The sequence below is a fragment of the Hermetia illucens genome, chromosome 5, assembly GCF_905115235.1.
Source record: "Hermetia illucens chromosome 5, iHerIll2.2.curated.20191125, whole genome shotgun sequence".
NCBI lineage: Eukaryota > Metazoa > Arthropoda > Insecta > Diptera > Stratiomyidae > Hermetia > Hermetia illucens.
The window spans coordinates 116,399,379-116,471,467 of NC_051853.1; the positions used below are offsets into that span (position 1 = coordinate 116,399,379).

Here is a 72,089-nt window from a genome sequence, read left to right on the forward strand (position 1 = left end):
GGAGAGTAATTTCCGCTGCAAAAGAATGGCTAATTGTAGATGATATCCTTTTGGAAGGTGTCGTAAGATAGTTTAATTTTATATGTATTTTACAGATTTCGCTTTTTGGGTTAATAGGTAGGTAGATCTAGATTTGGGTATTTAAAGGACAAGCTGCTCCATAAGCAGTTCAGATAAAAACTCACTGTGGAAAAGACAACTGGGCCTCGAAATACCGATATATGTATAGAAGAAATTTATTCGGCATTTAAAGAAAAACTTAAGTCCTTTCTTTTTGTTTTTCTTACTAATTAAGCTTGCATTGGATTTAACTAAGAGCCGTAAGATATTGATAAATATTAATTGTGTGCATATTATAACGTTTATAATTTCGATCTTATTTATATACCAGATGTACTCCTAATTAATTTCCGTTTTTTTTTGTGAATAAAACACATAATTCCAAGGGAACCGTAATAGTTATTTTATTCGAAATGTTTTCCATCCCTTTCTACACACTTTTCCTATCTTTCTGGTAATTTGTGAATACCACGCTAGTAGAATTGACAAATTTTCGTAGGTGTCGAAGCGCTTCTCAGAAAGTGCGTGGTCCAACGAGGCAGAGGTGGTAATCCGATGGGGCCAGGTCTGGTGGGTAAGCCGGATGGTTTCAGCAGTTCAAAGTAGATCACACCGGTCTGGTCCCACCACACACACACAGTATGACCTTCCGACCATAACGATTTGGTCTTGCCGTCGATGTCAGTTCATGCGGCAGCCACTTCCCACACTTCTGAATTTTTCCCATGACTCGCAGACGTTTCGAAATTGCTTGCTGTTAAACCCCCAATTTATCTGCAAGCTTATATTCGAAATTCGTTAGGAACGCCATTTTTGCCGCGCAATAAAAACTTGCTGGAGGAACTTTTTGGAGAAACGTCAACGCAGTTTAGACACTCGACAACAACTAAACAAAATGACAGGGATGTGTGACCAACAGCGACACAAAACATAGAAGGCCATCTATGGAAAAAACCGGAAATTAATTAGGAGTACAGGTTTTGTCTTTTACTTATGTGAGGAACTTCCAATGTGTTGGCATTTAGTTGTGCATAGAAAAAAAATCGAAGTATTACTCCCTTGTACTTTCAAACTTCAAGATATAGTTATCATTCTTATCCTGACCAAACCAAATTCCTCTTTCCCGCTTACTGGTGCATACATATATGGGAAGCTGGGTGCTCACAAAATTGTAGAATTTATCACATTTTCCAGAGTTTGATATTTACTTGAGTGCTATAAGACTAAACAAATTTCATACAAAACCGAATCATTGGTTGCCGTTATAACCAACGAGAAAATTTGGTCGCATATGGTGTAACTAGTAATCAATCTTGAGCGGTATCCTGATAATAAAAATAAGGAATCAGATTTCCAAAATGAGAATTGGCGCAAAAATAATTGAACATTTTTCGTTTACATAAAGTTTTTACATGAAAATTTCTCTCTGCACTTCATAACATTCATCCTCATCTAATAAATATGGTATAATGAAATTTCTGGTAGAAACAATTGTCTTCTTTCTCAACCTCGTTTAATTCTCTAAGACGGAATCATTCCTCGACTCCGCTTCCACGATGCCCCAGATTTTCGATTGTGATTAGCGCGGGAAGATTTATTTGCTTCTTTTTTTCGCCTGTTCGCTAACACACTTTTATCTTGCCCTTGACCTTTAGTGCTTCCAGCCACATTTTTTGTTTCCGATGCTGCCGGCCTTTTTTGAAGAAACATATTTCGTCTAGCTTCGTATCTGGCACGAATGTCAGCGGGGTTTTCACAAAAATCTCTGCTTTTATCGCGTTGTGTTTGCTTATCAGTTTCAGTTTTACTCTCTACTAATTCTCCTTCACTTTCGTCATCGTCCACTTCATCCGCTATCACATTATTCGCTGATGCCATCTTTTTGCTTTTTGTCTCACTATCCGCTAATGCCTCGTAACTATCGTCGTATTCATCTTCATACTCTTTGTCCTCTTCCACAAGGCTATATTCTTGATACCGACTTTTCATTTCCCGTACGTAACTTTTATCGTCTAATAATTGTTTGGCGGTTTTTGGCTGTCCCGGAAACCCTTTACCAGTTTTAATGATACATTCGGGATTGTCTTGCGTCATGATATCGTATTTGTCGCCGTCGTAGATGTTAAGTCTTTGATTTCCAGTTTCCAAGTAAATCTGATCGCGAATGTCAGGCGGAATATAAACTTCCGTTTGATCAGCATCTGCAAGGTCGGGCGGAAGATTGCCTTCTAATATTGCCGTTACTGCTGATTCTGGACTATTATATCTGTCTAGGACACGATGAATAAAGCCATCACCCAAGTGGGGAAGCAAATCTAAAACTTGGTTAACTTCCTCGGTTATGTTGCGTTTACGAGGGAAATCTTCATTGTTCACAACTTGAATAATTTCAGATGGTTCTCCACTATAATCTGCAAAATAAAAAATAGAGATGTTTGCAATTTGGGAATTCACATAATACCTTCTATTGATTCATCCACGAGTGAATATTTTTCCGGTGATTCCACAAAATAAGATTGTGATTCAGATGTGTAAGCTCGGAGGACAAAATCAACCTTGAATAAATCTCTATGCAACTAATTTAAGGAAATTACTGTCTCAAATTATTTAAAATGAACGAATGATAGTTAAGGTTTAATATAAAAACGAAAGAGAAAACAAGCTTTCTGATCCCTAACCAAGAAGCATATTTCACTTATAAGTTTAGAAAGATTACAACTCCTTGCAAGCCTGCTGCAGTATTTCGATATCACTTCCAATGGGAAAATACTTTTGGTAATCAACAACAAATGTCCTTTCTGACAAACATTCCGTAAGTATTGCAATAAAATGCTCAGCTGGTATTAGACTCTCGGATCTAAAAATCATTTAATGAAACTGGGAAACAGAAAAAAATACACTTAAAATACTTACGGCTTCATAATAATATTGTCGATATCCATGTAAACAATATGGCGAAATGCTTTTAATAGTTCCATCCTAGTGGAATTCAATATGCCTATACTTTTTGATGTGTTGTCAATTAATGAAATATTCTTATACAGAAGTGGAATTCCAGTATCATAAAAATGAGCTATACACAGGTCCATGTTCAAATCGCTACAAAATCGTCGGGCCTCAGGATATGTTTCCAACAACAAACATACTGTGATGGCACAATCGAGGGAGTAAAGCGCTAAATCGTCAAATAAGGTAGGGAGATCAGTCCCTTCTTCCCGTCCTTCATTTTCAATTTTGCCTTGGATAGTTTTGAAGGCGTTTTTCAAAAATTTTAAGCCGAGCTTTAGATCTTCATTATATTTTGGTTCGATTTTGAAAATTGTCTGAATGATTTTCGTTAGGACGTTTATATTTGATCGCCCATATGCCACAATTATGTCGAACATCATGGGAACTGATATTATAAATTTAGAATATAGCATTTTTCCGAGGTCCTGTTTTCTAATCCATTCTGTTTCTGACTCTTTGTTAGTGATCATGCGACAGAGAATTTTTAAAACTTTATCAAGAATTTTCGTATAAAGTGATACTACATTATCATCGCAGCATATCGAATTCACTGGAATATAATGTGGTATTGCTTCTTGTAAAAATGATATAATTAACTCAACACTTTTTGGGTCATAAACGAGTGTAGACCAAAACCTGGAAAACGGACGAAATATATTCTTTTTTACGCTTTGCAAAGACACTCGAACTGGACATTACCGGAAATGCTCAAGACCCAAAAGTTGCTCCAGGTCCTTACAAAACCACTCCGCCTCATGTAACCATTCATCGATAAGCACTTGATTAGAGAGTTTTCCATTTTCCAAAGGAATTCCATGAAATTTGGTATAACATCTAGGCTTTACCCAACGATTATTCTGAAAGTTTATTTTAAATTCTTATTAGAACCAAACTAGAGGACTGTCCCGCAAGAAATGTACATACATAAATGTTAGGAGTTAGTAGTACATACATAAATGTTAGGAATTAAAAGGCTTTAAATTTAAACTAAATCTAAACAAATAAAATAGGCCAAAACGACATTGGTTTATTAAATCTAAAATAATAATGGTTGGCGCAACAATCTAATCGGATCTAGACCCTTAAGCGTGTCAGAGCACTTCATTCGAGACGGTGGTGATACACTAGGATGCAATGTGATCAACATTACGCTTGCCCGTGATTATTACCATGAGAGATGCATCTAATGGGGGGGTGTACATTATTAGTTTTGACATAGGCTGCAAAGGCGAGTAATGGAACGCGGGGTTCCGAAATGGATCAATTATTTGAAGGATCCGTTCTCAAAAAATAGCCAACCCAAAAATTCTCAAAAAACACCTTGCTGGCCCGTGAATATGGTATCTTGGCCTCAACATACTCCCTGTTATTATATCTCCTCAAATAAGGTTAATGATAGTATATTAAAATATTTTGAAAATTTGCTGTGAACCCCCAAGCTATTAACATGCATGCTGGTCCCAAGCCCAAGTAAAGGAGGGTTTTGAGGCAACGTACTTTGTACTATCCTCAGTAAAACAAAAATAAAATGCTGAGATCAGGGAAAGAGGTAAATAAAGTATAGTTGGAGTTATTCCACTTTGCTAAATCCTACCTAATCTCTTTTGGTGACAGGTCCCGCGACAGGCCGACCAAGAAAATGCATCCAATGTCTGTAGAAATAAAACGATCAGATCGAGTAACAGGCCTCGGAAAAATGCTAAGGTGTCCACCTCAGTTGATGCAGTAGGACGGGCCCGATCCTGTCGAGAAATGGGCAAAGGTTCTTCACGCGTGGACGGCGTCAGGACGGAAGTAAGTTAGTTCGAACAAGACAAATACGTGTCTGCACGCTAAATGTTGGCACCCTAAGTGGAAAGACCGACGCAGCCGCAAGAGCCCTTCGGAAAAGGCGAATTGATATCTGCGCTCTGCAAGAAACCCGATAGTCATGTGCCAAAAGCTACAACATTGATCGCGAACGCGGTAAAAATGGCTATAAATTTCTCTATTATGGTAGCCCACATATTCAACACAGTGTTGGCATTGCCATTTCAGAGAGTTTCCGTGATGCCTTTAAAGAATGGAGGGAGAGGAGAAGAACTTGCCAAAAGCCGAAACGAACGCACACAATATATTTAACATTATTAAGTTGCGTCAATGACAAGAACGGTACTTTGCTTACCAACTCATCCTGCACTTCCACCATCATTGCCGATATTTGAACCAGTTCCACCTGTCAGCGCAAATGAAATCGAGGAGGCAATAAAATGAATGAAATCGGGGAAACCCACAAAACCTGATGACATCGCATCTGATCTTTGGAAACACTATAGTATTCAGTCGATTCTTTAATCGGGTTATTCAAGAAGTTAGAATACCGTCTGACTGGCAAAAAAGTACCACAGTTCCAATATGGAACAAGAAAGGTAGTCCAGCAGAATGTTTAAATTACCGTCCGATCCGGTTACTTTCCCATACCATGAAGATTTCTGAACGCATTCTTGATAACCGTATTCGCGAAATCGTTAAAATAACCGTGAATCAAGCCGGATTTACCAAGGACTGCGGAACTGCTGACGCAATACACGCTGCACGGTTACTCATGCAGAAACACCGTGAGAAATATCACCCTCTTTACATTGCATTTCTGGATCTAGAGAAAGCGTTTGACCGTGTGCCACACGAACTCATCTAGTATGCTTTACGACAACACTTAGTGCCAGAGGAACTAGTGCGCTGGGTTCGATTGCTCTACCACGATCCGAAAAGTAAAGTTCGAAGTATGGTGGGTGTATCTAAACCGCTTCGTATCTCTGTTGGTGTTCATCAAGGAAGCGCCTTCTCTTGTTATGGATTCCGTCCCACGAGACCATCTCATAGAGTTTCCGTGATGCCATTAAACAAGTGGAACGATTTGATGATCAGCTGATGAAGCTCACTATTATATCAGCTGATCGCAATGTCCACTTCTTCACCGTGTACGCACCACGGACCAGGTCGACCTGATGCCGAGAAAGATGCCTTCTGGCAACTTCTCGATGAAAAAACTTGTCACGTGCCTGTTGACGACTATATCATCATTGCCGGCGACCTTAATGGTTATGTGGGTGAAAAGGCAGCCGGTAACAGGTGCCACGGGGGAAAAGGGGTTCGGAGCGCGTAATGAGGGTGGTGAGTGCATAATCGGTTTAGCGGACACCCATGACCTTGTAGTTATGAATGCATGGTTCATCAAACGACTCTCTCATCTTCCTACATTTTATAGTGAGAACAGTAAAACGTAAATCGACTATATTCTGATAAGACGCCAACATTTTACCACTGTTACTGATTGCAAACCCGTTCCCTATGAAACCATTGCACCTCACCATCGGCATTTGCTTTATGCAAATGATGTCTTCCTAGCATGTAATAGCAAAAATGATCTCGAATAACTTGTCGACTTGTGTTCTTTGTGATTGAAGTATCAACGAACGTCTCAAATCTAAAATTTATCGGAATGTAGTCTGTCCTGTCGCTCTCTATGGTTCTGAGTCTTGCGGAAATGGAGACGAAGATGTTGCGTTGGACTGGTGGCGTGACACGTCTTGATCCCATCCGAAATGGGGTTGCACCCATCGTGGAAAAACTACGAGAGAGGCGTCTTCGATGGTATGGTCACGCGCTAATGAGAATTCACTTACCAAGATTGGTCTAAACATCGACGGTAAACGACCAAAAGGCCGGCCGGAACAAAGGTAGCTTGATATGCTGGATGGGAATTTAAAAGCCTCGAGATTGAATCCAAATCAGGCATTTTATAAAATAAAATGGCGAAATCGATCACAGCGAGTCGACCCCGCTTGTGAGCGAGACAAAGACTGAAGAAAAGGAAGACTGCAAACCCCCCATAAGTTCATCCTAAATCGGAAAATTTTACAATAAGATTGCTTTAATTGAAAGCAGGGTATTGGGACGCTTGGTAGAAATCCCACAAATTAACAAAGTTATAATAGGACCAGGTTGCCCATTTCGCGTCAAATTACTATTCCTCACGAGTTAAAATGTCAATACCACATCGAATTGAATATGGGGTATATTCAACGTATTGTGACGAAAACCACCTTGGAAAATTATGTGTGACGTTAATGCTAATCATAGTAATGACAATTAGCCAAGACACCAAAATTGTATAACAGTAGGGCAAATATTTAGTTACGATAATTATTAACAAATGACTCTAATGTCGGCGAGAAGATCTTGTCAAAGGCGCAAAGTAGTTTTCTAGTAAAGTGTTTACATGCCTTTCTGAAAGGTTCCGCGGGGTATAAAAGGGCCGGAAATTCGCCCACAGAGTCGGTCAAGAAGTAGATCTAAACGCGTCGGTTATAAATACGCCCCGAATTCTACTAGTTAAAGGAAGTGTTCTGTAATTAATTGTGCAGTACGTTTGTATAATTTAGTGTTTAATAAAAGCTTGTATTAAAGTTATAGAACGGGTTTTTGTATAGTGCTACGCAATCCAGTGATACGAGCCTGCGTAAAACAAGTAACGCAACTAGTGACAAATACGAGTAGCCAAGAATGTAAAAATTGGTGACAGCAGCAGAAGTACGAAAAAGCAAATTCGTAACAGTATATACACACAAGCTATATATAGGTGGAACCCTTGTGCAACCAAATATTCTTACATCCATTATCAACAAAACCTTTTATACCTGAAGCGTCCAGCTTTCGGTTTCCCCACTTGTTTTCAATATCATCCTTATTTTGGATTTTATAAGTAATTCAAATTTCATGTTCCATCTTCTTTCCTAAATTGTTACAAATTGCCGTGACACGGTGTCCGACATCGTTTGAGAAATGTAAGCATTCATATCTCTCACGCAGCCAGCAACATTAACTTGATATTGTTGAATGTCTACTTCAGTTGCGCAACAAGAACTAAAATTCAGAAATAAGCATTTTTCATGGGAAATTGAAGGGGCGCGTAACTATAAATGTATAAATGTATAAATTCATTTTTGAATCATGGGCACTCAAAGTTAAAATGTCGATTCTAAAGTACGAAACTCGTTCATTTTCAGGCTTTAGCTAGCTTAGCCTTATTAAAATCGATTCAATGCCTGTCTGTGCGTTGCACCTGATTTACTTGGAAACGACGGAACCTACTATTACCAAATTTTGTGAGAACGTGTGGTCTCTAAATCCCTTCACATAGCAAGTGGTGCCATTCTCCACTGAGTTTAAGGGGAGCCCAATAGAAGTGTACAATTTGGCACCACTATAAGGGATAACATATATATTCCATATTCCTGTTTGAAGGCGATGCAACTATTCCAGTTTATTGCACTCAAAGAGGGAACGGGAAACAATTGTCCTTTTTTAAGGATTTGTTTGAAATAGAACCTTATTATAATCGAGTCGATGTGTCTGTCTGTCTGTCACACTCGAATGACAGTGGTGTATCTGGCTTAAAATACATCCCGTTCCGATATCTGTACAAATAAAAATAACGTGTGTGTGTGTGTATGGTGGGGGAGAAGCTACAGAAAAAAAAATAACGTTGGGAAGTTTGAAGGACAACCAACTATTATTAACAATGTTAGAGAAGGTGAAACTTTTACATTTTGTGTGAATTTCGAGCATTCATTGATTGTGTATGACGTGATCATAACATATCAATTCGTCAATACCACATCAAAATGAGCTTAGGTGAATGGGGGGTCGCAGGGAATCATTTCGTTTTAGTTTTTTAATCATTTATATATCAATATCACTTACTCCAGCAAGCAAGGTATGTATTTATGTGTATATGTAAATGAAGTTTTAGGGTAGTGCCTAATTAAGATAGGTATATTTGTAGATTGAACAAGCTGTGTTCAATATACGTTATATATAAATATGTATACTTATATGCACGAAGTAAATCGAAGATAAGTGTACGATCAATTTATATACATGCATATAGAATACAATATTCGGTAAGGCAATGTTTGTTGCGTGCGCTCCCTGTACAGAGATGAAGCTGATAAGGAGCTAGCCGATACCCTGTCCCAATATAGGGCTGATGTAACAGCGTTGCAAGAGATGCGATGGACAGGGACCGGTTTCCTGGAGAAGAGCCACTACACCATATATTATAGCGGCCATCCAGTAAACCATGTGCTCGGAGTAGGTTTCTTAGTCAGCCAAAAAATGAAACCTGCTGTTATCGGCTTTGAAAGTATAAGCGAACGGCTATGCACTCTGCGCTTGCGAGGCAAGTTTAGAAATATAAGCCTCATAAACGTTCACGCCCCTACAGAGGAGACTGCAGAGTCGGAGAAGGATACCTTCTACGAGGCAGTAGAAAGAACCCTCGAAGCCTGTCCCAGATATGATATCAAAATCATACTTGGGGATTTTAACAGCCAAGTAGGGAAGGAGCCCGTATTCAGGCGATACGTTGGCTCCCATAGCTTACACGAAAAAACAAATGATAACGGACTGCGGACTATTCAATTAGCAGGGTCACACGAAATGGTTGTTGGAAGTACCTGGTTTGCGCGGAAAGCGGTCCACAAACATACGTGGGCCTCTCCAGACGGGACCACTTTCAACCAAATTGACCACGTGTTGATCGAACGCCGCCACCTCTCAGCCTTGATGAATGTCAGAACATATAGGGGGGCCAATATAGACTCGGATCACTATCTCGTTGGCATGGTGCTCCGAGCTCGAATAACAATACCACCTAGAATCCCCTCTGACAATCAGGTGAGAGTGAACACTGAAGCCATCCACAACACAACCCTCCGCGACACCTATAAGAGGGAAATGGATGCCGCAATAACCGCAGTCAATAGAGGACCTGGAGATGAAGCATCAACTAATGATCTTCACAACCACCTGAAGAACGTTATCATGGATACGGCCACAAATATACTTGGCCCCAGCCGCAAAAGGAGTCGGAACGGCTGGTTTGACGATGAATGTAAGCTAGCAACGGAACGGAAGAATGCCGCATACCGAGTAATGTTGCATTCTCAAAGAACGCGGGCACGCGCAGAGACTTATCACGAACTCCGTCGAGCGGAGAAGCGACTTCACAGACGGAAAAAGGAAGGGGAGAATCAACAAGTCTGCGAACTAGAAAAGTACAGGGAGCAACCGCACCAGGCGCGGAAGTTTTACCAACAAGTCAGCAGGATGAAGCCTTATACACCTCGATGCTCATCCTGCCGAGACAAAGAGGGAAATCTGATTTCCGACAGAATGGGCACATTAGAGCGATGGGTTGAGTACTTTGATGAGCTACTGAACAACCAGAACATCGGCGAGTTGGAGGTCCCGCCAACTGAAGACGATGGACAAATACTGCCACCACCAAGTTTAGGAGAAACAGTCCGTGCAATTCATCGGCTAAAAAATCATAAGTCGCCAGGAGCCGATGGAATTACAGCCGAATTGGTTAAATATGGAGGCGACCAGTTACACCAAGTGGTTCATCAACTTGTGCTCAAGGTATGGGACAGCGAATCAATGCCTGACGATTGGCAGCGAGGCATAATCTGTCTCATACATAAAAAGGGAGATATCACACAGTGCAGCAATTATAGAGGTATCACGTTGCTGAGTACCATCTATAAGATATTCTCCACTATCTTGCTAGGCCGGATAGCCCCATACGCCCAGAACATCATTGGCCCATACCAAAGAGGCTTCACTCCAGGCAAATCAGCAACAGATCAGATTTTCTCTCTGCGGCAGGCGATGGAAAAACTGTTGGAATATGGACAACAGTTGCACCATCTGTTCATCGACTTTAAAGCCGCCTATGATAGCATAGCCAGGGTAAAACTGTACACGGCCATGAGGGAATTCGGTATCCCGACGAAATTAATAAGACTGACTAGGCTGACCCTGACCAATGTGCGAGGCCAGATAAAAGCAGCAGGATCACTCTCAAGACCATTTGACATCAACAACGGTCTACGACAAGGGGATGCGCTATCATGCGTCCTCTTTAACCTGGCCCTCGAGAAGGTGATCCGTGATGCTGAGGTGAATGCAAGAGGTACGATCCTCTTCAAGTCCACCCAACTACTGGCCTATGCTGACGATATCGACATCATGGGAAGAACCACCCGAGACGTTCAAACTGCCTTCATCCAGATCGAGCAGGCGGCGCGAGATCTTGGGCTGCACATCAATGAAGGCAAGACAAAATACATGGTGGCAACGTCAGCACCGAAGACGAATCAACCAACAACATCAAACCGCACTGGTCAAACACAAGCACGAACAAGAATAAGGATAGGGGAATACAACTTTGAGACCGTTGACAATTTCTCCTATCTAGGGTCGAAAATCACAACCGATAACAACTACGATGATGAAATCCGCGCACGGTTGTTGTCAGCCAACAGAGCCTACTTCAGCTTACAAAGACTGTTCCGCTCGAAACGTCTCACCATAGGGTCAAAGCTCTTACTGTACAAGACTATGATCTTGCCAGTCCTCATGTATTCCTCGGAAACTTGGGTTCTTAGCAAGAAAAATTGCGAACTCTTGGCCGCGTTCGAGAGAAGAATCCTCCGAAGAATTTTTGGCCCCCTACATGAGGATGGACGATTCCGTAGCCTACACAATGACGAAATCTATGAGCGATACCATGACCGTCCGGTTGTGGATAAAATCCGGCTCAATAGGTTACGGTGGGCGGGTCACTTAATCCGTATGGATGAAGATGATCCCACCCGGAAAGTCTATAAGGGCAATATCTATGGTAGGAAAAGAAGACGAGGCAGACCCTGCCTAAGATGGAGCGATGGCGTGGGCCAGGACGCCAGACAGCTTTTAGGGATATCGAATTGGTGGACCTCGGCGCAAAACCGGGATGTCTGGAGTTCCTTATTAAGGCAGGCCTAGACCGGATACCGGTTGTTGCGCCGTTGATGATGATGATGAATGTTTGTTTAGCGTGAGCATAATATCTACGTCTCTAATATGTACGTATTTCTTGTAGTTTGAAAAAAATATGGAGGAATATTTTGAGTTTTTAGCCATATACGAATGGAAAAATGGGCGTAGAAAGTTTCTCACATTAGATGAACAGAAACCTTTATACCCGAAGCGCCAGCTTCCGGTATTCCGACTTGTTTAGTTCTTTGTATGTATATCAGTATCAATTACTCGAAGCAGTCATATGTATATATTATAATAATAAAGTGTGTGGGTAGTGTCCAATTTATTTGGATATATACGTACATTAGCACCAGCGTTATTCAATTTACGAATGTGTGTGTGTATTTATGCTTTGGCGATAAGATAAGTGGATTCAATTTAGATATGCATGTATACCTACCGGAACTTTAAAAGGCACTAATTGGTTGGATCATCTCCGACAAGGTCGTAGCCACCGAAGACGCGGACTCTGATCAAGAGCCGGCATGTGACATCCATACAGAGGAGTAACCATTGAACGCTCAAATGTTGAAGTTTTGGAAGCTCGAAAATGTCGACAACCAGTAGCGCCCTTTAAATGTAGGGTAGTATGAAATGTTGACTGCTTCTGGAAGAACGGAATGAATTGGAAACTTGGAAATTTGGGAGACATTGACTTTGCAGTACGCCGTACTATAATCACGCTTTGCTGTGCGAAAAAAGGAACAGGAGATTGCAGATTGCTTAACTCTTTATTTTACATATATTTATACAATTTAAATTCAAATGAGATAACTTTACATGATAGTGACGTCATACTCGTCTTAGAGTGCGGTAAATTGACGTGAAATGCACAATTTTAACTTTCTATAACTTCGTTAATAATAGTTACATTTTTTTTAAACTTTCCAAAATTGTGTATTACATTACCTATAACGGTTTCAAATTTCGAACTTCTAGGATGAACTTGAGGGGGGTTTTCATAGTAAAGTAAAAATATGTTAATATACTATTATTATTTTTCTTTGTGCAGATATGTGCAGTGTGTCCGGATAGCTGAGTGGTTAGAGCACAAAGCTATCGTATGGAAGATCCCGGTTCAAATCTCACTGGTAGCAGTGAGATTTATATCGTGATCTGACGTCGGATACCAGTCAACTTAACTGTGAATGAGTACCTGCGTCAAATCAGGGCCAGGACGAGCGCAATGCTGACCACATTGCCTCTTACAGTACACTGTAGTGTATCGTTTCGGTCTTGAATAAAGTGCTCTAACACACTTCAAGGCCCTGATCCAATATGGATTGTTGCGCCAACGATTGTTATTATTATTTGTGCAGATATAGGAATGACATGTATTTTGAGGTAGGTTCTGAGAACGAGACTTGTTACACTTTTTAAGGCACCCAGTTTGAGCCCTCACTCCCCTATGTTTGACCCATTATCAAAAATATCAATTTCGAAAAGTACTAATCGAACCCTTTAATTTGATACCCCACTCGACTATATTCTGTGAAAAAAAATTAACACACCCCTTGCTTTTGTTTCACACAAAACCTTAAAATACCATTCGATTTGCAAACGTGAGATTTTAATAGATTACAGGAGAATTGTATGCGTTTCGCAAATGTAACATTTTAGTAGACTAAAGGTAAATGGCATGCGTTTAACAACTGTAAGATATAATTATAAAAAAGAAAAAAATAATTGGATATTCTTCTTTTTCTTCAGCCTTTGTCCCGTTCACAAGTGGATATTAAGAAATGTTAATGATAATTAACATACAGAATGGGATAAAACAGGACGTTTAAACGATCAAATCGTCCCAAATCAAGGCCCAATATGCCGCATCCATGCACGAATATGCCTTGCTAGGATACACGAGGAAGACGAACAATTGTCGATCATGGGTCCTGTAGTTGTTATGTTGTTAATATGGACTGCGAGGACTCCCTGCCTCAGCATCTTTACCACCAATAGCTTTCGTTTAGAAAGCTATTCATAATACATAACGAATGCACGGACATCGCAGCCAAGACAAGCTCATCCATCTTCACACCTTTTCCCATGCATCTGAAAGGCCTTTGGGATTTACTTGCGATCAATAGATCAGGAAGCTTTATCAAGACAATACATTTTATTACCAATTATTAAAGAGAGCGACAAACTTTTATTTTTATTTTGAAATGAACAGTTAATTTTTATTACAGTTTCTCGAACTCGCTTATCTCTCTTGACTTTCTGATTTGTGGCAGTTGTCCGATGGCGTTTGAAGCCATGGAAATTGTCCAAGAAAAAGGAGGACTCAAACTGCATTCTCTGGTTGGTGATTATAACTGCCAGCACATCAAGGCGTAAAATCCACTCTTGGCAGAGAGCCTCAGCACAAGGTTGTGTGGATATGTCTTTCAGAGATATCGCATTACGACACAGCGTGAATTTATCGGTCGCACATCAGGGGTGACCAAGTGGGGTTGGAATTTCACCTATGATTGTAAAAATTTGCATTTCTCAACGTTGAGCACTCGACCGAACATTGCAAAAGACTCGAGCTGTTCTAAATGTTCGAACTCAGCGGAAGACACGACCAGAACATTATCCAAATATACAGAACAATAACGGAGATAAATGAATTTTTAAAAGGTCTGCGCCGAAAGTCCTAGAACCTGACCTAGTGATGGCTGCGGGAGCTACAAGCATTTGGTGATATGCCTTGAGTAAGTCTAACGGTCAGAGGATACGGCAGTTTGCGAGAGAGTGCACAAAATCAAAGACGAGTGGAATGAGGTATCAATCTGGAATCGTCTGAGACGTGTGTAATCGTCACAACGTTAGGTTTAGGAGCCGTGTAAAGTGATGAAAACAAACAACTTTCCGAAGATCTGCAAATAAACTGCTTAAGAAGTTCTCCGAACTTTCCATGCGCAACTACAAGCTTCTGGAATGCGCATATGTCTATGGATATTTAAAACAAATTGCATGTCAGCGCGGAGAAATTGTAAATTTTTCTATCGTTTGAGGTATGCCAAAACAGTGACCAGAAAGAAGAGGCGAGAAAAACACATACGTGATAGTATTCAATTGTCCAAAGCTAATCAAATCCTCTCCACAATCCTCGAATTGCAATATTATTGAGAACCAACGGGATTATGTCGATGGTAGGCTTCGCGAAAGTCCCATTTCAAACAAAAGATACTTGATAGAGGGTCTTATCGGGGAATGAAGAAAGATGCCAGCCAAATAAATCCAACTTCTGGTCCAATCCATGCCACTGCCCAGTGAAGAACGCATTCTAGATGCTAGAGCCTGCGCTATGCAAGAAACCCGATGGATTGATGCCAAGAGTTGCGACATTGAACGCGAACGCGGTAAAGATGGCTACAAACTTCTCTATTTTCGTAACCCACACATTCAATATGGTGTTGACATTGCCATTTCAGAGGGTTTCCGTGATGCCATTAAAGAAGTCGAACGATTTGATGATCGGCTGATGAAGCTCGCCATTATACCAGCTGATCGCACTATTCACTTCTTCACCGCATACGCACCACAGACAGGTCGACCTGATGCCGAGAAAGATGCCTTCTGGCAACTTCTCGATGAAAAGACTTGTCACATGCCTGCTGACGACTATATCTTCATTGCCGGCGACCTTAATGATCATCTGGGTGAAAAGGCAGACGGTAACAGATGCCAAAGGGGTTCAGAGCGCGCAATGAGGTTGGCGAGCATATAATCGATTTTGCGGACACACATGACCATGTACGTATGAATACATGGTTCATTAAACGATTCTCTCATCTTCCAGTAAAACATCGCACCTCAACATCGGCCATTGATTGCCGTCTTGCGAATTAAGACACCGCTAAAACAGCGTGAGGAATGCACTGGCCCGCCGCGCATTAAATGGTGAGAAGAAAGAAGAAACGATCTCAGTCATACGATTGCCGGCCATTACGAATGTGGAAGAATCATGGAACCAAATGAAAGCACGATCCACAAAGCGGTCTCTGCAACCCTCGGGGTCACCAAGTCGGGTAAGCGGTACATCAACCGAGAAACTTGGCTTTGGGATGATGATGTTGAAATGAAGGTCCGTGAAAAGAAACGCCTCTACCACAACGCCTACTAATTGGCAAATTTATAAGAATGCCAACTGGGAAGCAAAGAAAGCGATCGCCCGAGGGAACGATTACAAAAATCTTCACGATAAACTGGATGGCAAGAAAGATCTGCATCGACTTGCTAAAAACCGTAACGAACATACACAGGATATCGAACACTTCTGTTGCATTAATGACAAGAACGGTACTTTGCTTATCAACCGTCGAGCCGCAATGGATAGATGGCGAGAATACTTCGAGCAGATTTCAACTGAAGAATTTGCTCAGCCTCCACTTCCACAATCATTGCCGACATTTGGACCAGTTCTACCTGTCAGCGCAACTCCCCACCTACTCGAGGAGGGCGATCAACCCCGAGTCTGCAAGGGACTCATCTGAAGTGGCTCTGCCACGAAGCCTCACCGGAGGTTATCTGGTACCATAGGAACTGGGATGGCCCTCTGAGAGGATATGCTACAAGAGAATTCCTGGCGGATATGTTCTCGGCCCGGTTATTTGCGGTTGGCCCCCTAGTGGGGGTTTCATGGGGGTTGCTGGTTATGCTCAAGCGAGAAGAGACCTTCGGGCCTCGGTGTGGTATTGCATTTCAACACGAGTGCCGTACTCCTTAGTTGCGGCAGAGGTGTTAGATAGGCCTCGCATACACTGGTATGAATGCTGAGTCTGCACTCACTATAAACCAGGACCGCTGAGCTTGCATGGCGGAGCTCTGATTGTGGTCACAAAATCAATCCGTGTCCGAAGAGGACCGTGGGATTATGCCTACACGGCAGGTACTCACGTTAAACCCCCCCAGGACTTTCACGGCAGCGCAACTGAAGTTGAAGAGGTAATAAAACGAATGAAATCGGGGAAAGCCACAAGACCTGACAACATCGCATCTGAGCTCTGGAAAGCGAAAAGCTGGGACCCAACACTGTGCCTCAGTGAATTCTTTAATCGAGTTATTTAGGAAGGAAGAACGCCATCTGACTGGCAAGAAAGCACCACTGTTCCAATATGGAAAAGGGAAGGTAGTCCAGCAGAATGTTCAAATTATCGTCCGATCTGGTTACTTTCCCATACCATGAAGATTTTTGAACGCATTCTTGACAACCGTATTCTCGAAATCGTTGAAATAACCGTGAATCAAACCGGATTTGTCAAAAACTACGGAACTACTGACGCAATACACGCTGCGCGGTTGCTCATGGAGAAACACAATGAGAAGCATCGCTCTCATCTAGTATACTTTACGACAACACTTAGTGCCAGAACAACTCATTCGCTGGGTTCAATTGATCTAACAGGATCCGAAAACTAAAGTTCGAAATATGGCGGGTGTATCAAAACCGCTTCGTGTCTTGTTGGTGTGGGTGTGCATCAAGGAACTGCCCTCTCACCACCCCTCTTTGTGCTTGTTAAGGACACCATCTCACGGGATATCCAGCGCCCAGCGCCCTACAAACTGATTTATGCAGATGATGTTTTCCTAGCATCTAATAGCAAAAATCATCTTGAGCAACTTGTCCAAAAATGGAATGATCGCCGCAATACGGTCTCAGATTGAATCTAAACAAAACTGAATATTTGACGACCGATCCCCATGAAACAGGTGCAATCACTGTAAGCGGTAGTGATCTGCCCAGAACTAAGCGATTTAAATAGCTCTGGTCAACACTATCAGCCAATGAAAAACTGCGTTATGAAATTGCTTCACGCATTAACGCAACCTGGATGAAGTGGCGGTCCACAACTGGTGTCCTTTGTGATCGACGTATCAACGATCGTCTCAAATCTAAAATTTACCGCAATGTCGTCCGTCCAGTCGCTCTCTATGGTTCTGAGTGTTGGCCGACCAAAAAAAAACAATGAAAGACGTCTTGCGGTAATGGAGACGAAGATGCTACGTTGGACTAGTGGCGTCACACGTTTAGATCACATCCGAAATGAGGATATCCGCGATCGTTATGGGGTTGAACCGATCGTGGAAAAGTTGCGAGAGAGGCGTCTTCGATGGTATGGTCACGCAATTCGTGCAAACGAGAATTCACTTGCCAAGATTGGTCTGAGCATCGAAGTCGATGGTGAACGACCAAAAGGCAGGCCTAAACAACGATGGCTTGATATGCTGGATGAAGATTTAAAAGCCTCGAGATTGCACCCAGATCAGGCATACGATAGAGCCAAATGGCGAAACCGATCACGACGAGCCGACCCCGCTTGTGACCGGGACAAAGGCTGAAGAAAAAACGATTACTCTGATTTTTTAGCACTGTCAGGATTTTAATTTTCCGTACGAAAATGGAGTTTCTTATGTTACTCGCCTTCAGCAAGAGTTTTATTTGATCCTTTTTCGTTGCAACAACTCCTTTATCCACTTTCTGAACACTTATGGATTTCAGTTTGACTTACTGTATATGAAAGGAGCTGAGTCATTTAAATTTAATTTTTTTAAAATTTTTATTGCTGCATATCCCCTTAAAAAGATTTTAATTAATGAAATTTTGCATCTAGTGCTCATTTTTGCAAGAAACTAATGGAAAAACTTCACTGCTAAAAATTGGCGCTAAGCCGAGTAGCGCCTACACGTTAAAAACTAATCTTATCGTGCACAAGCACTAGCTTCCAGCGCGTGGTACGAGAGACGAGCCCATCCCCATACCGAACTGAACATCTTTACGTGGCACAGATGACGGAATGCGGCATTAAAATAACTGAAAGCGATAGCAAAAATAAAAATATCTTCGGAAGTAATTCCTTTATACGGAGTATGAAAACATTCATCTTGGATAGGTTGAGGTAACCATTTTAATGAAATGAACTAAACTGCATTTTACACGAAAATCACTGAATCTAATCCAATTTTCGTTAATATAAATGATAAATTAATAATATAATTTTCTAAATAAAAATTGAATTTTATATTTTGTTTCTAATAAAAAAGTGATTCACTTCAAATCCAGATGTTAGGGGAGAAACCATATAATTACGCAATCACAATATTGCAGGTTAAATGAACAACTCTGTTAAATGCAAAAGAATTTTAAACAATAATTAATTGCATTTATTCGAGGTATCACGTTGCTGAGTACTATCTATAAGATATTCTCCGCTATCTTGTTAGGCCGGATAGCCCCATACGCCCACAACATCATTGGTCCATACCAAAGAGGCTTCACTCCAGGCAAATCAGCAACAGATAAGATTTTCTCTCTGCGGCAAGCGATGGAAAAACTGTTGGAATATGGACAACAGTTGCACCATCTATTCCTCGGCTTTAAAGCCGCCTATGACAGCATAGCCAGGGTAAAATTGTACACGGCCATGAGAGAATTCGGTATCCCGACGAAATTAATAAGACTGATTAGGCTGACCCTGACCAATGTGCGACGCCAGATAAAAGCAGCAGGATCACTCTCAAGAGCATTCGACATTAACAACGGTCTACCTCAAGGCGATGCCCTATCACGCGTCCTCTTTAACCTGGCCCTCGAGAAAGTGATCCGTGATGCTGAGGTAAATGTAAGAGATACGATCCGGTTTAAGTCCACCCAACTACTGTCCTATGCTGACGATATCGACATCATGGGAAGAACCACCCGAGACGTACAAACTGCCTTCATCCAGATCGAGCATTGGGGCGAGATCTTGGGCTGCACATGAATGAAGGCAAGACAAAATATATGGTGGCAACGTCAGCACCGAAGACGAATCAACCAATAACATCAAACCGCACTGGTCAAACACGAAGAAGAATAAGGATAGGAGAATACAACTTTGAGACCGTTGACAATTTCTCCTATCTAGGGTCGAAAATCACAACCGATAAAGCTACGATGATGAAATCCGCGCACAGTTGTTGTCAGCCAACAGAGCCTATTTCAGCTTACAAAGACTGTTCCGCTCGAAACGTCTCACCATAGGGTCAAAGCTCTTACTGTACAAGACTATGATCTTGCCAGTCCTCATATATTCCTCGGAAACTTGGGTTCTTAGCAAGAAAAATTGTGAACTCTTGGCCGCGTTCGAGAGAAGAATCCTCCGAAGAATTTTTGACCCCCTACATGAGGATGGACGGTTCCGTAGCCTACACAATGACGAAATCTATGAGCGATACCATGACCGTCCGGTTGTGGATAAAATCCGGCTCAATAGCTTATGGTGGGCGGGTCACTTAATCCGTATGGATGAGGATGACCCAGCCCGGAAAGTCTACAAGGGCTATGTTTGTGGTAGAAAAAGAAAACGAGGCAGACCCTGCCTAAGATGGAGCGATGGCGTAGGCCAGGACGCCAGACAGCTTTTGGGGATATCGAATTGGTGGACCTCGGCACAAAACCTTGATGTCTGGAGTTCCTTATTAAGGCAGGCCTAGACCGGATACCGGTTGTTGCGCCGTTGGTGATGATTCGGGTTCTAGTCTAATCGGAATACATAAGCTACGTGCTGTTTGGCGCCCGCGAGCCACGCAATGCCCACGACGACGACCGCAGTGTATATTGTTCACTTTGCCCGTGAACGTTTAACTGTTAAAACAAAATTTTGAATAGGTAACTTGGGAAAAACTTTATGTACTTGTATATTATGGAGAATTCTTTTTCCCCAGCTGATCTGAGATTTGGTCTATTGCTTGGAAGTAACAACGCAAAATGCGATCGAACTGGCATAACGCATAACAATCGCGGTTAAGCGAAAACCTAAAACGGAAAACTGCGGAGCTCGTGAGCCTCCTTAACGTCAGTGGGTAACACTTACCAAAGCTGGCACTTTTAGTTGTACTCCGTTCTCTTTTATAAGAAAGTGTAATTCATGAAGAGGTAACCCCTCTGGGTTCTGCAATAAATAATTGATTAATTACTAGAATTGAAGCTGAAAGCACTTCATTTACCTGGAAATCTACTTTGCACACCATATCCGTTCCCTGATATTTACAACCACCTTGCGCTGCGAAACTTGCGAAACTGAGTACAGCCGCCTGCCAACTCAACTGTCAGACGTTCTATAGCTAAAATATAATAGAGGCACGCGTGCATGCGTACGAGGTAAGCTCCGACTCGTACGCAGCTTCAATATACAATGAAGATTTCACGTCGCGAAGTTCGCTTCTCTGCGGCAAGGTTGATTCTGATGGCAGATTACGTCTTTCGCAATTTGACAGCGGTTTTCGTTTTTCGGCAGTTACTTTTAAATGTAATTAATTTGAAAGAATCCATTTTGGAGACTGCGGAAGGGATTATTTAGTCGAACTGAGACGCGGCGTGGCGCAAGAACACAGGAGCTGAAATCGTCTGTGAATAGCTGGAGCGAAAGCTGAGGCTGAGTGCCATCCCCACTATGTCAAATAATATATGGGATGCTTGCTTATATATTTATGATTGTTTTTTAACTTCGAAATCTGGTTTTTATATTGAATTGTGGTAAAAATGCAACAATATATCTTAGAAGCTTTTGTGCAAAAAAATATACATATAGCTGACTTGACATTTCGTCTCAACGTTTTGGAGTAACAAGGTGAATTCCGAGCGGAAATTGGCATAACGAATAAAAATCGTGCAAGCCTCGTGAAGCCCAAGTGGCACGGAGGTTTTGTTTTACAAAAGGCCACGGTATGTCACGTTACATCACCTCACTTCAAATTTAAGCAATTAATGCATGCATCTTTCTATATTTTGTGTTACGTTATGAAAACAATACAAGTGCTAAGAGCAGCTTAAATTCCATTTCTATAAGTGAGAGAATTCACGAAATTAATGCAAGTGATATCAGTAATTATCTTACTTCCAACTCAAATAGTGTTTTCGCAATTGTCAAAACGAATTCATTCAAAAGTAATTGCCGGAAAATATAAATGGCGTCAAATTGGAAATGATCTGAAGTATGAGCAGTCATTCGTCTTGCATCGTAAAAGTTTAATTTTCAAACTTTTTTTGCGTGGCGCATTGCGAGTCGGACCCATCAGCTCCGTCCATACAACACTCGTGAGCCTCGCGAAACCCACGATGACGAGCACGGTCAATGTCATTCCTTCTCGCTTCTGAGCGTTTAACAGTCAAAACGGAATTTTCAGGAGTAAAGGACTTATTAGAAAAAAACAACTATTTTCGATTTTAACAAATGAAAGACACGATCCACAAAGTGGCCTCTGCAACCCTCGGGATCACGAAGCCAAGTAAGCGGTACGTGAACCGAGATATTTGGCTTTGGAATGATGATGCTGAAACGAAGGTCAGTGAAAAGAAACACCTCTACCACAAATTTCTCGACGATCAAACGCTTGCCAATTGGCAAATTTATAAGAATGCCAACTGGGAAGCAAAGAAAGCAGTCGTTTGCACCCGTTGGTCCGCTCCATTACAAAAATCTATACTGTAAATTGGACACTCGGGATGGCGAGAGAGATCTGTGTCGATTTGCTAAAAGCCGTAACGAACGTACACAGGATATCGAACATTTCTGTTGCGTTAATGACAAGAGCGATACTTTGCTTACCAACCGTCGCGCCGCAACGGATAGATGCGAGAAATATTTTGAGCACATTTCAACTGAAGAATTTCCTCATCCTCCTCTTCCACAATCATTGCCTTCATCTGGAGCAGTTCCACTTGTCAGCGCAACTGTATGCAGAGCGGTGGTTAACTGGTGGGAAGCTTTCATTACGGTTCTCCGCTTGGAGCTAATTCCAGTTAACTCATTGGGGAGTGCCGTCCCCACGTACCCGAGGAGGGTGATTAGACCCGATTCTGCAAGGGACTCATCTGAAGTAGCTCTTGCCACGAAGGCCCACCGGACGTTATCTGGTACCATGTGAACCGGGATGGCCCTCGGAGAGCATATGCTCCAGCAAAATTCCTGGAGGATGTGTTCTCCGCCCGGTTATTTGCGGTAGGCCCCCGAGTGGGAGTTTCATGGGGGTTGTTGGTTATGCTCAAGCGAGAAGAGACCTTCGGGCCTCGGTGTGGTATTGCGTTTCAACACGAGTGCCGTACTCCTTAGTTGCGGCAGAGGTGTTAGATAGGCCTCGCATACACTGGTATGAATGCTGAGTCTGCACTCACTATAAACCAGGACCGCTGAGCTTGCATGGCGGAGCTCTGATTGTGGTCACAAAATCAATCCGTGTCCGAAGAGGACCGTGGGATTATGCCTACACGGCAGGTACTCACGTTAAACCCCCCCAGGGCTTTCATGGCAGCGCAACTGAAGTTGAGGAAGCAATAAAACGAATGAAATCGGGGAAAGCCGCAAGACCTGACGACATCGCATCTGAGCTCTGGAAAGCGAAAAGCTGGGACCCAACACTGTGCCTCAGTGAATTCTTTAATCGAGTTATTTAGGAAGGAAGAACACCATCTGACTGGCAAGAAAGCACCACTGTCCCAATATGGAAAAGGGAAGGTAGTCCAGCAGAATGTTCAAATTATCGTCCGATCTGGTTACTTTCCCATACCATGAAGATTTTTGAATGCATTCTTGACAACCGTATTCTCGAAATTGTTGAAATAACCGTGAATCAAACCGGATTTGTCAAAAACTACGGAACTACTGACGCAATACACGCTGCGCGGTTGCTCATGGAGAAACACCATGAGAAGCATCGCCCTCTTTACATTGCATTTCTGGATCTAGAGAAAGCGTTTGACCGTGTGCCACACGAACTCATCTAGTATACTTTACGACAACACTTAGTGCCAGAAGGACTCGCGCGCTGGGTTCAATTGCTCTATCACGATCCGAAAACTAAAGTTCGAAGTATGGCGGGTGTATCAAAACTGCCTCGTGTCTTTGTTGGTGTTTATTAAGGAACTGCCCTCTCACCACTCCTCTTTGTTCATGTTAAGGACACCGTCACACGGGACATCCAACGTTCAGCGCCCTACACACTTCTTAATGAAGATGATATTCTCCTAGCATCTAATAGCAAAAATCATCTTGAGCAACTTGTCCAAAAATGGAATGATCGCCTCATGCAACACGATCTCAAATTGAATCTAAACAAAACTGAATTTTTGATAACCGGTCCCCATGAAACAGGCACAATCACTGTCAGTGGCAATGATCTGCCACCCCCTTGTCAGGAAAAAGGGTAACGAACTTCCCAACCAGCCGGGAATGCAAGTCATCGCAGTGGGGAGAGTGGAATTCATTCGAAAGACAAGAGCAGAAGAAGGAAGACTATTCAAGAGGTGCGAGATGGTCCTACGGAAAATGAAGGCTGCTACCATCGGCCAGCGAAACATCTCCATGGATGTCTTTTTCTTTTTCTTCAGCCTTTGTCTCGTTCATAAGCGGAGTCGGCTCGTTGTAATCAGTTTCGCCATTTGCCTCTATCAAATGCCCATCCAGCCTAAGAGGCCACCGTTGATTCGGCCGGCCTTTTGGTTATTTACCATCGACTTGGGATGTGATCGAAACGTGTCACGTTACGAGTCCAACGAAACATCTTCATCTCCATTTCCGCAAGACGCCGTTCATTGTCTGTTATAGTTGGCCAACACTCAGAGCAATAGAGAGCGACAGTACGCACGACATTGCGGTAAATTTTAGATTTGAGAAGTTCGTTGATACAAAGAACACCAGTTGTGGAACGCCACTTCCTCCAGGTTGCAATAATGCGTGAAGCAATTTCATAACACAGTTTTCCATTGACTGATGGCATTGACCCGAGATATTTAAATCGCTCAGTTCTGGACAGATCACTACCGCTAACAGTGATTGCTTCTGCTTCATGAGGATCGGTCGTAAGAAACTTAGTTTTATTCAGATTAAATCAGAGACCGTGTTGTATGAGTCGATCATTCTATTTTTGGACAAGTTGCTCAAGATCATTTTTGCTATTAGATGCTAGGAAAATATCATCTGAATAAAGCAGTGTATAGGCAGCTGGACGTTGGATGTCCCGTGTGACGGTGTCCATCATCATCAACGGCGCAACAACTGGTATCCGGTCTAGGGCTGCTTTAATAAGGAACTGCAGACATCCCGGTTTTGCGCCGAGGGCACCAATTCAATATCCCTAAAAGCTGTCTGGCGTCCTGACCTAAGCCATCGCTCCATCTTAGGCAGGGTCTGCCTCGTCTTCTTTTTCTACCATAGATATTGCCCTTATAGATTTTTCGGGTTGGACCATCCCGATCAATACGGATTAAGTGACCCGTCCAATGCAACCTGTTGAGCCGGATTTTATCCACAACCGGTGGTGATATCGCCCATAGACTTCGTCGTTATGTAGGCGACGGGATCGTCCATCCTCATGTAGGGCCCAAAAAATCTTCTCTCAAACGTGGCCAAGATTTCGTAATTTTTTTGCTAAAAACCCAAATCTCCGAGGAATACATAAGGACTGGCAAGATGCAGTAAGAGTTTAGACCTTATGGTGAGACGTTTCCAGCAAAACAGTTTTTGTAAGCTGAAATAGGCTCTGTTGGCAGCCAACAACCATGCGCGGATTTCATCATCATAACCGTCACCGATTATGATTTTCGACTTTAGATAGGAGAAATTTTCAACGGTCTCAAAGTTGTAGTCTCCTGTTTTCATTGTTTTCGTTTGACCAGTGCGATTAGACGTTGTTCGTTCTTTGGTTTTTGGCGCTGACGTTGCTACCATGTGCTTCGTATTGTCTTCTTTAATATACAGCCCGAGATCTTGCGCCGCCTGCTCGATCTGGATGAAGGTAGATTGTACATCTCAGGTTGCTCCTCCCATGACGGAAATATCGTCGGCGTGGGCCAGTAGTTGGGTGAACTTGAAGAGCATGGTGCCTCTCGCATTTACGTCTGCATCGCGAATCCCTTTCTGCAGAGCCAGGCTAAAGACGACGCATGATAGGGCATCCTTTGTCTTAGGCCTTTGTTGATGTCGAATAGTCTCGAGAGTTACACTGCTGCTTTTATCTGGCCTTGCACATTGATCATGGTCAGCCTAGTCAGTCTTATTAATTTCGTCGGGGTACCGAATTCGCTCATGGCCGTGTACAGTTTCAACCCGGCTATGCTATCATAGGCGGCTTTAAAGTCGATGAAAACTGATGTCCATATTTCAACATCATGATCTATTGCTGATTTGCCTGGATGCATTGATGTTGTGGGCGTATGGGGCCATCCGACCTAGAAAGATAGCGGAGAATATCTTATAGATGGTACTCAGCTACGTGATCTGATTATAATTGTTGCACTGCGTAATATTCCCCTTTTTATGTATGGGACATATTTAGCCGGCTCGACTAGTGCCAGTAATTGTGCAGATACGCGCGTTGAAATCAAAACACACTCAAGCAAGGCATAGACATTTACCTTCAGCTTATATTTTATAATATATATTTGAAATAAAAATTTTACTTCAATAATTAAAATTATTTCTGAATTAACTTAAGGTGATAAGGTTGGTTATAAGTCAACTGTAAAATGAAACGTAAAATGAAGGCGACCGACTCGGTCAGCGGTTGGCAACTTAATAATCATATTCAATTATTTTTTTACAATCTAAATTGGTTGGCCAGGCCTACTACGCCCCGGAGAACACCGGTGGTGGCATCTGTCAGTCGAATTAACAAATAAATTTCGAATGTTGCTAACCCTGTTGAGCCACACATACTTGCCAGTTGTCAGGCATTGATTCGTTGTCTCACACCTTGAGCATTAATTGATGAACCACTTGGTGTAATTCATTATCATCAACGGCGCAACAACCGGTATCCGGTCTAGGCCTGCCTTAATAAGGAACTCGAGACATCCCGGTTTTGCGCCGAGGTCCACCAATTCGATATCCCTAAAACCTGTCTGTCGTCCTGGCCTACACCATCGCTCCATCTTAGGCAGGATCTGCCTCGTCTTCTTTTTCTACCATATATTGCCCTTATAGACTTTCCGGGTGGGATCATCCTCATCTATACGGATTAAGTGACCCGCCCACCGTAACCCATTGAGCCGGATTTTATCCACAACCGGACGGTCATGGTATCGCTCATAGGTTTCGTCATTGTGTAGGCTACGGAATCGTCCATCCTCATGTAGGGGGCCAAAAATTCTTCGGAGGATTCTTCTCTCGAACGCGGCCAAGAGTTCGCAGTTTTTCTTGCTAAGAACCCAAGTTTCCGGGGAAATTGGTCGCCTCAATATTTAATCTATTCGGCTGTAATTCCATCGGCTCCTGGCGACTTATGGTTTTTAAGCCGGACTCTTTCTTCTATGCTTGGTGGTGGCAATATTTGCCCGTTGTCTTCAGTTGGGAGGATCGCCAACTCGCCGACATTTTGAGTGTTGAGAAGTTCATCAAAATACTCAACCCATCGCTTCAATATGCCCATTCTATCTGAAATCAGATTTCCCTCTTTGTCTCGGCAGGATGAGCATCGAAGCGTATAAGGCTTCATCCTGCTGACTTACTGGTAAAACTTCCGTGCCTGGTGCGGCTTTTCCTTGTACTTTTCGAGTTCACAGATTTGTTGGTTCTCTTAGTCTTCCTTTTTCCGTCTGCGAAGTCACTTATCCGCTCGGCGAAGGTCGTGATATGTCTCTGCGCGTGCTCGCGTTCTTTGAGAATGCAACATTTGTAAAATACTTACCCACATTATCATTGCATACTACGTACTTATTGTCATTTCCAATTGCACAATATTTTCTCGCATACACTATACATTTATACGTACCTAAAAGTACAAGCCTACTAAGCATATCTAAATTTTGTATAAATTAGGAAACATGAATTTAGAAAAACACAATTCGAGAGTTAGTAAAACTGAGCGGACGCGTTTTAATCTTGTGGAGTTTATTACTGCTCTCGAAATTGGTTGGCCTGGAGTTCGGCACCTTATCTGCTCCGACTTTCCGTAGACCCGTATAGAGAGAAGGCAAGAAAAAGAGGCGAGGATCGGAGGGGGCACAAATACGACCCTTGGGAACTATCATTGGCCTGGTAACATTACACATTATTTGGTTCCGAATTTTCTTGCCGCTTAGACCAAGTATGTTTGTGGCCGTATCAATGATAATGTTCTTCATGTGGTTGTGAAGATCATTTGTTGATGCTTTAGGATGAGGAATATATAGGAAGTTTTGTTGAGGGACACGGGTGTTTTTTTATTAATGCTGACAGCCATTAATATAAGTTAGTACTATTTCTACCGATCAGTCACTGTCCATCCCTTTTTTTTGGGTTTCAGAATTAAAATGACGTTAAAATTAGTTGGCTCAAAAATTTACAAGCTGTAATTTATATTCAAGGACTTACAAAAAATGTTAGCTTCTCCGCTTCCTGAATGGAAGAACTTACTGATTACCGCCACTTTGTGCGGACGCCTACGCCTACGCCTACGAAGGTAGATTAAAATCTGCTCCTCCCTCTCTTCTTCCGACTCACCCATATTGTCACCTCTACCAGTGTTATGCCTAACAATCCAACCGCTTGGGTACAAAAATGGTGCATCTAAATCTCGAGAATGCTTCTTTCTTCAGTCCCCTCTTAATCTTCTTTAGCTTCCGCTTACGTTCTGCTATAGCCTGTGCTTCAGAATCTGGTATAACGCTCGGCGGGCAATTAGCGGTGATGCTCTGAGGAATTTCCATAACCTTAAACGAAACCGCATCCAGAGTGCAATACTCCAGCTCAATGAACCTGATGGAAAACCTTATTTTCAAATTTGCATCATTACACGTGATCGGAATCATGTTTGTCTTTCCATTGAATACTACCCCGACTTTTGGTTTCGCATGTCTTATATACGTACCATTGTGCAAAGGTTTGAACGCACACCAATCGTGCATGTTTTTCGTGTACAAATTCTTTGATGCGCGTTGTACCTGATCGAATTAACTTTGCTTCATATAAGCCTGGAAAAATCCGCCACCAAGAAGAACTTGTCATTCTCAGGTCCCACAAATACAACCAGAAAGGGTACCGCTAATCCCAGATCCCAAGTAAAATTCTTGGTATCAGGGGCTGCGATAACTGCCATATGCCTGAATCTATCCTTAAATGCAAGAGGAATCAGGTAGTCTACTGTGACTCGCTCACTTTGTAGCCAGCTACCACTGTACCTTAAATATTCGCTCGAACTCTTCCAATCCTGGTCCTGAGGCCTTCATCACCAAGAAGAATTCCAAAATCTCATGCCTAAACGGGAACTTCTCTTGTCCCTCCATCATCTTGATGGTATTCCAAATCCACTGCTCGTGCTGGTGCGTCATACCCTCCATTTTCTGACGTATAACTACATCTCAATATCCGAGATAGGCTATGGTTCCTGCTCTCGCTAGACTAGGTAATTACTTGACACCTAAATCATGAATACACTAGTCACAAGAAAGACGAAGCTAGGAGGCCTTCTTGAGCCGTTGACTTTGTACACCACGTTTAGTTCCCGACTAGCATTATCGATTGAGTTCATCACAGTGATCTCGAATTTCCCCCTCCGCTGTCATTCATAAATTCTTTTGAACTTTCCACCTGTTGTAACATGAGTTACAGACCCCAGGTAAGTTTCAAGACTGCGATGGTATATTTTAGGTCAAAACCTTATACCTGTACTGAACCCAAATTAATTATACTAGTCTCCAGTGTTGGATCCATTGTCCAAAGAAATACAACAATTGCTACCTGCGCCAGCGACCAACGCTTCCGTCGCGTTTACCTCCGCATTCAAGACGAAGTGGAATTTGCAACCATCCTTTGGTCGCCAGGAGTTTCCCGCGCAGTCCATCATCCCATGGAGGTGACAGTAAGTTTCTTTGGTCAATAAAATGGACTGGAGTCAACTCTATTATCAGATAACGGATATAATGGTCCACTATTCAATATTGCGGCGGTCAAAGGGTAGTATAAAGCCCAGAGCGAAACATGGATTGGTGCCCACGATGGAGCATAAAACCTGGGCGATACGTCGGCTTCCATAGCTTACATAAGGACACCAATGATAACGGATTATTCAGTTAGTAGCATCGCACGAAATGATTGTCGGAAGTACCTGGTTTGCGCGGAAAGCGATCCACAAACATACGTGGGCCTCTCCAGAAGGGATCACTTTCAGCCACGCCTTGATTGAACGCCGCCACCTCTCAGCCAATATAGACTCGAACCACTATCTCGTTGGCATAGTGCTCCGGGCTCGAATTTCAACACCGCCTACAATCCCCTCTGATAATCAGGTGAGAATGAATACTGAAGCCATTCACAACAAAGCCCTCCATAGCACCTATAAGGGAAATAGATGCCGCAATAACCGCAGCTAACAGATCTCCTGGAGATGAAGCATCAACAAACGGTCTTTACAACCATCTAAAGAGCGTTATCATTGAAACGACCACAAACATACTTGGTCCCAGCCGCAAGAAAAGTTGGAATGGCTGGTCCGACGATGAATGTAAGCTAGCAACCAAACGGAAGAATGCTGCATAATGGATAATGTTGAGAATGAACTCGAAAAGTACAGGGAGCATCCGAATCAGGCGCGCAAGTTTTACCAACAAGTCAGCACGATGAAGCCTTATATACTTTGATGCTCATCCTGCCGAGGGAAGAGGGAAATCTGATTTATTTTGATTAACTGCTCAACAACCAAAATATCGACGAGTTGGAAGTAAAGCTAACAGAAGATGACGGACAAATGCTGCCACGACCAAGCATGGAAGAAACAGTCCATGCAATTCATCCAGGAGCATGTGGAATTACAGCCGAACTGGTTAAATACTCAACTTATGCTCAAGGTGTGGGACAACGAATCAATGCCTGACAACTGCCAACGAGGCATTATCTGTCCGCTACAAAAAAGGGAAATATCACGCAGTGCAGCAATTATAGAGGTATCACGTTGCTGAGTACCATCTATAAGATATTCTCCGCTATCTTGCTAGGTCGGGTAGCTCCATACCCCCAGAACATCATGGGCCCATACTAAAGGAGCTTCACTCCAAGCAAATGAGCAACAGATCAGATTTTCTCTCCGCGGCAAGCAATGGAAAAACTATTGGAATATGGACAAAAGTTGCATCATCTATTCATCGACTTTCAAGCCGCCTATGATAATAGCCAGGGTAAAACTGAACACCGCCATGGGAGAATTAGATATCCCAATGAAATTGATAAAACTGACAAGGTTGACCCTGACGAATGTGCTCGAGACCATTCAACATCAATAACGCTCTAAAACAAGGGTATGCCCTACCGTGCGTCCACTTTAACTTGGCCCTGGGGAAAATGATTCGCGATGCAGATGTCAATGCAAGAGGCAGCATACTCTTCAAGTCTACCCAACTACTGGCCTACGCTGACGATATTGACATTATGGGAAGAACAACCTTAGATGTACAATCTACTTTCATACAGATCGAGCAGGTGGCGCGAGATCTCAGGCTACACAATCATAAAGGCAAGACGAAATATATGGTGACAACGTCAGCACCAAAAACCAACCAACCAATTTTTGGCCTCCTACATAAGGATAGACGATTCCATAGCCTACATAACGACGAAATCTATGAGCGATACCACAAGCGGTTGGTTGAGGATGATCCAGCCCGGAAAGTTTATAAGGGCAATATTTATGGTAGAAAAAGAAGATGAGGTAGACCCTACCTGGGATGAAACGATGGCATAGGTCAGGACACCAAACAGCTTTTAGGGATATCGAATTGATGGACCTCGGCGCAAAACCGGGGTGTCTGGAGTTGCTTATTAAAGCAGGCCTAGACTGGATATCCGTTGTTGCGTCGCTGATGATGATGAAGATTGGATATGGAGGGCATTCGCTTCACGAATAGTTTTAAACCTCCGACCGCCGTGTAGTCCTTGGATTATTGTGATATCACACAATCCAGTTTTGGATCATATCCCCCTGCAATTTTGATATCAATTTGTGCCAAGCTTCTCTCAAGACCTTTGGATTGTTTTTGGCTGACCCCTTCGATTTATGAACTTCTGAACCGCGGTCAAAAATGCACTCGTAGTAAGGTTCACACATATTTCTGAATTCAATCCCTTAGAAGCCATACAAACAAATACCACCATGCACACTTTCATAGTTTTGCGGATCGTAAATTAGAGGCTCTTATCTGAAGCAGCTCGCCTAGATTCGTTCCTACGTTTTCAAAAACCGCAGATGATCTACTTCGTCCCACAGGAAGATCAGTCATCTTCTCCCTCCCCAAATTTTGAGACATTCGACACATCTCCTGAAACACTTTTTAACCGTCTGCTACAAGGCGGAAATAAAATATTTTTCCCAAACAATAGTAATTGTGAGTCCGGTTTATTCCACTACGTATGATTATATCACATATCGGTTTTCCAAAAATTGGTCAATACCATTGATCATTGCCAGTTACTTCGAATTTTGCAAAGATAAATCGAAATCTATGCACGTGGGCACATCCATTTTCCTTGTTAGGACAAACGAAATGGACTGAACACCTTCATCTACCTTGAACCCGGCTTTACGTAGATTTTGTATCACGGATCGCATAGTATCCAAGATATTTCCTAAAGTTCCGGCCTCCCGTTGAGATATTTGCGGAAGGTCCATTAATCCCTCGATCTCCCTCTCTAATAAAGCCCGGCGATTACTATACCTCCGATCCAGATTCCATGCTTACAGATAATTTTCTCCGCACATCCCCAGATGACCAATTATCCGTTTCACGTCGCCTCTTAGCTTGTTTTAAAGTATCATTAGACGTCCCCCTAAGGTGATATCAGAACCATCATACACTAATGTCGCCAAAGAACATATTACTATCCGGTATCCTTCTTAACGGAAACACTACTTTTAACTTTAATTCGGATGTGTTTGCAAACTTACAACTTACAACGTACAAAAAACTTCAATATTCAGTATTACTCTACTCAAGCAAATCACATACAACCGGAAATCCAATTGGAAAGTTTAGCACTCATTCATTGTTCATTTCGATCGAAATCAAATTGGAAATCGAAGCATTCGTTGTTTATTCGATCGGATCAATACACCACACGATTCATTAGCAACCAATACTGCTCTTCCAGAAGCAAATCTGAAAATACCTCCACAAGAATGTAGTTCATCCGATTGGCTTCATATAATTAATGAATCCACGATGAACGCTTGACAAAGAAAGGAATTGTTCAATGGACCACCATACAGCCAGATTTTAAAATGCCTCTCAAGGAAAGCGTATCGCGAGAAGACATTTTCGGTTGCTGGTCTGTTTTTCCTCTGCTAAACTACTGTTAAGAAGCAACATTTGGAGGTGTACTATAATTTTTACAGCAGCTACATTTGTTATATTTATGCCATTGTACTTTCTTTAATTTTGTAAGGGAAGCAATGCTTCCCTTGCTCGCAATGACGCCACGCCACTGAAAACAATATATTGATTTATGGAAAAACATTTTCGTAATATGGATGAAAACAAAATGGCAGAGTTTTAGCACATAATTGTTGCTGAAATTTTAAATCCGCGTACACTTTGCCGCTTCGTACCCTATGATCTGGACCAAGTAAACTATTACATTTTATTTTAATGGCATGTGGCTTCTATATATCTTCTGAGTCATATGACTTGGCCAAAAATTTAGAAAATGTAAGGACAAAAAAAAAAATGCGCGCAATTTAACTAAACGGTCATTTTGTTTTTTAATTTTTTTTTTTTTTGTTTGTCAAAAACAATTGCCGCCATATTCCGGACTGCGGTAAAACAATTTAACTCAGCACACGAGTTCTTTTGGTACTAGGGATCAAGGGATCAAGGGATGTCGCACTGCGTCCTAAAAGAACTATTGTGCCTCTTTACTGGTTATAGCGTATCTGTAAATTATAGTATGTCGTTTAAACCGACAAAAACTTCATTATGTTTCCAACTTTCAAGTATTATTATTATTCTTCCAGTTGTCTGAACCGACTTTGCACTTTCCCAGGACATGTGTGGAGGTTTCACCACTTTTCTTACAGATTATCCGACGTCTTCGTATCCCCCTATGAGCGCCACCATTTCTGGTAAGCTTGCCCAGTGGAGTTCTCCCAACCATTCCTTTTCATTTTTCAATGTTGTAGCGATGAACCCATTTCCTTTCCTAGCCAGCTTGTGGGCTTCATTATTGCCTTCCAACCCAATGCGGCCTGGAACCCAGAGTATCCAGACTTTATTGACCGAGCCGAGTGTGTTCACTCTGTTAAGACATTCCCATACCTGTTTGGAATTTACCCGGTATAGCTTAAGTGCCTTAATAGCCGCTTGGCTGTCGGCTATAGTTTCTTTTAAAGGAGGTTGAAGGAGGCACATCTGTCTATGGCGTATATTTCCGCCTGAACTATGCTGATGTGCTTACCCATTGGTTCAAAGTGTATCACTGTTAACGGCAGTGACCTGCCCAGAATCAATGGAGAACGGTGTTTTCAAATTCTTTTACGTATTTCTGCAACCTGGAAGAAGATCTAAAATTTACCACAATGTCATCCGCACTATTACCCTCTATTCTATTGTTGGGCGACTATAAAAGACAATAAAAGACGTCTTGTGGTAATGGGGACGAAGATGTTGCCGTTGGACTAGTGGCGTGACACACTTGATAACATCCGAAATTAAGGTATCTACCTTCGATATGGGGTTACACCAATTATGGAAAAATTACGGTAATGAGAGTTCATTCGCTAAGATTGGTCTGAAAATCAAAGTCGATGGTAAAATACCAAAAACCGGTCAGAAAACGTTGCCTTGATACGCTGGATAGGAATTGGAAAGCCTTGCGACTGCATCTAGATCAGGCCTTGGATAGAACCAAATGGCGCAACTGGTCACGACGAGCCAACCTTGCTTCTGAACGGTACAAACGCTAAAGAAAAGGAAGAAAAAGTTATCATTCGCCTTACTATTGCTGTGTATATCCAGTGCAGCATTTTCGGGGTGCATCCGAATGTTTTTCCTTACTATGGACCTGAAAATCATCAGTGCAATTGTGGTTTTGCGGCATGTGTTTTCAACGTGTGCCTTCCAGAGTAGCTTTTGATCTAGTGTGATTCCCAAATATTTGACCGCGGTTACTTGTGTCGTGACCTCCACTTTCACTATCCACTTCTTTTTAACACTCAAACTCTTTAGTTCCGTTTCTAATGCAATTTTACTATTTATTACACTTAAATTTATTATTCATTACACTTAGTTTACACTTACACTTACTAAAAATGTCAAGCGACGACGGCTTAACGGTTTCTTACCAGGGCAGAGGGAAATCGTCAGACGCTGCCTCACCTCCGCCCTGGGAGCAGCGTGACCGTAGCGGCTCGCAGATGTTGAATGCTCTTTTATATAATTCGTAGAACACGACATGCCTACGAATTATATTGAACGCAAATCCGCCTTATTGACCAGAGCTTGGCCAGAGCTGAAATATTCGTTTTGGGAATGATGGGGTCCTAAGTCCGTATCAACTTAATGCTGGACCAGACCAAATGGGGAGCAACTTACTCCCTCTTTCCTGGTCCACGGACCCCTCGCTTAGGGCTTGCAATAAGGCGGATTTGCGCTCAATATAATTCGTAGGCATTTCGTGTTCTACGAATTATATAAAGGAGCATTCAACATCTGCGAGCCGCTATGGTCACGCTGCTCCCAGGGCAGAGGTGAGGCAGCGTCTGACGATTTCCCTCTGCCCTAGTAAGAAACCGTAAAGCCGTCGTCGTCCGACTTTTTTTAAAAGTTTGGGTGCAAGCCCTAAGCGAGGGGTCCGTGGACCAGGAAAGAGGGATTAAGTTGCTCCCCATTTGGTCCGGTCCAGCATTAAGTTGATGCGGACTTAGGACCCCATCATTCTCAAAACGAATACTTACACTTACGTTTACGTTACTTTACATTACTTAAACTTTCCCTACCTTGCGGGTTCGCTTTTAAAAATCGACTAACTCTAACATTTCCTTATGCTTATTCTAGACCTACCTTAACCTACTTTCTTATTCTCATTTGCCGACCCACGATTACCTCAAAACATGTTTAAGAGGTCAGTGCTGTTATGCAAACTCTCAGCATTCTACAACACAATACTGCCCGACAAGTATGTTCTGCATATTGTAATACAAAGTTTGCACTTTCTATCACAATATCGGTTACACACTTCCAGGTCGCGCCCAATGAGTCACCTCAACTTGTTTCCACTCCACTCCATCTGCCAAATTTGCAGAATTTATTTCAATGGCTTAAATACAGTAGTTCTTAAGGGATTTGACTTATTTTCAATTTATATGAGAAAACCGCGTTTTGTTTTTATTGATTTTTATATCGAAAATTCAGTTAATTATCTTGTTTTTATTATATTATTGTATAATACACCTCCTTTCAAAGGTCTTCTCAAGCACTTTAAAAGAAATTCAGATTATTTCCCACCAAGAGTTTCTGGTTTTGTGCTATTTGATGTTGAAAGTATTATTTTTTTTAGGCATTAGAAATTTACGTTTGAAGAGAAAAATAAATTCATTCTTTTTGTTATTTAATATGCTTTGGTTCTGCTACATATTATTTATACATAGATTTCGAATTATGTGCGAAAAAAACCGTTGAAAAATATGCATTTTTTCGATGAAAAACGACATGTTCGAACATGAATAACCCGAAAAATATTACTAGTACGAACATTTTCATTAAAAATTTTTTGGTTAGAATTGACAATTTAATCGATTTCTGTGTTTATTCCCACAAAAAAAAAATCCACCCCTGAGCGTGGTGCAACACCCCCGAGGAGGGGGCTCATCGGCGCCATTTAACTTTTGTTTCTTATGCTACCCGCTTGACTGAAAGAATTCGAAGGTCACACCCGATTTTCAGCTTCAATGACTGGACTAACTATGGTTGTCAAGAATGCGTTCAAAAATCATCACGGTATGGGATAGCCACCGAATCGGATAGTAATTAGAAAATTCTGTTGAACCATCTTTCTGTGCTTTCTTACCAGGCAGATGGTGTCCTACCATCCTCAATAACCCAATCGAAGAACTCACTGAGCCATCGTGTTGTCATCAATTCCTGTTGGGGGAGGGCCCCAATTAAGTTGTTTGGTTGCTTCCTTGACTTCAGTCGCGCTGACAGGTAAATCACTGAATGAAATTCGCCGATTTCGAAAAATCTGTTTTGAAATAAACGCATTTAGAATGATTGACTATGGGGGACAGAAACGCCTACCTGTAACGTGGCTACAGCGAATATATAAATGGACGAAATATCCAAACGCAGCTTTAATTCTTTTGGATTTGAATATTGGAAAGAATACTTAACAAGAGTGTTTTGTTTTATTGTTATTTCAAAAGGGACTGGCTCAATCCGATGGTTGAAGTGCAATGTTCCTAGGGCTGCAACTTTTACAATTTTCCGAATTTCACTTTGAAGGAATAGAAAAACAAAAGAAATGAATTCGTGGAAAGCTCTAATTTTATATCTCCCTTGAAGAAATCATCCAGGTATTCCTACTTCCAAGTTCAACTGCGATCTTTCACGGTATTAATGCCGTTTTTTACTAATCATTGTGATGGTGAGCCAGCACATGCCCGCACACCAGTGTATTCTTCTAATAAACATTTGAAGATGTTGAATTACAATTTGTCAAGGCGAATAAAAGAATAGTTATAATAGAGGAATATTCGTGTGTATGCTACAGAAAGCAATTTCTAAATTCATCGTAACAATATCACATCAGTTTGACACAGCTGTTTATGACTTGTCTCATGGGTAAACATGCACAAGAAAACCATATAGGCACCACCGATCCATCCAAACATGCCCAGCGTCAACCGTACATAGTACTTTTGCCCACCCCGTGTTCTCGCAATGGTTTCCCGTTCCACCTAGAAGCTCGATTGCTTCTTTTATGTGTAATTTTCTTGGTTCGTACATAAGGTACATACACGAAAAAGGAATATTTTGCCAGACACACATGGATAATTAGGGCCCCAACCAAGCTGCAAGTTGTAGTGAACTTCCGTTGCAGTTTCTCACTTCAGCTGCAAAAACGATTGCAAAAATATCAAAAAAGTCTGATATTTGTTTGCAACCACATTGCACTGTCTGCGTCCTGGTTTCCAATTTTGTTTGCATATTCGGGATGGTAAAGCACCGACGACAATCGCTTCACACACCATTTCTATTTTTCAAGATCTTAGGACTTAACAAGTCCCCAATTAGGTCGTACCGTTCGTGACAAATGAATTGCAACGTGGTTGGCGACCAGGTTGCTTTGTCTAGAGTGCCTTTTATGTAGAGGCATTTTGCATTAATCAAAACGCCAGTGAATAGGCAATACGAGATTTCTTTTAGAAATTCAAACTAATTCGAAATTATGGAGAATTATTCGTCATGTGGCAATTCTACTTAGGAAACAACTGTCAACGTAGCAATTCAGAACTAGTTCTGTGACAACTTTCGGATATCGTTTTCTATTCAACTAAGTTTTGCAACTAAAAATGCACCGGGTAGTGTTGGCCGAATCCTTAACAGTACAATAAAATGACGCCAAGTATAGCATATTATTCTCCTATAATTTAAACTACTGTGTTTGAAATATTTACTTTGTCTTCAATTTACCATAGAAAACTCCAGCCACAATCTCAAATACATAAGCCTTATTACTCTAACTCTGCAAAATGCAATACTGGGACTCAGCATGCGATATTCGCGGACAAGGGCAGGTGACATTTTCATCAGTTCGACAGGTAATTTACTGCATTTTATCTTGAAGTAACTGTACACATTGAATTTGCATATTAATATCAAATTAAACATTGCTTTGATTTGTATTCGATTAGCTAATGTCAAAACAGTAGAACACTGAAACCGCTGCTTTATAACCAACTCTATTGGGGAAAGGGGTATAGTACCGCCTTAGTTGCAATCTTATCTTCCACCGCTTCCGGTTTTTTTTTTGGTTAAAAGAGAACACAACATATTAAAGGGGACAAAACGTTATTCTAATATGTACACCTCACATTGAAAACAAGTTATATTTCAGCGAAGATGCTTATCAGATTCAATTACATATCGACATGGATAAAATATGTGGGGGACGATCGCATTCCTCTGTTTCATATTTGGATAATTGGCGACAATAATAAATTTTGTGTAACTAGAAAGATGACGTGGAAATAGAGTTTGCTAGAGAAATCACTCGTTCTTCTTTGGCCTGTTCGGTAGCAGGTTCACCAGTGTAGCAGGTGGAGTTGAGAACGCCTAGTGTATCAAACCATCTCTGCTTTGGTTGGTTTCTGGGTCGTTTATAATCGACATTCATCCCGAATTAGAGAACAAGTTACTATTAGCGTGAACAAAATTCTTGTAATATTGATGTAGCTTCTCCGGCATTTTCTCAATGATAAGTGTAACTCCATATCGACAGCAAGTGTTTTTCTTTCAAACATTTTTATATCGAGTTATGCCGTTATTATTATTATTCTGTTAAGGGAAAGTCGCACCGCGTCCTTGAAGAACTATTGTGCCCCTTTTACTGGTTATAGTGTACCTATTGATCATAGTATCTCAAGCAGGCCTGTAACCGTTAGGAACTTTAGTATGTTCCCCACTTCCAGAAGTTTCAGCTTTGCATCTGGTATTAAGCGTTCTCCCAGATGTATCGACCTACTTTGCACAAGTGCCGGACACTGTCCCAGGACGTGCATAGAAGTTTCGTGCTCCTCCTCACAGAACCTGCAGGCAGTGTCCGTAGATATCCCTAGCTTCCCTAGGTGATAGTTGAGCCGACAATGACCAGTGAGAATTCCAACTATGATTCGGAGGTTCTTTTTGGTGAGGTTTAAGCAATCCTTTGTACGCATGGGTTCGTATCCCCCAATGAGCACCCTGGACTGCTCCACACCTGGTAGGCCCGCCCAATATAGTTCCTTCAATCGTTTCTCTTCGTTTCTTAGATTCATAGCCATGAAACCGTTTCCGATTCCACAGAAGGGTTCTGGTCCGTGTAAAGGTATCCCTGCTCCCTTCTTGGCTAGTTCATCCGCTGCCTCATTGCCTTCCAACCCAGCATGGCATGGAAACCAAAGTATCCAGACCTTGCTGGACGAGCCGAGTGTATTCAGTCTCTCAAGGCATTCCCATACCAGTTTAGAGTTCACCTGGTTGGACCTAAGTGCCTTGATCGCTGCTTGGCTATCGGTGAGAATAGCTATGTTCTGCCCTCTGTAGTTCCTTTGCAGATTAAAGGAGGCACATTTGTCTATGGCGTAAATTTCCGCCTGGAATATGCTAGTGTACCTGCCCATTTGCTCAAAGCACATTTTCCTTGGACATGACACCGGCACCCGCTCCCTCTGCTTTGAGGGATCCATCAGTGTACCAAGTAATCAGTTGCTGGTTTAAGCCGTATGTCGCAGCCACGCTCTACCAGTTTGCCTTGTTACTCCAACGTGTTTCAAACTTCTTATCGAAGTGAAACCTCGTTGTCATGTTGTCCCTCGGTATCAGTAATTGGGGATACCGCCTAGAAAGTATATCAATCTTCCTTCGATTTAGGCAGCTCCCCGCCTCACTCATACTACTGGCCATCCTGAATATTGATCTCCTTGCCTGCATCTGTATGTGCAGATGGAGAGGGGTTAATTCCAGAAGGACCTCCAGGGATGCCGTTGGGCATGTCCTCATTGCCCCACTGATACACACGCAAGCCAGCCTTTGGAGCTTATGTAATTCCCTGGCTTGTGTGCTGAGTTGGGTTCTTTCTGCCCAGATTACCGCTCCATAGGTAATCATTGGTCTTACTATTGCAGTATATATCCAAAGTAGTATCTTCGGGCGGCAACTCCATTTTTTTCCTGCTATGGATCTGCAAGTCATCAGAGCCCTCGTGGCTTTTCGACAAGTGTTTCCGACATGTGTCTTCCAGAGTAATGTTAGGTCTAACGTGATTCCCAAATATTTGACCTCTGTTTTCGTTTCACCTCCATATCATGTAATGTTATGGCTTTCAGGTGATCCAGCTTACGCCTCCTAGTGAATGGTAGTATGGTGGTTTTGGTTGGGTTGATCCGCAGTCCCACCTTCCTGCACTAGGCACTAGTAACCCTTAATCCAGTTTGGATTCTATCACATAGGGTATCTTCATATTTGCCCCTACAGATTAGAACAATGTCGTCCAGGAGTTCATCCACTACCATACTCCACATCAGCGGCGATAGTACTCCACCCTGTGGACAGCCTTGAGTGGTGTTCATGATAATAGAATTTGTACCTGTTTGTACCTCTATTTGTCTGCTTTCTAGCATTTTGCCCATCCAGAGTGCCAGGGTGTTTCCCACTCCTTTGCGGCTCAGGGCATCCTGTATCTCTGTGTGCGATGTGTTGTCGAATGTTCCTTCGATATCCAAAAACGCGCACAGTGCAATTTCTTTTGTTTCTATGGCGTCCCGTAGTACCTCTGTCAGCTGATACAGAGCAGTTATGCCGTTAACCCAGCTTATTATCTTCGCCCCAACAAGCGTAAAGCGGCGATCTTAGTCACCACCTTCTTGTCCATAGCAAGGAATGGAGCCAACAGTCATACTGAGTTCGGATAAGTTTGAACTACACATACACCAAATATGCAGATGTGGTATGTTTCTTCAAACGAAAATGAACTCAACTTGTCCGGTAATGCTCTCAAGCGGAAAAAATCGTCGTGCTTGATGGTTCCTATGCGGGAATTTTACTTACCGATTCTGCACTTCCTGTCGAATTTCCCATCTATTCGTTTTTAACCCATATGGAAAACGAGTATGAAGGTCAAAATCTTGAAACTCGATAATTTGAGTGTTATTTGCTTGCTTCTTGTTAACCTAAAAATAGCAGCTAATAATAAAACACGAAAAAAAAAAAACATTTTGAAGACTGGATCAGGGCGATACATAAAAACGTCGAATATCACTACCTGGACCCTCCACTCAATGACTTGAAGACCAAAGCTGCATTCTGGCATAGAAACTGTTATCTCTTGTTGGTCGTTTCCCATGAACATACCATCGTAGACGATTCTCTCGCAATTTGAAAAAATTGCGGAGGTGATTGCATCGCATTGCGCTATTGGTGCAACGGAACACCTTGGTATCCATTACCGCTAGGCGGCCTTCATTGTCTTTTATAGCCGACCAACACTAAGATCTATAGAGAGCGACAGGGTGGACAACATAGGGCTTAATTTGAGACGTTCGTTGATATGTTCATCACAAAAAACGTCAGTTGTAGACTGCCACTTGATCCAGGTTGCGCTAATACGTGAAGCAATTTGATAAGTAACTCACTTTTAATTCCAAATATTTAAATCGTTCGAGATCGACTTTACTGTGAGATGCCAGGAAAACATCATCTGCATAAAACAGTGTATAGGGCACTGGATGTTGGCTGTTCAGTGTGATAGTGTCCATGACAAGGACAAAGAGGACTGGTGAGAACGCGCTTCCTTGATGCACGTCAACAGAGACACGAAGCGGTTTTGATATATCTGCCACACTTCGAACTTCAGTTTTCGGATCGTGGAAGAGCTATTCACCCCAGCGCATGAGTTCTTCTGGCACTAGGTGTTGTCATTACGCATACTAGATAAGTTCGTGAAGCACACAGGCAAATGCCTTCTCCAGATCCAAGAATGCAATATAAAGTCGGCGATGCGTCTGACAGTACTTCTGTAAGAGTAATTCGCTATGTGCACTGCGTTAGTAGTTGAGCAGTTTTCACAAATCTGGCTTGATTCACAGTTATTTGATCGACCCTCAATATTTCGAACAATGAATTAGGTCGTCGTAACTTTGATCATTTTGAAAGTACCGATTAGAAGGGGAAAATGATATTGGATAAGACACACATTAATGAAAATTGCCAACTGGATTGCATACATCATACAGTGGAATTCACTGAAACTGTAGATCAGTTGAAGAATGGAGAGCACTATGCTCCAAATGAAATCTTTAGCTAAGTTAATGGAAGAAGGCGCTATAGGGATATGTGGGGTGATTTTTAAGAAAGTGGGTAAATATGAATAAAAAAATGGAGTATGCAGGGAAATCGTTGACTATTTTAAGGGAAATCCGGAAATCGGACAACTTTAGGAAAGCTTAAAGCGATCATTAATTTTTTTAAAAACAGGTTGTACGAGCAAATTGACACCAATATCCAGAACCTATAGGTTTAGCACGTAGATTGTAGTTTATGTGATCGATGTAATACGATTAAGCAATGTTTTTGCCCAAGGCGGAGGCAACACATTAGACGCTGCTCTAGGAGTGACTGAAGTAGTCTACGGATGTTAACGCTCCCTTTTTATACATTCCGAAAACATGAATACGACTTGTAACCAGCGTAAATCCGTCATAGTTCGACCAAAGCTTGGCGCCGAGCAGTTATTCTGTCAAGTCGATAAGCAGAGAATTTCGCACTCCCGCTGTTCGCTTTTATTAAAACTGAAACTGGAAGCTGGACTTTTCAGATATGGAATGTTTCGTGGTTGTTTTATGTGAGGAATTTTGAGTGTATGACTGTTCTATTTGTATGCAGTTAAAAATATAAATCTACACTATTTTTTAAGGCCCATTCACACGACAAGTTCGTTCTAGACAGTATTGCATCAAGAATTGTCTTTTTGTTAGTATATGTCTTTATGGCGAGAGTTGGACACCATTTGACAAGCTTACATAATTTACAATTGGAATAGATAAAAAGAAATTGAAAACCGAAATGTCATCACTTCAAGTGCCATTCATTACCATGATCACTATTTGCGTTTCTAAAGGCCTCTTGCAAATCGGAATTTGAAGCGTTTTCACCATTAAATCAGTTGCATTTATCGTAAACAGCACGGTCCGAACTAAGTAAAAGCATTTTATCAATATCCATATTACACTTAACCCCTAAGAATTCTTTTGCGAAATTCTGCCTCTAGGGCCCGAAATGATTCCAATTATCCCAATATTTTATCTAAGATAGTCACGCGCTACAATCTTGGGCACTGTAGGTGTCATAAGATGCATAATCAAATAAAACTTTGCAGTTTGTATGCAATAATCTGTAAACTTGACCATTTGATATATCAAGAGTGCTTTTGATTCGGTAAATCTAATTAAAATCAACTCCAGTTATTTTCGCAGCTTATTAGTATTTAGAAAGCAGCATATTAGTGTTTAGAAATCCAGATTTCGGCTTATTTACTACTAGCCTTTTTCACTTCTAATTGTTTTTTAATAGCTTTTTTCATCTCCATAACAATGCACAATGGGACGAATGACTAATCAAGGTGGAAAAAAATAATTTATTATTCTATTTTGTAGCAAATTTTGTTTAGATCACGAATATACCGCACATGATGGGTCATAAATGTACCGATGAGAAGCTATTGGTAAAAGGAACAATCGACATTGTATGATGAATAATTTGCATAAATTAAGTGTAGTTTTTGAAAAAATATCTTGCGCTACGTCATTATTTAAACCACTATTAAAACAAAGGTCAAAGGTCATCAACGGCGCAACAACCGGTAGCCGGTCTAGGCCTGCTTTAATAAGGAACTCCAGACTCCCGGTTTTGCGCCGAGGTCCATCAATTCGATATCCCTAAAAGCTATTTGGCGTCCTGGCCTACGCCATCGCTCCATCTTAGGCAGGGTCTGCCTCGTTTTCTTTTTCTCGCATACTATTAACATAGTATGCTGGTCCCAAGCCCAGGTAACGGAGGAGGGTTTGAGGCAACGTACTCTGTACTATCCTCAGTAAAACAAAAATAAAATGCTGAGATCAGGGAAAGAGATAAATAGAGTATAGTTGGAGTTATTCTACTATGCTAAATCCTACCTGATCTCTCTTGGTGACAGGCCCCGCGACAGGTCGACCAAGAAAATGCATAGAATGTCGTTACAAACATGATGATCGGATTAAGTCACAGGCCTCGGAGAAATGCTAGGGCGTCCACCTCAGTCGACGCGGCAGGACGGGCCCCGGTCCTGTCGAGAAATGGGCAAGGGTTCTTGACGCATGGACGGCGTCAGGACGTAAGCAAGTTAGTCCGCACACAACGAACAAAACAAATACGTGTCTGCACGCTAAATGTTGGTACCCTAACTGGAAAGACCGAGGAACTCGCAAGAGCCCTTCGGAAAAGGTGCATTGACATCTGCGCTCTGCAAGAAACCCGATGGTCTGGTTCCAAAAGCTGCGACATTGAACGCGAACGCGGTAAAAATGGCTACAAACTTCTCTATTTTGGTAACCCACACACTAAATATGGTGTTGGCATTGCCATCTCAGAGGGTTTCCGTGATGCCACTAAAGAAGTCGAACGATTTGATGATCGGCTGATGAAGCTCACCATTATATCAGCTGATCGCACTATTCACTTCTTCACCGCGTATGCACCACAGACAGGCCGACCTGATGCCGAGAAAGATGCCTTCTGGCAACTTCTCGATGAAAAGAGTTGTCACGTGCCTGCTGACGATTACATAATCATTGCCGGCGACCTTAATGGTCATGTGGGTGAAAAGGCAGACGGTAACAGGTGCCATGGGGGAAAGGGGTTCGGAGCGCGCAATGAAGGTGGCGAGCGTATAATCGATTTTGCGGACACCCATGACCTTGTACTTATGAATACATGGTTCATCAAACGATTGTCTCATCTTCCCACATTTTATAGTGGGAACAATAAAACGCAAATCGACTATATTCTCATAAGACGTCAACATTTTACTACTGTCACTGATTGCAAAGTCGTTCCCTATGAGACCATCGCACCTCAGCATCGGCCGTTGATTGCTGTCCTGCGAATTAAGCCACCGATAAAACGGCGTGAGGAACGCACTGGCCCGCCGCGCATTAAATGGTGGCGATTTGGTGAGAAGAAAGTAGAAACGGTCTCACTCATACGATTGCCAACCATTACGAATGTGGAAGAATCATGGAACCAAATGAAAGACACGATCCACAAAGCGGCCTCTGCAACCCTCGGGGTCACCAAGCCGGGTAAGCGGTATATCAACCGAGATACTTGGCTTTGGAATGATGATGTTGAAATGAAGGTCCGTGAAAAGAAACGCCTCTACCACAAATTTCTCGACGATAAAACGCCTGCTAATTGGCAAATTTATAAGAATGCCAACCGGGAAGCAAAGAAAGCGGTCGCTGTCACCCGAGCGAACCATTTCAAAAATCTTTACGATAAACTGGACACTCGGGATGGCGGGAGAGATCTGTACCGACTTGCTAAAAGCCGTGATGAACGCACACAGGATATCGAACACTTCTGTTGTGTTAATGACAAGAACGGTACTTTGCTTACTGATCGTCGAGCCGCGACGGATAGATGGCGAGAATACTTCGAGCAGATTTAAACTGAAGAATTTGCTTCCACTTCCACAATCATTGCCGACATTTGGAGCAGTTCCACCAGTCAGCGCAACTGAAGTCGAGGAGGCAATAAAACAAATGAAATCGGGGAAAGCAACAGGACCTGACGACATCGCATCTGAGCTCTGGAAAGCGAAGAGCTGGGACCCAACACCGTGGCTGAGTGAATTCTTTAACCGGGTTATTCAGGAAGGAAGAACACCATCTGACTGGCAAGAAAGTACCACTGTTCCAATATGGAAAAAGAAAGGTAGTCCAGCAGAATGTTCAAATTACCGTCCGATCCGGTTACTTTCCCATACCATGAAGATTTTTGAACGCATTCTTGACAACCGTATTCGCGAAATCGTTGAAATAACCGCGAATCAAGCCGGATTTGTGAAGAACTGCGGAACTACTGACGCAATACACGCTGCGCGGTTACTCATGGAGAAACACCGTGAGAAGCATCGCCCTCTTTACATTGCCTTTCTGGATCTAGAGAAAGCGTTTGACCGTGTACCACACGAACTCATCTGGCATGCTTTACGACAACACTTCGTGCCAGAAGAACTCGTGCGCTGGGTTCAATTGCTCTACCACGATCCGAAAAGTAAAGTTCGAAGTATGACGGGTGTATCAAAACCGTTTCGTGTCTCTGTTGGAGTTCATCAAGGAAGTGCCCTCTCACCACTCCTCTTTGTCCTTGTTATGGACACCGTCACACGGGATATCCAACGTCCAGCGCCCTACACACTGCTTTATGCAAATGATGTTTTCCTAGCATCTGATAGCAAAAATGATCTCGAGCAACTTGTTCAAAAATGGAATGATCGCCTCATGCAACACGGTCTCAGATTGAATTTAAACAAAACTGAATTTTTGACGACCGATCCCCATGAAACAGGCACAATCACTGTCAGCGGCAGTGATCTGCCCAGATCTGAGCGATTTAAATACCTCGGGTCAACGCTATCAGCCAATGGAGAACTGCGTTATGAAATTGCTTCACGCATTAACGCAACCTGGATGAAGTGGCGTTCCACAACTGGTGTCCTTTGTGATCGACGTATCAACGAACGTCTCAAATCTAAAATTTACCGCAATGTTGTCCGTCCAGTCGCTCTCTATGGTTCTGAGTGTTGGCCGACCATAAAAGACAATGAACGGCGTCTCGCGGTAATGGAGACGAAGATGCTACGTTGGACTAGTGGCGTCACACGTTTAGATCACATCCGAAATGAGGATATCCGCGATCGTTATGGGGTTGCACCGATCGTGGAAAAGTTGCGAGAGAGGCGTCTTCGATGGTATGGTCACGCAATTCGTGCAAACGAGAATTCACTTGCAAAGATTGGTCTGAACATCGAAGTCGATGGTAAACGACCAAAAGACAGACCTAAGCAACGGTGGCTTGATACGCTGGATGGGGATTTGAAAGCCTCGAGATTGCACCCAGATCAGGCATTCGATAGAGCCAAATGGCGAAGCCGATCACGACGAGCCGACCCCGCTTGTGAACGGGACAAAGGCTGAAGAAAAAGAAGAAGAAGATATTGCCCTTATAGACTTTCCGGGTGGGATCATCCTCATCCATACGGATTAAGTGACCCGCCCACCGTAACCTATTGAGCCGGATTTTATCCACATAGCATAGAATGTCAGCATTAAATTAAACTGAATACTCCGATAAATCATACACTAAGTCGAACTGAGTGCAATTGGAATCATATTCTTGCATATGTCATATACAAAATCTGTCACACCTGAAGCGCCGAGCTTCCGTTTCCGAATTTTAATTGTGAAGCTGTAACTAATATACAAAAAAAATATTCTTAGGATCTAATCCACATGCGTAATGTAGAGAGATAAAAATCGGGTTTGGCTCCAATATCAGCAAAGTCTCAACAATAATTAATTTTGGAGTTTCACCGTATAGAGATCCCATTTAACGCATTAGACGCCCTTCCATCGACCATTGTAAGGAGGAATTTGAAATGAATCTTTATCTGTCAGCTATGACTAGCTTCTAGCGGTTTGCGGGTGTGTGTGTGTGTATGGTGGCGGAGAAGCTACAGCTTCTGAGCACTCAGGCCGTGTTGGTCCATTGTACTCGCCACCCCCGTCTAACGGAATATTCCGGATTCGTTAACGTATCGCAGGATTTCCGTTAGTGGATGTGATGCTACCCGTCGCAATTGGAGAACATCGACACCAAAGATCTGATGCCTGGTGCGTCCATAGGCGGGGCATTCACATAGGAAATGCTTCGTGGATTCCGCTTCCTCATTACAGGAGGGACACGTATCATCTTCGGTAATTCCTATTCTGAACATATGCCCAGCTAGTGAATTATGGCCTGTCAGAATGCCCACAATACACCTGCAGGTGCTCCTGCTTTTCGACAGGATAAACTTTGCGGTACGTATGTTGGGTTCTGGCAGGAAAAGTTTGGTGTGTCGAGCAGCACGGCGTGCTGACAGGTCAAGCTCAGCTGAGCTCCACTGACCTGGAGGTAGCGTGGAAGGGAGACGATAAAGGTCGCGAGATCCGTGTTCTCGTCGATGTGACATGTCGTTAAAGAAATTTAAAAAAAAATAAAATTGGAACCCACCAATAGGAAGTCCAAGAGAAAAGAAAAGAAAAACAAAAGAAGCGAAATTCTAAGGCGAAAAGAAGGGATAAATTGGAAAAAAAACGAAGTATATAGAAAAAAGAGTAAAATGATCAAATCAAGCGAAAAGAAGAAACGAAGAAAAGAAAAAAAATAAGGCAAAGGAAAGGAAATAAAAAAAATTAACTAATATAATAATCTAAATCGAACGATAAGAAAAGAAAAAAAAAAATAATTACGAGGACTCCTCTCTCTCTAAATTGTCAACTCCATATATTAACTCCCGCAGAACTCTCGGATGACCAAAAAGCCATCCCAACCTCATAATTTTTTTTCCATCTGTGTGCAGAAAACTTCCACACACAGTGTTTTTCATGAAGAGACAACAATCGAGTTGCTCCCCGTCGCAGAATATTAAATAAAAAGAACAAGCAAAAAAGGATCGCGAGAATTCAATCTTCCTCGTCTGAAGTCAGAGAACAAAGTGAAGATGAATCATTGAGGACGGAACGGCACAGCATGTAGCCGACTACCTCCGTATTCCATCAAGGATTCATCTTACCCGTCACTTCATCCCTACGAAGAAGAAAGAATATTTAATTTTCTTCAAATTCTGAACGAAGAGATAGCCGTTTCACATAAAGGTAGGGAAGGACACTCCTCAGAAGCTCGGACGGCAATACCTTTCAGCTTATAGGCACGGTCTCCGAGGTTGGTTCTGTTTGTCCTTCGATAGGCCGTCGCGAAATCCGTATTAATGTCGAGTTTAGAATCCGGTGTGGACCCACGCATCGGAATAGACACGTTGTTTTGAGTAATGAAGCGTGAGGGACCAAAGCACTCAAAGGACCCCCCCACATTCCCGAGCCTGGCTAGCACAGAGGCGTGCAAGAACGTGTCGACCGAGCACTTTCATGGAGCTTCAATCTTTGTGGGCGGACCTTCACGGTCAACTTAGCCAATTTGTTTAGATTTTTGAGATAGCTGTGCCCTCTAGGTCGTTATCGGCCACTCAAGATGATCGACTTGATCTCCTATGACCACTCGTATCATTACAGGTGGGAAGTGCGAAGGGTCGAAGTTAATCATTTCTTTCACGGATCCCTTCTCAGAAACTACCTAACCGCAGCAACCGGTATCCGGTCTAGGCCTGCCTTAATAAGGAACTCCAGACACCCCGATTTTGCGCCGAGGTCCACCAATTCGATATCCCTAAAAGCTGTCTGGCATCCTGACCTACGCCAGCGACAGGCAGGGTCTGCCTCGTCTTCTTTTTCTACCATAGATATTCCCCTTATAAACTTTCCGGGCTGAATCATCCTCATCCAAACGGATTAAGTGACCCGCCCACCGCAAACTATTGAGCCAGATTTTATCCACAACTTGACGGTTATGGTATCGCTCATAGATTTCGTCGTTATGTAGGCTACAGAATCGTCCATCCTCATGTAGCCAGGTAGGCCAAAAATTTTTCGGAGAATTCTTCTTTCGAACGTGGCCAAGAGTTCGCAATTTTTTTGTTAAGAACCCATGTCTCCGAGGAATACACAGTAAGAGCTTTGACCCTATGGTGAGACGTTTCGAGCGGAACAGTATTTGTAAGCTGAAATAGACTCTGTTGGCTGCCAACAACCCTATGCGGATTTCATCGTCATAGCTGTTATCAATTGTGATTTTCGACCCTAGATAGGAGAAATTGTCAACGCTCTCAAAGTTGTAGTCTCCTATCTTCATTGTTTTCGTTTGACCACTGCGATTCGATGTTGTTGGTTCTTTTGGTTTTTTAGTATATTACTATAATTTTTGACTGCAAAACCCCCCTTAGGTTCATTCCAGCAGCACGAAATTGTAGCAATTTAGGGCACAACATAAAACATGATCTTATCAAGTTTGGTGGAAATGGCACTGTTAGTAACAAAGTTGTCGCTTCTTTGCAAATTCAATACTGAATGTGGATATTCTCACATAATATATGCATATATTACATGCTACGTTCTAATGGGACTAATGCACACTCAAATGTCTTTAAAAAAGGAATACGCAAAACCTTTCATACCTGAAGCGCCCAGCTTCCGGTTTCCCGACGTGTTATACTTTCTAACCTGGGAAAAGGGCCAGCCTTTCATTCTATTATCGTAAAATTCCGACCAATAAACATAATTAGGCTACGGACTTGCCCAAGAAAAAAGGACAAAGCCAAACGCAGCAAATGATGGAGTTTGCAAGTGTTTGTAATTCTCTGGCCATGTAATAGAGTGGCTCCAATTCAAGAGTTGACAATTCCAGAACAGTAGCGACAGGTAGACTCTAAAATAAATCCTGCTGACTTCAAATCAAGAGGTGGTTGTGGTTTTTTGGACCGTTATTTTTACATGCGAAGGAGGATCAATGGCCTGCACGCATTGTCCCTAAACCAAACGAACTGGAAAGGAAACGAAAGGCATCAATAACTGCAGTACATAACAACAAATGCAATAGACAACAATCACTTACAAAACGATAACACTAACTTCTCTTGTGAGTAGTAACCCAACTTTTCGCCAGAAAAACAAGCAAAGCCAGAGGAAAACAGTTAATCAGTTCAAGAAGAACCTTATAAACCAGCGAAACGTCGAAAATATTCTGGTATTTTCACAACTCTGGTAATCATCTTGTTAATTCTACCACTCGTGATGGTGAATTAAAATTAACAAATTTTCGGCAAATCTTGGAATTCACTGGAACATTGGGTCAGCAACCTTTGCAACAACTGAATGGAATCTAGTTGTGTACTATGACCTAGAGCCGCTAAAATCGGAAATTGCATTGTTATGAAATATATCCAGTGAATATATGTAAAGGTATATTGAATCACCTTTAACATACAATGAATAAATTGCTATTAAACGAAACAATATTTTTTAGTAAAACAGTAGACAGAGTGGCTCCAAAAATTCTGGCTGGAAACATCCCTTATTCACTATTTGGTGTCTTCAACCCCCCTTATGCCCAAAGGATGTCACGAACGAAGTGAAAGACAATGAAAAAAAACTCAACGATAAATTTAATGAAGCAAGATCAGATCACAATAAAGAAGAAGTTTGAAGAACATGATAATAATTGAACCAAATCGCCCAAATCACTAACACACTAACAAGTAGGAACATCTGATCAAAAATTTCCAGGCGTTTACATCATTGTTCTCATAATGGCTACAGTTGATCTACGAAAGACGCAAGCGCTCTCTTAGACGTATTTACAGATTCTCATCATGAAAAATAAGTCCATTGTTATCATAATCCCAACAGGTAAATGAAGAGCTAATGACAATCAAGGCCCCCATTTGCACGCTGATTAGGAGATACCAGTAGACCAAGACGACCTTCTACTAATTTACAAATTGGTGATTATTAAAGGAAGAATATAACTAAGTCACATGCAATTTTTAAGATTACTATACCATTGGTAGATCTTAAACACTATGATCTATTTAAAATGATACCCATACCAAATACGTTGCAATGGATTCGACCGCTCAAAAGGAGTGCACCGCTTTTAAAGAAGGACTCACTCTATTCTCTACTGTACAATAAAGATACCATCTAGGATAATCAAATAATCAAAGACACCAAAAACTATTTCGATTTGGATAACATTTAATTGGAAAAATCAATGAATTTATGCCAGGAAGATATATTTTTGACTTACGTCATCATGCGGTGAGGAATCTTCCAAATAATGTTGAAGGGCTCCGGAATTATTCAAATCCAACTTGAATGTTCTGTCTAACAAAACTTCACCATCAATACAGGTATAGACGAGATTAAGTTGTCACTAGTTTTTATTGTTGAATGTACATACATTCAACGCGGTGGAGGAATGTACAAATCTGCCATCTAAATATTGTACAATTCAAATTCATTAAATCTATCAAATCCACGAAGATACATACGTGCCTAAGTGCATTTTTTTTTTTTTTTTTTGGAGTAGGGTAGGTGAATGCGTACGCACAGAGTGTTGGACAAGTGCATTGACCATAGTACATGGTCAACATTTCATAAAGTTCATTTACATTCATTAAAATAATGTAGCAGCAATCAGCACTTAGATACGGATATGAAGCAACATTTCATAGCTTAACAAATCGCATAAGAGTTTATAGACAGTAAATTGCAGATATTGCAATTATTTCCAGTTCATTCATTTACCATAACATTTCGATTGCAGAAAAGTGCAACATTGCCTTTTTTTATTCAGATTGTTAAATTCTACTCCTGTATTAACTTGCTTATTCTGAATTATATTTGTTTATAAAAACATAAAACGAAAATACAATTGCGTTAGTTTAGCCAACTACTGATGAAGGGGCTAAGTTGCTCCCGAAATATATATATACACTATAAAATAAAATTGTAGTTTGGAGTAAGCTACTGGTCTATCAATTTTTGCCACTACCCATTTCTAGCGCCAGGTGCCTTTGGTTCAAATACCAAAATACACAATTACTACACATCTTCGTAGATATTGTGGTTCAAGCACCTTCGTTTTCGCCATGAGATGCATAGTTACACAAATGGTACAAACGACACAACGTTAGTTTCCGACATCTTCTGTAGACGGACATCTCCCTTGACGGGATAATAGCACTGGGTCCGTGATTGTATGCCCACTGTATATGGTCACGCATAACACGTCAACTACACGTATTTTACTTTATATTATCCCATGAATGCCATCAAAACTGATATAAAATTAGTGGGGATTCAAGAAAATTTAAGTAAACCCCAGTTCTTTGTTAATATTTTTTTATTAATATTTCAGAAATTCTGTATTGCGGAAACCAACTATCTCCTTCATTAGAGAGATAGCACATCATAGAAAGACGCTACAAACTAAAGTATACAGCCAGTGACTGAGGTATTGTGATCCAGTCAATCATACAGGGGGGTTTGGCATACATATAAAAGGGAGTGTAAAATAATTTTTCACCGAATGTGGGCATTTGGGGTATATAATGAAAGGTGCTTTAAAAAGCCGGACTTGTATTCTTGGATTTAACACTGGTTGGAAAAACCGGAAGTACCAGGGCTTTAAAGTAAATATTTATTTAACTAACCCGTTTTCAGAAAGTACCGAACCGAAAAGTCAGAAAAAATTATGAAGTTTCCTCTATACGTTGTCCAGGCATCAAAATAATCTCCGTACCGATATCTACGCAAATTAAGTTAATAATAGTACATTACAATGTTTTGAAAATAATCAAAATTAAAAATTTTGCAGGTGTTTTTTTTCATTAATTTTGTGAAACAACACCTTTAAAAATATGATATCATCATCCAAATGTCGTAATGAAAGGAACACTAACTTCGCTTTTCTGGGGTGGCTAAGTTCGTTAACTTAGCCTATGCAATAAGAAAATCGGTTGTGAAAACCTCCTAATGTGGTTTCCCCCCATAAGCAATAGTTTAAACAAAACAAAATTTACTTTTCTGAAAACTTCTACGAGTGTTTTTCCCCTTAAAATAAATTTAAATTTATTTAAATCATTATTTCATGAAAATTTCTTATTTTTCATTGCAGCTGTCTTAATGTCTGAATCAGTCAAGTTCGTTACTTGTCTTTTTCTAGTATTCAACGAAGAGGGGAAACGTCTTGAAAATTTGATTTTTACCCTACGACGTACGATTATTGAAAATCCCATGGATACCTTGAAGGTATGCGTTCCGTCGTTCATTTATATTGTACAAAACAACTTACTTTATGTGTCAGCTTCACATTTGGATGCTGCCACTTACCAAGTAACATATCAACTAAAAATTCTGACTACTGCAATGTTCGCTGTTATAATCTTGAGGAAAAAATTGCATTCTACCCAGTGGGGATCTTTATTGATTCTTGTAATGGGAGTAGTTCTCGTCCAACTTGCGCAGGATAACAAAGCGTCATCATCGCTTCCAGTTTCAGGCCGTGAACAAAATCGATTGCTTGGCTTTGCAGCGGCACTTGGGGCATGTTTTCTGTCTGGTCTAGCAGGAATATATTTCGAAAAAATTTTGAAAGGTGCAGAGATTTCAGTATGGATGAGAAATGTGCAACTGAGCATGCTAAGCATTCCTTTCGGTTTACTTACTTGTTTTATCAACGACCATCAAGAAATATCTAGTAAAGGATTTTTTTACGGATACGATCTTTTTATATGGTACTTAATTTTTTTGCAAGCTGGTGGGGGATTAATCGTAGCCGTTGTTGTCAAATATGCCGATAATATTCTTAAAGGTTTCGCAACTTCCCTAGCTATAGTGATATCATGTGTCGCATCAATATACTTATTCGATTTTCATTTGACCGTTCAATTTTCAATTGGCGCGGCTTTAGTTATTGCTTCTATTTATATGTATGGATACGATCCTTCCAAAAGAGCTCACCCACCAGCATCTAGAAGTACTGACGATGTGGAACGATTATTGAAAGTATAATTCAGTATAACATTCTTGTGTTTATTTACAATTGTATGTGATTAATATAAGCGGTGATTATGTCTAAAGTAATCTTTATTATAATAAAAAAAATAAGTAAAATCTCAGCATATTCTGTTATTAATCATAGGCAAAATTGGGCTTCATACAACATCGATTGAAGAAGACTAAGTACAGGTGTTCGATAGTAAAAGCGAAACAAAATGAATCATCCGTTTTGAGGCCGAATCAAGGTCGCAGTGCGTTCTGTACACCTCCTATATGTATTGTATGTCGCGTCTCTATTACAAAGAGCAGTTTCCGTTTGTGCGTATCCATGTTATCAACAAATTATAAACAGTCGAGGGAAAATTAATAAAGTAACATTGAAATATTGTTCGGATTGCCCTCTACGTTTGATTTGACATGACTTTTTTATGACAAATGACGTACACTAACAACAAGGCATCATCACACGAATGAAAACTAATACGTAGAACGCAACTGCGACCTTGAGAGAGCCTAGACAGTTTCGCTCCTTTTATATGGTCTTCTTGCATTGGTGATGATGGACACAAACTTACTTTTGATGTCGCATGGAATGACTCGTTGGATGTGCATATGTATGGTGATATTCAAATTTTTTTTAAAAATATTTGCTGCATTCTCGCAAATAATTCAGCTGTTTGGAAATGAATTGATAATTTCTCGAAAATGAGTAATTTTTAGTTTTTTATTTGACACGATAAGCAAACGCTACCTTAATACAATGTTAAAAGCGATGGCTATATCATTAAAAAAAATTGTTTGAGTACATAATTGCAAATAGATTGCTGACATCGATCCTATAAAACAAAATTTAATTTCTTAAAATTTCCCGGGTAAATACAAATTATAACTCGAATAAACTAATGGTTTAGTTTCATTTATACCTTAAAAATATTGCCTATATAAATTATATAAAAGAAAAGTAATACTCGTCTGGATAATATGCTCAACTAACTTTGGGCTTGGAATAGAGTAATATACTAATTTTATCGCAGCAATTATGAAAAGAAAATTTAAAGTATAATGAAAGCAAATGTGTACAAATATATCAATATTCGGCAAAGGGTGTTTATCAGGAAATAATTCATGCATGTACTTCGTGAGGTGTATAGACGCTGACTCAACCGTGGATGAACGCATAGAAAATTAAGTCCATGTACTCGCATGTGGAAATGAGAGTTAGATGCTCAACCCTTGAACACTCAGACCGTAGTTACCCATTTTGCCCGACACCCTAGTTTAACGAAATATTCTAAGAGATCATTACGCATACGATTAACGTATTTTGTATATAATGGCGACGATATTGACGCACTGCACGACTTCTTCATATACAGTTACTCTCAAAATCGATCATGCATTGGCCGAGTGTAAAATATTTTTGAGCCATCGGTGTAGAAGACATCAGTATATCCTGACACGCATTCTTCTGGTTCGTCCCAGTTTTCTCTTCGTTTCAAAATAACTTCATATCTTCTACCAAACAGATGTATGGGTATCTGGGAATCACAAAGCATTCCGAAAACTGGATTCAGTTCTACCAATAACTCTTCCAATGCTCTGTCCCCCACGTCCATTGTTTCCTTATAACTTTAATCGAATTAGTCGATGAGCTGCCCTCATTGCAATGCTTTGAATAAACAAATCCAATGGCTGCAAATGGAGTAATGCATTAAGAGCTGCGCCGGATGTAGTGCTCATGGCACCAGTGATATCCAGCCACAGTTCTTTGCAGTGTGCCTAGTTTACAGCGAAAACTTTTTTTTCACCTTAACCCACCACACTACGGATGTATAAGCGAACACCGATAGTAACAGATATCCACATTACTACCTGAGGCTTAAGTCTCCACGTCGGGGCAAAGGTCCGCCTACACCCCCCATAAGTTGTGAGAACTCGTTTCATCTTTGCGTCTTATTTGTTCTTAAAAAACTTCTTGTCTAGGATAACTCCTAGATATTTCATTTCTTCGGAGAGTTGAAGGGTTGTACCCCTCATCTCTGGAAGACACATACCATTCATTTTCCTCCTTTTTGTAGATGACACCATTGTAGTTCCAATTCTCTTCCTCTCACTTCTGAGATCTGTTCTCCCGGGTGGTGTATTTCCAGGAGAGTCTGTATAGACTCAACTCTGGAGTTCGTGAAAGTACCATCCATTTTCTAATAGAGTCCAACGTGGCCGGCTCATCTTTATTAAGGTCACTGCACAGTCTGAAGTGATCTGAGAGTGAGACTTCATCTAGCACTCGCCAGTCTCTAATCAACTCTAACAATTTTGAAGTGCAGATTATTAGGTCAATTACTTCTCTTCTTCTGAACCCCTCGAACGTAAAAGCGAATCCTACGTTCGCGGTCATTAGAGCTGAAGGTGCTAAAATTAAACAGCTTCTCTTCTCTAGGATTGCATTTGCTACTGCCCTAATAAATATGTTGATTATTCGCATCACAATCTAATAAGAGTTCAAGTCGGTGGGGATACAAAGAATCAATAGGGTAATTAAGCAGAGGCAACTATGACGTTTCTCCTTTTACCATTAATCTGGCATTAAGTTGACCACAACAAGGTCCCAGGACAGAATTGTCTCAGCATGGTTGCCTCTAACAATTTTGACATCAGAATGCGGGCCATCGGTCTCGAAGATCAAAACAAATATATAAGGACAGCCCTAGCGATCTTTTTCAAGTGTTTTTGGGGAGTGCCAAGTTTTATTTGGTGCCTTTAGGGGGTGTCGGTCTTCTTGGCGTGCTTTTTGGGGGCTATTAAGCTGGTTTGGTATGTATCTGTTGTTGTTTATGTATCGCAAGTAGTTTAGTTGTTTTGGGAGTCTTTATAGGGGGTATCGATCTTTTTGGTGTGCTTTTTTGGGAGTTTATTAAGCTGTTTTCATGTATTTCTCTGAGTGTCAGTCCTTGTGGTGAATGCCTTGTTTGAAGTGGGGTGTATGGGCATTACGTCGGGAGGTTATGGTGCGGGCTTTAGATGGTAGGTTTCGCTGTGGGCTGTAGGCAGATGGCTTGGCCGATGAAGATTTTGCGGTTGTCATTGCTAATTTACCGCAATGTCGTCCGTCCAGTCGCTCTCTATGGTTCTGAGTGTTGGCCGACCATAAAAGACAATGAACGGCATCTTGCGGTAATGGAGACGAAGATGCTACGTTGGACTAGTGGCGTCACTCGTTTAGATCACATCCGAAATGAGGATATCCGCGATCGTTATGGAGTTGCACCGATCGTGGAAAAGTTACGAGAGAGGCGTCTTCGATAGTATGGTCACGCAATTCGTGCAAACGAGAATTCACTTGCAAAGATTGGTCTGAACATCGAAGTCGATGGTAAACGACCAAAAGGCAGACCTAAGCAACGGTGGCTTGATACGCTGGATGGGGATTTGAAAGCCTCGAGATTGCACCCAGATCAGGCATTCGATAGAGCCAAATGGCGAAGCCGATCACGACGAGCCGACCCCGCTTGTGAACGGGACAAAGGCTGAAGAAAAAGATTGCTAACTTACGTAATGGGATTAAGTTTAAATGAAAAAGTTCTTTGATAAAGTTCAAACATTTATTTTATTATACTTATTTACACATACATCATTCAATATTCTTTAGAATTAACAATATGTGTACATTTATTTATATGTCCTTGCTTCTATATATCTAAAATGTGTGCAATTCTCAATGTTTGATGAAGCCATTACTCCCCCTTTTAAGATCTTTTCTACGAGATATACATCTGGTCGCTTAGTTTGTAATAATGCCACTGTAACCCTCCTTTTATTAAATTTCTGTATTTTTTATCTAATCTACCCTGAATATTTTTGCTGACCAATTTGGAATCTAGCCCTTTTCAAAGACATGTTTGTGCTTGCTAATTCTTACATAATCGCCTTTTTTTAAATTTTGGTTTCGAAGTTAGGTTAACCTTTTTATACACAGTTGATAATAATTTGATTTCCTTTGATGGGCCAACATCTACTGGCTTCATTTTAATGGTACGATGTTTGGTCATATTGTATTTCTTTATTAATCTGCCGATAAAATCGATCCAACGGTAGTTCCCGTTCATACTGAATTCTTTCCACATAAAATGTTTAGCGTTCGGTTAAATCTTTCTACAATTGACGCTTTCAAGGAGCTATAGGTAGAGTAGTGATTCATCTCGAATTTTTTCATCAATTGTGTCAATGTTCTATTAAAAAATTCTTTGCCATCATCTGTCTGCAAACTTCTTGATATAGTTTTTGGTTTGGAATTGTCTCCATTGCTTTTGCTACTTTTGCCCTGTTTTTATTTTTTATAGGCGCCGCCCAGGCAAATTTCGAAAATGAGTCGATGACTGCAAGGAGAAATTCGAATCCTTGCTTATCAGTCAAAAACGCACTCATATCAACCAAACCTGCCTGCCATAAATCATCTTTACCTTTAATAACGGCACCCCGGGGTCTAAAATTTTTGCGAGTGCTTTATGTAACTCGCTGATAAACTGTGTCCTACTCATTTTCATAATAAATGCGTATAAATATCGACTTGGATTTTATTTTTATATTGATTGTACCAGGGTTTTTGTACGTGAGATAAGTCCTTCAGGACGCGGGAAGACAACATTTATAGAAAATTTTCTAAACAATACATCTCTAATACAACTCCAAATTAGGAAAATTATTTGGTGTAATGCGAAAAAACATGCCCTACCTTTAAACTTACTGTTTGCAAACATTGAATACTTTTTGGATTTTATTCCAGATAAGTTTACCAACAACGAAAATGAGCCGACACTTATTGTATTAGACGACATGATGTTAAATGCTTTTTCAACACAGGAGTGTGAATTTTTCACAAAAGGATCCCATCATCGTAACTTTTCAGTAGTTTTAGTTACACAAAATGTGTTTCATCAAGGCAAATTCTGTGGCGATATATCACTTAATTGCAAATACTTAGTTTTTAAAAACCCGCGGGGCAAAAGTCAGTTTCTCCATCATGTTAAGCAGATTTATCCAGACAATAGTAGAGAACTAGTGAAAATATATAAAGATATCACACAGAGGCCGTATAGTTATTTTCTGGTGGATTTAACTCAAGGTATAAACGAAATCCTTAGGTTTCGGGCCGATATTTTTTAAAAAAAAGTTTCCTTACGTGTTATTGTTTGTCAGACAGTATAAGAAATAATCAGGGTGGCACAACAAGCATATATTGTTCGTTCTCAAGAATGCTAAATCCTGTTCAAGAAATGCAATAATGAAGACGGCTGATGCGGAGGTGATAAAAGCGAAATGTGAAATAACACTTAACATCCTCAATGGTAACCACATTCCATGTAGAAAAGTATTTAACCAAATCTGCAAGTATAAAGAGAATATGCGAAAGTTGGCTGAAGCAAAATGCCCCGTTCGAAAACAACAAAAAGTTCTTATACCGCGGGGTGGCTTTGCTCCCATATTATTAGAAAATCTGCTTTCAAGTCCTACGGGAGCAGATTTTTAAAAGTAAATATGCAGAGAAGCAATGCTCTTAACAAAATGCTTATTACCCGAGGTATACGAAAACCTCAAAGACGTTATTGAAGAATCAAACAATCAGACTTTGTTTGATAAGGCGATTAGTAAAATACTGAAGAGTAAAAATCTTCCGGATATGAATAAGTGGTATAGCTATAGAAATGAGCTAATACAATTTTTAAACCCCAAACGACGACGTAGACATGTTCCAGAAATAAAATTCGATTTTCCGGCAGCTAGTAGAGGGTTGAGCAAAAAGGAAAGTCTTCGAGACAATCAGAGCCAGACAAGATTGATTTTTAAAAAAGATTTATCGACCCAGACCGTTCTTGATGGAAGAGAAATATTTTGAGGCAGAGGCTGAAGAAATAATGCCACCCAGAAAATCCCTTTCCGTGCAGCTAAACGACGTTTATCAGCAAGTAATATTGCAAAAAATCTTCAGCAACCGAAAATGCAGAAAACTAGTACAAGTAGATCAGGCACGGATGATTATAGGATAATAACAGCTGGTGATGGTATAACTCAATACACAGTTCCTATGGACATGAGTCCCGGTGAAGTTGTCAGAGCTATGGAGAAGTTAGAGGAGAGAGAAGAGGAAGAGTATAAAAGGAAAAGGCTATCAAAAAGACTGCATTAAAACCTTCATATCTAGATCCTGGTCAATATGAAATATCATTTCCAGTGAGAAAAAAAAACTGCAAGACAAAGTGTACGTTTGGAAGGTAGAAGGGAACGAGCCGCTAGTGTACCGGATTTTGATTGGGAAAGGATATAAAGTAATAAAGATACCCGTCGATGTAGAAAACAATGATTATATTTCCCTTCTAAATAATAGTTAATTGCTCTTTTACCCTGATAACACCCACACACGCTTTCGAAATATATTACCAAGATTGTGTAACCTAAACGATACCTGCTGTGCGGGAATTACAGAAGTGCAAAAAATGAGTACAAAAAGATTTGCTAGCGAATCAATCAAGGAAATAGGTAAGAAGAGAACAAGACGTGATTTACCAGAAATAACTAAAGCTGATCCCATAGCTTTGAGAATTGCACTGGACTTTGATGTCTTTCTTTCTTTAAGTGAACCACTTAACTGGACGCAAAAACAGCTCAAAGAGATAAGCAACAAAGATGGTTCAATTGATTTCACGGCGTTGCTTTATTCTTCTCTAACCAAAATAGATGGTATGCTCAGAAGCTAGGCTAAGATGGGCAGTGGGAACTTTTAAACCAATGAAATCTCCCGAAGTAGATGGCATTTTCCCAGCACTTATCCAGAGAGGCCTAGGAATTATCTTAGAGTCTCTTCTGAGGGTGGTAAGGGGGAGCATAACACTGGGTTGCATACCAAAGGCATGGAGACGGGCAAAAGTGGTTTTTATTCTGAAAGCGGGTAGAAAGGATCCTTTTCACCCTAAATCTTTCAGACCAATCTGCCTAACATCGTTCGTACTCAAAACGGTGGAGAAGGTCATAGACAACTATATTAGAACTAACGTTCTAAAGCGTAATCCCCTACATCACTGTCAACACGCTTACCGGGCAGGACGGTCAACTGAAACTGCTCTGTATCAGCTGACAGAGGTACTACGGGACGCCATAGAAACAAAAGAAATTGCACTGTGCGCGTTTTTGGATATCGAAGGAGCATTCGACAACACATCGCACACAGGATGCCCTGAGCCGAAAAGGAGTGGGAAACACCCTGACACTCTGGATGGGCAAAATGCTAGAAAGCAGACAAATAGAGGTACAAACAGGTACAAATTCTATTATCATGAACACCACTCAAGGCTGTCCACAGGGTGGAGTACTATCGCCGCTGATGTGGAGTATGGCAGTGGATGAACTCCTGGACGTGTTAACTAATACTGGAATACAAGTCCAGGGCTACGCGGACGACATTGTTCTAATCTGTAGGGGCAAATATGAAGATACCCTATGTGATAGAATCCAAACTGGATTAAGGGTTACTAGTACCTGGTGCAGGAAGGTGGGACTGCGGATCAACCCAACCAAAACCACCATAGTACCATTCACTAGGAAGCTGGATCACCTGACAGCCATAACATTACATGATATGGAGGTGAAACGAGAAACAGCTAAATTATTTGGGAATCACGCTAGACCAAAAATTACTCTGGAAGACACATGTCGGAAACACTTGTCGAAAAGCCACGAGGGCTCTGATAACTTGCAGATCCATAGCAGGAAAAAAATGAGGTTGCAGCCCGAAGATACTACTTTGGATATACTGCAATAGTAAGACCAATGATTACCTATGGAGCGGTAATCTGGGCAGAAAGAACCCAACTCAGCGCACAAGCCAAGGAATTACATAAGCTCCAAAGGCTGGCTTGCGTGTGTATCAGTGGGGCAATGAGGACATGCCCAACGGCATCCCTGGAGGTCCTTCTGGGATTAACCCCTCTCCATCTGCACATACAGATGCAGGCAAGGAGATCAATATTCAGGATGGCCGATAGCATGAGTGAGGCGGGGAGCTGCCTAAATCGAAGGAAGATTGATATCCTTTCTAGGCGGTATCCCGAATTACTGATACCGAGGGACAACATGACAACGAGGTTTCACTTTGATAAGAAGTTTGAAACACGTTGGAGTAACAAGGCAAACTGGGAGAGCGTGGCTGCGACATACGGCTTAAACCAGCAACTGATTACTTGGTACACTGATGGATCCCTCACAGCAGAGGGAGCGGGTGCCGGTGTCATTGGTCCAAGGAAAATGTACTTTTTTCACAAGCTATTAAAATCTATATATAGTGCCGGCTTTCCGACATTGTTCCACATTTAATTAAAAGTCGAGTGATTTAGCGTTCTTTAAAAAGGTGTTTCGCTGGTATTACTGCGGATAATAAGTTGTTCACCGGAGAGATCACCTTTAGATATCCTACTATAACAAGCAATCTAGCAGGTGTGGCGCAATAGGGTAGATGCGGCAACTTGGAGCTGAGACGGTTGGATGAAGACGTTATAAAAACATTGGCGAAATTTACTACGGTATTTGTTCAAGATGATGGTGTAAAGGAATTTATAAAGCACTAAGTAACATCGCACTCGAAAATTATTAATATTGAAGCTTGTAAATTTTCTGAACAGGAATGAACACAACTGACCTAAACAGAACACTCAGAACGAACAAAATACCATCAAGATTCTTCAAAGGCGTTTTCCCATGCAATTATTTACCGAAGCTAATGAAAAAACCGGCATGTGTGATAGCTTATACAGATCCTTCTTATAAAAGTGGAACTCATTGGTTTGCTTTCTTTATTCCGAAAAAAAAGAACCTGTGGAGTACTTTGATTCATTTGAAGGATACCCAGTAAATAATTTTTTTCAAAAGTTTCTCCTGACTAATTCGTCCGTATTTATAAATAATAAGAAACGATTACAAAGTGCGTTTGCATCCACCTGTGGGTATTGCTGTTGTATGTATCTTTACTGGCGTTGTAAGGGACGAAGTTTTAGAAATTTTCTAAACCAATTTTCATCATATGATTTCACTTGGAATGACACTAAGGTTGTTATTTTATACAGAAAAGTGTATTGAAAGAATCATGTACATATATAACAAGAGGAAATTCATGTACTCATCTAAATGAAAACTAAGTATAAAAACCCAAAACGACATGTTTTACATCCAGTTTCGCAACTACATTTGTTCACGATGAAGCCTGACACCAAGAAGTTGAAAAGTGAGAAAAAAACAACGACCAAAACGGTGAAAGAAAGAAAATCTGCAGTGCCGGGAGTACAAGTGCTGTTAAATTACATCTATTACTTGGACGGATGCCAGAACCGAAAAGGTGTGCTCGGTTTTGATGCTTCAAACTTTGAAGCCAAAATCATTTTTCATCTTCATGTACGGTTTCCAGTATCGACAAATTATTCAGGATGGTGTGCAGTTTTCAACCATATGAACAAGCTTAAAGAAGAAACACAAACCGGAAAATCAGTTTGGGCTTTCGAAAAAAATACAAAATTCCAGTGGGTCAGAGCAGTATCCAATTGTAGACACTTGAACTTTTGAAGCTATATGAGATGATGCGCTTCTTTAATATTGTTATGTACCACAACAATAGTGCATCAGAGAGCGTGAAAGAATACTATAATGGATACGCCACAAAGTGCCGAGAGAAAAACACCATCAAACTGCCAGACGAAGACTTCTTTATTCCATCGAGAGCAGGTTCACGTTAATTATTCCAGACTTTTTCATGAAATTCCAATATTTTGTAGCGCTAACGTACTGTTTAATACTTTGTGTTTATAACGACATAGAAGAGCAAATTAAATAAAAGGCAATATTTTCCGTTTTATTCAATGATTTTATTTTTCAGCAGATACATATACATATTCACAGTATTTTCTAAAACACATCTAACATTTAGCGATTCCCCATGTATCATACAATTTGTTTTATACTTTTTTAAAAGACCGAGTTTGGAGATATCTGCCTGAATAATTTCAACGTTTTTAAGGTATATTTTCAAAACTTTTGCTTTCTCTTGGGTTGATAAAATTTCAGGTAAATGATTATAATCAATGACGCATTTCGACCACGTTAATCCACATATGAATTTATAATTATAATCTGATTGCCATGCACTTTTGCGTTAAGTTCTTCCTTCGGGAATGGAGGTTTGAAATGATACAAAACTGGGCTAATGAAGTCAGTTTTCAATGTAACTAGTTATTTTACAAACATTTGCTTATTGTTACCAACTATAAACTGGACATCAACAATAACCGACTTTTTGTTAGATTCCATAACGTATTGCACTATCTTTTCAAAATCTGCGATCAGAATACTGAAAAATAAAAGAAGCATCCCTATTTATATTTATTATTTTTCTCTTTTCATTCTTGTAATTTAATTATCTTAAAGCCGTATGGATAGGATAAATGATTATCCACGAGAATTCATTTATTAAAAGTAAATGCCAGACTTCTTTTCTGCGGTTCTGTTATAACAATTCCCATTCGTTTTCGCTTAATTTTATTCTCATACTTGATAATCGCACCATTTTCTTCCTCAGCTTCTTCCATTACCAACGATTTTAAATGATTAAAGTTTAAAATTATGGATGTTTGAAAATAATTGTTATGCCCTTACATTTTGCTATATATTGAGCATCAGGAGAAATTTGAACTTTAAAACTATATGTTTTAGGACCAATGGATACAAATTCCGAAATAAATGCATTAGGACCAAAGGATTCCACTTCATCTGTTAAATCGCCTAAATAATCTGACATTTTTAAAACGGAAGATGTCTTTTTGCCGTTACCGTTACCGATATTTTCCATTGCTTCATACAGTTTTATCCGTGCAAAGGCAGTTCGGTATGCTGCAACGGGAATATTAATGTGCGGGAGCATGTTTAGATTTTCATCAAAATATCTCCAATTTACCCACATTGTGTCCTCATTGATAGGTAAAATGGATGAGATCTCTATTCCTGGTGATTGAATAAAATTGCAAAACTCTTTAAAATCACCAAACACGCTTGTAAATGATTTATTTTCCCTTTGAGAAAGCTTACCCCAAAAACAATTTAAAATCAGTTTTGCCGCCGCTCGCTTTCCAGAATTTTTCTTTATATTGTCTATATCCAGTTCAATACTTTCACGCTCTTCAAATTTTTTCAATTCTCTTTATCTACTTCTGTTTTAAATTCTCTACCCCAACCGCTAGCTTCTTGCTTGATTTTGAAAAATGTGTTTACATATTCGGTGAATAATCCACCATTTTGCGTTTTTGGGTAAAATATTGTGTAATCATATTTCCACACTTCAAAATCTTAAGAGGGTCACCCCGTGTGAAGGCCGTTTTTTGCCTTTCTTTAGATTTTTTTTTTAAGAACTGGATAAAGATACAAATACGAATTTTTCACCATAGATTTACTAATATTTTGAGCATGCATAGTAATTTTTCCAGTCCGATCGCACAGTTAGTTATTGAATGCAGAACAATTTATACACCCATCTCCAAAAAAGGGGTTTTCTGCTGCCACGCTAGAGTGCGCTGCGATCATCTTAAAGAAAAAAGTAAACGGCATTTAAACGTACAGACTTAACTACAGTCCGCAAACTAGGATTATTAAAAAAATATTAAAAGCTAAATTTTTGGTGCCGTGTTAAACTTTTTTTTGTGAATTTTGGTCTTTTTTCGGGGCTCCTTCAATAAATAAAAAAAAACTACTGACTAAATCTCAATTATCGCGGACCGTAAAAATATATGTTTTGAATAAGTCCTAAAAATTTCAAAGAATTTCGATGGATAGATTTTGAGCTATGGTGGCAGCCGATTTTCAACATGCAGTTTCGAGAAAAACGCATTTAAAAAGTAGAAAGCGATTTTTAGCCATAAAACCTTAACTGACCATTAATCTGTTATACCTAGTCCATAAACATTAGGTTTCCTGAAAAAACACATGTACAGCCTTGGATTCAATTCTTGTCCTTTTAGCGCAGTCATTCGAAAGTCATTCGAACGTCATTCGGACCGATAAATACGAGCTTTATTACGGCGATCGACATAAATCTGGCATGTAACTTATCACGTGTTTAACACTATAATTTCCGAACGACTCTGAATATCAAAAAATAATTTTGCCCCACATTCTACACTATATCTAGATACAATTGATGCCAAAAAAAAATTGATTCCTGGGATCCGACACACGGGATGACCCCCTTAATTATTTAATAACCTTGCTTAACTGCCAAGGTAATTTGTCTTTCACATTCTTCGTGTATACATTAAAGGCATTATTATTTTCTGCACATTTTCTACAAAGTGGGAAAAATAATTTATTGTCATATTTGTAAGGTAAAACGGGTAACAAGAGATTATCAGGAGGGAGAACAGAGCAAGAAATAAATCCATACATTTCCAAAATTTCAGAAACTGCTGGAGTTTGGTTTCTGAATATTGTAGGATGCCCAATGGGGTATGGTGCGTATTTATTAATGTATGAATACATGTTTGTAAAATCTCAATAACGGATTACTTAATTTTCACCATTAATTTTTGCATAATTCCTAAATACTTCCGTTCTTCCCCATAAACGGCGTCGCGGGGGGTCAAAGGTTTCTTTTTAAAATCGAATTCCCAAATGTATTCCAAATTATAACCATTCTTCCTAACAGCTGAAATTTTTTTCATGGTGCTTTCGTGCCTCTGACTTAACATATCGCACTTACTACCCTTAATAATATTTGACGAATTGAATTTGAAAAAGTCTGGACATACATGGTAAAAACAACCAAAAAATTCGTAAACAGTGTTTGTTTCTGGGCTAAACCCATCGACGAAGAGTCCGCCTAAAATTCCAGCTGCAGTATTCATGCCTTTGAAATGTAGCCATTTGAGTGAAGCAAATGAAAACTGTTTTCCTTTCAAATATTTATTTTTTGGCATGATAGCCAAGATTTGAGCTTTTAAGAAATTTTTTTCGGAATACCAGCATTCAGGCAGATGCTATTGTTAAGGATTCTGTGAAAGGGTTAACCGCAGTTATTTCCGGAAATTCTATTTCCCAATGCTGTTGGTCTATTTGTACTATTGCTTATAGTTGAATAATCTGACAATTTTACACACTCATCATTTTGAAATTTTTTTGATAAACTGCATCATCCTGATTAATTTTAAACTCCCTAGAACATTCAAGAAAAATCTTGAAAAATGAATTCTTTTCTTCTATTGTTATTGAAACTTTTTGTTTCTCCAAGTAACTAATAACAGTGTTCATCACCTCGAAGCAAAACTCTTTACCCAAAGTAACAGAATTTTGTAAGAGTTGAATTAAATTAAAAGCGAAAGACATTTTTAGAAAATTTTATTTTACTGTATGCTTCTTCTATTTTTGCAATATATGATTTTAGAACTTATTAATAATGAAAATTTGTTTTCTGTTTTTTCATACTATACAATTCTAATCTATACAAGTTAGAAAACCCAGAGCAATAAACCTAGTTTAATTTAATTTCCTTTTTTTTCAAACTGGGCATTTTACTTTTTCTTTTGCATTTTTTTGAGCGATCGATGTAATCGTCTCCCTTCTTTCAGTTTGTTGATTGTGCAACCCCATAACGATCGCGGATATCCTCATTTCGGATGTGATCAAAACGTATCACGCCACTAGTCCAACGTAACATCTTCGTCTCCATTACTGCAAGACATTTCGTTTTCATTTCATTTTAAAATCATTTATTTAAAAACCAGTGACTTACATTGAATACATAACATTTGTTTCTTATTACTAGCCTAAATGTAGCTTATGTATCATAATTAAATATTTAAAAAAACGGGTAGCTATCATAATGTTTGGCCTGCCCGACCTTCTCTGATATTACTTTTTACGGTATATTTACGTTACACATTGATCTTGACAATTCATGATTAAATAAATGGACATATATTTGAAAAACAAAAAACTGCGCCTGCACCTAGAGCGCGAGGAGGCTTATTTACTTATTCTAACTTAATCTAGTCTAATAAATAATATTTAAATCTAATTCTTATAACTAATGTTTTTACAACGCTCACAATTTCGCGCATAACCTCTGTGCACTCCTACCAGGCAAAGAGTGTCGAAGAGAGAGATAATGGCGGGAATTTGGCCAATGGGGTAGAGTTACCCTCCAGATAAAGTTGCCTCATGAGTGGATTCGGGTGATTCTCCGTTCTTTCGAAGAATCTTTCTAACAGGTTGAAAGCGAACTCTCGAAGAGGTTTAACTTTTGCCCGCCTGCACACTTCAGCGTTGCGGCCGCACTTCTTGGTTTTCCAATTGTACGACAAGCCGACGCAGTGTCTCAAAATTTTGCGCTCGAAGGACTCGCACTTCTTCATAGCTTTGGTTGAGTAAGAGATCCATGTAGGGGATCCGTAGTAAAGAATCGGTCTTATGAGGACTTTTTATAGGGTCAGTTTAGATTTAGTGCAAAGTCTTACTCTTTTACGAAAAATAGAGTAGATTTTACTTAGTGCACCGCGTGCTCTGCTGAAAGCAAAATTAAGGTGGGGGTCGAATTGTAGGTGTTCATGAAATAGGATTCCCAAGTATTTCATTTCTTGTGAACTGTTTACTACGGTATTCCCGATTCGTAGCTTTAAGCGTTTAGCTTTTCTGTGGATAGATCTAGATCCCAAATATCTGGATTTTCTCCAAAGAGTAATGACCTGTATTTTGGCCTCGTTGATTTTTATCCCCCAGGTCTGGTAGTACTTGCAGCGATCTGTTAAGTATTTCTCTATAGCATTAGCTGTCTTACCGGGTGGGAAGCTTGACGAGAAGATAAGCGTGTCGCCACCGAACTGTAATAGTTCTGTGCCGCTCTCTGAGATTGAAGCGTGGGCCGTGAAAATGCTGTAGAGTGTAGGTCCTGAAATGGATCCCTGCGGTACTCCAGAAGTGACCGATAGGAGATCGGAATAATCATTTCTCACGGTGACGTAAAAATGCCTATCTTCGAAGAAACTTATTATAAGTCTGATCACCGGGATAGGGAAATCAAATCTGATTAATTTGAAGATGAGTCCGTTGACCCATACGGAATCAAATGCCTTTTCAGGGTCTAATACACACACTACTGTGGGCTTGTTATTGACGTTAAGTCTGCTACTCACTGAATCGCGAAGGTAGCTTAGTGCGTGTTGGGTCCCGGGCTTTGTGCGGAATCCGAATTGATGGTTCGGAATAATGGTTTTTCGATCGCAATGTTGGACTAATCCCACTGTCCATACTTTTTCGAAGAGCTTGTCCAAGTTGAAGAGGAGAGAGACGGGGCTGAAGTTTTGTGGTTCGTGGGAGCCGCCTTTTTTTTAATGGCGATTATCTTTGCTATTTTATTATTATTGATACAGTTGTTGAAGACTGCAAGAAGGAACTTCATTGATGCCCTAGGGAGGTTTTTGATGACAATATTTGCTATGTCATCTGGTCCAGTTGATTTTTCGCCGTTAAGGCTTTTAGTGATGGCTGCGAGCTGTGATAAGCTCAAAAAGGTTTTTGGATCATTTGGTTTACAGGATGGGTTAAAGGAGGAGAAGGTAGTTAGTTTGAGTGAATGCTTATGAAGAAAGTCTTTGATTGTCGTGTCTACAATCGAACTGACGGCTTGTTTGTTACTAGGTGAAGGAGAGTTTAGTTGATTCAGGAAAGACTCCGCGAGTATTTAACCTTTCCTAGGCAAAAATTCCGCCCATCACTGGGTATAAAATCAGTGTTACTCAATTCTTGAGGATACTAATAGAGAAAGGGTTAAAGGAAACCCTAAAAAATACGAGGGCTGATAGGACCCTCGTTTTTGCTCAAAGCTTTGAGGATCATGCAGCGATCTTCAATCTTATTAAGGAAAAGGGACTGCATGAACAGTACCCCCACGGCTTTAAGGACTCAGTCCTTTGTCATCCGTGGTCTTCATAGAGAGACTGACTCGGCTGACATAATGCGCGAACTAAACGAAGAGTATTAATTATGTTTTTCACTTCGTTATAAAAAACAGAGTTTCCGTTCCTAAGATCATACGATCTTCTTTATTTCCGAATCAGACCTGACTGCTAACATGTAGGATCTTAACTATTTATACTATATCTACGCAGGCCAAATATTGTTCTTTTCTTATGAAGAACAAGTCATAAAATTATTCAACCATCTGCGATGCAGATGTCATAATATCTAATACTCGTACATTCCCATCACGTGGTACACAAATGTTACACTGATTGGGTCAGAGTGCATCTTGTAATCATGCGTTACACAGATGTTACATTGTTTGACGCGCAGGTCAAAGTACAAAGATATCCTATCTTAGAACTATGGTACAAGCAATATAAATAACATATGCTTGTACTGTAGATTTCCTTAAACAAATATTATTGTTGTACTATAATTACCCCTCCCCTTAAACGGATTCGTCCCGAATCTTCTGATGACTTTCGGCGATATTGCGTACGATCTTTTCTACCTCTGTCTCCATGTTGAAGTTCGTTGTGACTGGACTTATATTCGGCTGTTTGTGATGGCATTTTAGATAAATTACTAGGATACAACCCACAATTACTAATATCGTCACCATTATATACCATACCCTG

The 72,089-nt window shown here is 40.8% G+C and overlaps 2 protein-coding genes across 3 annotated transcripts; one reads left to right on the forward strand and one right to left on the reverse strand.

Moving 5' to 3' along the window:
- Window positions 1–439: 439 nt before the first annotated feature.
- LOC119657628 (activating signal cointegrator 1 complex subunit 2) lies at window positions 440–21,559 on the reverse strand. The gene is made up of 7 exons (XM_038064632.1): window positions 20,953–21,559; window positions 20,820–20,897; window positions 3,769–3,926; window positions 2,974–3,705; window positions 2,777–2,917; window positions 2,522–2,628; window positions 440–2,471 (listed from the first exon to the last, which is right to left on the reverse strand). Exons 1-7 carry the CDS (start codon window positions 20,974–20,976, stop codon window positions 1,582–1,584), a joined length of 2,130 nt encoding a protein of 709 aa, XP_037920560.1. The 5' UTR covers window positions 20,977–21,559; the 3' UTR covers window positions 440–1,581.
- Window positions 21,560–38,365: 16,806 nt separating this feature from the next.
- LOC119657598 (UDP-N-acetylglucosamine transporter) lies at window positions 38,366–55,532 on the forward strand. Of its 2 annotated transcripts, XM_038064584.1 has the most exons (4): window positions 38,366–38,525; window positions 38,599–38,721; window positions 54,530–54,663; window positions 54,719–54,859. In XM_038064584.1, exons 1-4 carry the CDS (start codon window positions 38,516–38,518, stop codon window positions 54,749–54,751), a joined length of 300 nt encoding a protein of 99 aa, XP_037920512.1. In that variant the 5' UTR covers window positions 38,366–38,515; the 3' UTR covers window positions 54,752–54,859. The 2 variants fall into 2 exon arrangements, with proteins under 2 accessions (XP_037920512.1, XP_037920511.1); XM_038064583.1 differs by having other exon boundaries at window positions 54,530–55,532.
- The last annotated feature ends 16,557 nt before the right edge of the window (window positions 55,533–72,089 follow it).

Bases quoted from the DNA above. Each gene is read 5' to 3' on its own strand.
- LOC119657628 (XM_038064632.1), bottom strand. From the start codon at position 20,976: ATGGTGTGCAAAGTAGATTTCCAG. The intron at 20,898-20,952 runs GTAAATGAAGTG...TATTTATTGCAG, and splicing joins TGTGCAAAGTAGATTTCCAG to AACCCAGAGGGGTTACCTCT. The intron at 2,629-2,776 runs GTAATCTTTCTA...TTAGTTGCATAG, and splicing joins CAGCAGGCTTGCAAGGAGTT to AGATTTATTCAAGGTTGATT.
- LOC119657598 (XM_038064583.1), top strand. The intron at 38,722-54,529 runs GTAATTTACTGC...TTTTCATTGCAG, and splicing joins CATTTTCATCAGTTCGACAG to CTGTCTTAATGTCTGAATCA.